At 36.1% G+C, this 72,089-nt stretch overlaps 1 protein-coding gene and 1 long non-coding RNA gene across 11 annotated transcripts; one reads left to right on the forward strand and one right to left on the reverse strand.

The window, feature by feature from the left end:
- The first annotated feature begins 21,259 nt into the window (after positions 1–21,259).
- On the forward strand, positions 21,260–51,988 carry LOC103503334 (uncharacterized). 7 transcript variants are annotated; one of them, XR_007823766.1, is made up of 8 exons: positions 21,260–21,757; positions 22,237–22,379; positions 22,677–22,729; positions 22,819–23,354; positions 24,217–24,297; positions 25,225–25,287; positions 51,386–51,536; positions 51,662–51,988. XR_007823766.1 is itself a non-coding variant. In XM_051090404.1 (8 exons), the coding sequence occupies exons 2-8, from the start codon at positions 21,704–21,706 to the stop codon at positions 51,440–51,442; spliced, it is 990 nt and encodes a 329-aa protein (XP_050946361.1). In that variant the 5' UTR covers positions 21,272–21,564; positions 21,664–21,703; the 3' UTR covers positions 51,443–51,988. The 7 variants fall into 7 exon arrangements, 2 of the variants coding, with proteins under 2 accessions (XP_050946361.1, XP_050946362.1); XR_001764714.2 differs by lacking the exon at positions 51,662–51,988 and adding an exon at positions 40,120–40,257 and having other exon boundaries at positions 21,270–21,757; positions 22,674–22,729; positions 51,386–51,533; XR_001764715.2 differs by lacking the exon at positions 51,662–51,988 and adding an exon at positions 40,120–40,201 and having other exon boundaries at positions 21,270–21,757; positions 22,674–22,729; positions 51,386–51,522.
- LOC127151054 (uncharacterized) lies at positions 48,300–51,193 on the reverse strand. 4 transcript variants are annotated; one of them, XR_007823770.1, is made up of 3 exons: positions 49,682–51,193; positions 49,090–49,192; positions 48,300–48,636 (listed from the first exon to the last, which is right to left on the reverse strand). It is a non-coding gene; the product is annotated as an uncharacterized LOC127151054 (long non-coding RNA). The 4 variants fall into 4 exon arrangements; XR_007823771.1 differs by having other exon boundaries at positions 48,300–48,989; XR_007823769.1 differs by having other exon boundaries at positions 48,300–49,178.
- Positions 51,989–72,089: the final 20,101 nt, after the last annotated feature.

Below are 72,089 nucleotides of genomic sequence, written 5' to 3' on the forward strand. Positions count from 1 at the left end.
GCCAAGGCCAAAAATCTCAATATGTACTATAGGGGGTAAATGAGTAGTCGCACCCCCCTCCCCCGAGCCTTGTCGCACTCTTTACAAACTAAGTCTTTTCTTTGCAACTGACAGTCTTCAATGCTCACCTTTATGATGTTTTCAACAATTTATTTTCTCTTTCACGTTTTATAAAATCAAATGAGAATTGTAGAGAGATGAGCCAAAGACAACCTATGTCACCCGATATGGTGCGTTCGAGTTCCTCGTAATGCCATTTGGTCTTACCAATGCCCCTACAACCTTCTGTACGTTGATGAACCAGGTCTTCCACGAATATCTTGACAAATTCGTAGTGATCTACAAGGATGATATAGTGGTCTATAGTACGACCATGGAGGAACATAGAGACCACCTGCAAAAGGTTTTCTAGAAATTGAAGGAGAACCAACTGTATGTCAAAAGAGAAAAATGTTCTTTTGCACAAGAGCGGATAAACTTCTTGGGCCATGTGATAGAGTGTGGCTGAATTGGGATGGAAGAAGGAAAGATTGCTATGATACGCGACTAGGCAGTATCGAAATCAGTCTCAGAGTTACGCTCCTTCCTCGGGTTAGCAAATTACTACAGTCGATTTGTCGAGGGATTCTTCAAACGAGTAAGCCTGCTGACTGAACTACTGAAAAAAGACGTTCACTGGAGTTGAGACCCCGAGTGTCAAGCCGCCTTCGACGGCCTAAAAAAAGCCATGATGGAGGGGCCACTTCTGGGGATTGCGGATGTGACCAAACCTTTCAAGGTTGAGACGGATGCGTCTAATTATGCGTTGGGGGTGTGCTCCTGCAGAATGGACACCCGATCGCATACGAAAGTCGAAAGCTGAATGCAGCCGAAAAGAGATATACCGTGTCTGAAAAAGAAATGCTTGCAGTAGTACATTGTTTGAGGGCCTGGAGACAATACCTACTAGGTTCGTCATTTGTAGTGAAGACGGACAACAATGCAACCTGCCACTTCTTTACCCAGCCAAAGTTGACTCCGAATCAAGCAAGATGGCAGGAATTTTTAGCCGAGTTCGACTTCGAATTTGAACATATGAAGGGGTCGAGCAACCAGGCTGTTGATGCCCTAAGTCAGAAGCAAGAACATACAGCTATATGCCTGTTAGCTCACCTCTGAAGGAGTGACATTGGTGGGTCGATTAGAGACACCTTGAGAGAGTTCCTACAGAAAGATCATGCCGCTCAGAATGTCATGAATTTAGTGAAGGCGGGCAAAACACGACAATTTTGAGTCGAGGAAGACTTGTTAGTGACAAAGTGCAATCAGCTATATGTTCCTAGAGCAGGGGACTTAAGGAAGAAATTGTTGTATGAGTGTCACGACACACTATGGGCTGGCCATCGCGGATGGCAGCGGACGTACGCCTTGCTGAAGAAGGGCTACTTTTGGCCGAATATGAGAGATGATGTCATGCAGTACACTAAGACGTGTCTCATCTGCATACAGGATAAAATAGAGAAAGTGAAGGTTGCTGGACTTCTCGACCCTCTACCAGTTCCAACAAGACCTTGGGAGAGTGTTTCTATGGACTTTATCACCTATCTTCCTAAGGTAGACGACTTTGAGGTCATCTTAGTCATCATTGATCATTTTTCAAAGTACGCCACTTTCATCCCCACCACCAAGCAGTGTTCGGTCGAAATGACAGCTCAATTGTTCTTTAAGCATGTTGTTAAGTTGTGGGGAGTCCCGACAAGTATAGTGAGTGACAGGGATGGTATATTCATTAGCTTCTTCTGGACAGAGTTATTTTCCTTCTTAGGGACGAGTCTGAACATATCCTTAAGTTACCACCCCTAGACTGATGGGCAGACTAAGCGATTCAACTGCATGCTCGAGGAATACTTGTGCCATTTTGTAAACGCAAGGTAAAAGAACTAGGTCCAGCTGTTGGACGTAGCCTAATTCTGTTTCAACGCTCTGAAAAGTTCATCTATTGGGAGAAGTCCGTTTGAGACTGTTTCTGGGAGGCACCCAGTACTGCCACACCTTGTTGATCATCCCTATGCAGGGAAGAACCCTTAAGCCCTCAATTTCATGAAGGAGTGGAAACAGACAAACGACATCACCCGAGCGTCTTAGAAAAGGTGTCAAAGCGGATGAAGAAGTGGGCGGACAAGAAGCGACGACCTCTTGAGTTTCGGGCGGGAGACTAGGTACTCATCAAACTACGACCAGAGCAAATTAGGTTTTGAAGACGCAAATACCAACATCTCATCAGAAAGTACGAAGGACCAGTTGAAGTGCTGAAAAAGATAGGGAATACTTCTTACAGAGTAGCGTTTCCCACATGGATGAAAATCTACCCAGTAATTCATGTGAGTAACCTGAAACCCTACCATCAAGACACTGAAGACCTGCAGCGGAATGTCATAACTTGTCCAATTATCGACCTTAGTCAGAAAAAAGATAAAGATGTTGAGGAAATTCTGGCCGGGCGAGTAAGAAGGGGCAGAAGACCCACACGAAGGATCCATGAGTATCTGGTAAAGTGGAAGAACCTTTATGTGGAGGAAACCAGTTGGGAACGTGTCAAAAATCTAGAAGCCTGGATACATAAGATAGAAGAATTCAAGCTTCGCCAGTTGACAGGGGTGTCAACCGTTTAGGTGGGGGAGAATGTCAAGGGCATACTTGTCCAAGGTGTTGTTTACCTATGGCCGTATGCCCGAATACCCCTAAATCGCTTTATCTTTATGTCTTGAAAGTAGTTTAGTCTAATTCTTTCCTTTTCGTGTCGCCGAGCCACAGTGTGACATTTTGGCTTTTTCATATGCAAGCCTGCCAAGGCCAAAAATCTCAATATGTACTATATGGGGTACATGAGTAGTCGCACCCCCCCCCCCCGAGCCTTGTCGCACTTTTTGCAAACTAAGCCTTTTCTTTACAACTGACAGTCTTCAATGCTCACCTTTATGATGTTTTCAACAATTTATTTTCTCTCTCACGTTTAATAAAACTATTTTCTCAAGAATGTGAAGGGAGGCTACATCATACCGCGAGTTTGTCCGCAGATTTCGAATTTTGAACTGCTGACTTGTTGATCGAGCTAAACAAGTGTTGCACAATCGTGTTTGAGGAGTGACGATTGTGACACCATGGACTCCATTCTCGAAGTGAATGAATGGATGAGGTGAGAAGAAGCCATTTACCCTGGCTTAACGGATCTTAAGCCAGGCCTAAGTATTATGAAGTTGATGATGACACCCAGCTTGGGTATAAGTGCGTGAAGCATGGCGCAGGAAAAGTAATCTTAGGAGTAAGGGGCTGAGTGAAGCAGAGAAGATAGAAGTTCTAACGGAATACTCTAACAAAGTTCTGAAGTATATTCAAGCACTGAATTGCGAGAAGGCAGAAAAGGAGAAGAAGAATGAGGAGGAAAAGTATAAGACAAGAAGGGAAAAAGAAAGGGCTATGCGAGAAAAGGAAAGAATTAAAGAAGGAGAAGGGAGTGCGCTCACAAATCATGCATAATGGAAGAAAAGAGGAAAAGAGACAAAGAGAAGAGGAAAAGTGATGAAAATGAGAGGAGAAGATAAGGAAAAGGTCGCAAGGAGGACGACCATCTCTGCCAGACATTCCATGAAAAAAAGAAGAATGTAGAGTCCTTGACAGGGACTAAGACAAATTGGCGGAGAATCAAACCATCAAAAAGAAGAAGAAGGAGGAACTCGTGGACCTAAATGAAATCATAAAAAGTGTGGCGGCAAGGAATAAGGCTATCGAGCATCATGAGGTAGATTGCCTGGAGGTTATGGCGAAAGAATTTGGCAAGGAAATAGAAAAATGAGTCCTTTAAAACCAAGTTTCTTGCCTATCGAGTCGGGACTCAAAGACGCCTCCCAAAAAAAGCAAAGTGGGGACATCTAAACTTGACGATGTCCAGAAAGGCCGAGCAATGAGAGCCCAAGAACTTAAAAAGTTGATCAAATTGAGAAGGGGCTACTACCGTTTAAGGGCTCATTGCCAAAATTGCTCTAAGGACCCATCAAAGCATTCAAAAGGGAAATATTATTTGAGCAAGAGACTAAGGTGAGGTTGGATATGGTTAACACGTTCTTCATAGCAAAGTATAATCTGTAGGAGTTGTACGCGACTGTGGAAGGGGAGAATGTGCCTTTCAGCGTGGAGGACAACAATGAATTATATGAACTCCTCAATGACTTAGATGCATACCTTGGCCATTCACTCATTAGTGAACCCACTGAAGGACTCGCAAAAAGAATGTTGAAGGTAATTACGTGGCCAGGCGCGAATTAAGAAAGGACGCCAATAGGGAGATTGTAGCTTTATTCTCATCAATTGATAATAAAAGCCAATGTGTGGTTCTTCTTTGTCAAGAAGGAGATTCTTCTAACGCGACATAACAATACAGTGCCAATTGAGTACGCGTTGCCCCTCTACTGTATAATGACAAAGCAAGCATTCAACTTGGGATTCGTAGTGTAAGGGGCCCTCCTCACCTAGATGAACCACCTAAGAGGTGTCAAGCCTTTCCCAACCACTGTAGAGAAGCTGTGTCTCAAGTACCTCCCTATCTTGGCGAGATTTCCACAAATTGACATGGTGGGAGAGTGGTGTAACCTAACGAGACTCAACCGCTTTATAAGCCTCCATCAGAACAAAGAGGAAGAACGCCGTCAAAAGACATAGAAGCAATCTTGATTAGATGTTGATGAAGAAGAAGAGAATTCCTCGTCGCTGCCATCGCTAAAGAGAAAGAAGGAGTCGACCTCAAAAGAAGAGGTTGACACGACCATTGAGAACCCACCTCAGAATGACCCTCCGCATAAAAAGAGAAGAAAGTTAACAAACAAAAGGTTCATTGAAGAAACCTATCCCTCATAATCCAAACTCCATGATGAAACCTTACCTCCTTCTCCAATAAGAACAAATGACACACCTTTCCCTCCCACGAAGAAATCATATTGCCTTCTCCTCCATTACCAAAATCATCCCTACTGCCCAAATCACCCATCTCCCTTAGTTAGCACAGTCCCCGCCTGGCTGTTTCCGCCAAAATCACCTTGCTTCATATATCACCCATATTACCTTCATCACATTCTCCTTTGCTCCCCCATTCTAATGATAACATTCCCCCTTCTCCCAAATACCAAACTCCTCAAAGCTCTCTAATGCGACGAAATTTTGTGTCGCCTAGCCATACACCATCCCACCTGCCAACCATTGATTTGAACCCTAAGCGTCCAAATTTGAACGTCTCGATTACTGAAGTATCTGAAGGGGACACAGTGTCAGTGAACGAGGTAGAGGATGAGACACCGCATAACCTTGAGAAGCAGCTATTCATTTATGACCCTCTCATCAAAGGAAAATAATGTGTCTTTCATAAAGGAGGAAGGACAAGCTTAACGTAAAGAGCCCAACCTGAAATTTAAGCCCTCATAAAAAATGAAGGGAATTTTCACGACTTACTCATGAACATAATCACGGAGCCCATGACTGAACCTTTCAAAGACGTACTCAAGTGGTAAGGCTTCATCTTCAAGGACACCACGATATCTCACTTAAGATCCTTAGGCTTTTTCGGGAGAACGAGCGATGCAAAAAAAAATTACCAGCCTCAACACCACAGTGACGAGACTAAACGCCAAAGTGGAAGGTTTAGAAGCCATGGTCTCTTAGCTAACTTTAACGGTTACTCAGATGTTATCCACCATGAAATCCTTACAAATCTAATATAATGATTATAGAAACGGCATGACAGGCAGTTTGCTTCCCAAATGGAATACACTCATGCAGTCTCCATACAACGTGTACCTCATCTTGTTATTTCGCTTAATTTAATGGCGCTATTTGCCCACATCCAACAAATAGATTCATTTCCTAGTGAAGCTAACCCTCGCCCGAAGAATTAAATTTGGGGGTATTATCTTTTGGATTTTTTTTTTAAAAAAATTCCTTTGTAATTTTCATCCTTTTGTATGATGTATATTGAGTTTGAGTAATCAAATTTCTCTTAAGTCCATATCTCTTAATTCTTATGCGATTTACTTTTCTTGGCATTTGTTTCATTTTCGTATTCTTCGCATGCTTTCTCTAGTCCCTCTCAAGGATGACTTTCATGATGAACTGTATGCTAACTTTAATTTAAGTAGTACCTAGAGATGACAATTTCCTAAGCGAAATGAACTTAGTAAATCTTTCTAGTCGTCTTTATGCGAGCAAGCTTTACCTTAAACCTCTTTTGTAAATTTTTCTAAGTTCATTTTATCATTCACTTTTTCACAATGAGAATCTTGCTACTTTTAAATTTTGGGGTGTGCAAGGTCTGAGCTAAAGTGTTCGAAAAATCAAAGAACCTTTCATTTTCAAGCCTTAAATTCAAGAAGAAAAAAACTAAACTTATTCTTTTTTTCTAAATTCAATTGAAATAAGAACTCTTATATTGCCGATGATGGAATACGAGACACGTGCAGCCGAATTAAGATCGGATTTCTACCCCAATTGCAACTAAACTACATTTAGTGATTAACATGCTTTATAATTCTACCCTAATTACACTTGGTTAAGAGAAACATACCTTAGAAGCCTCCTGATCCTCGCAATCTCCTCACGAACTCAAGTTGGGACCACCACTAGAGTTGACTTGCTATTCTCCAGACTAAGAACCGGGTTGTGGAACCCGTAAGGTGAAGGAAAATAAGAGAGAGATGGAATTTTAGAGGTGGGAATTTAGGTTTGAAGTTTGGGAAAGAAAATGATTTTGGAAGAATTTTTAATTTTAAAATAACAAAAAAAATTCCAAAAGTCCTAAATATTTGAAAAAATAATCTTTAAAGAACCTAATTACATGCAATTATTGCATATAATTAGTTCTCTCAAATGCAACACCTCACTTTCTACTTACAATTAGTAGAATAAGTCACCATTCAAATTTCTCTTAGTGGGCTTGGTGTCATCACCATGAGCTTCCATATAGCCCACTAAGAGTTAGTAGGATTATTCAATAAAATTTTGGATTTTCCCACTAACTTTAGTCAAGGGGCAAAATGGTCATTTGACCATTCTAGTCAAAGCCAAAAGTCAACATTTTGACCTTTTACCATTTTATCCGTCTTGACTAATTTCGACCTCCCAAGCATGAATCTGCTTTCATTTTTCCAAAATTCAAATCACATTTGAATATAAAGCCAGTCAAAATTTGACATTTCAAAGTCAAAAGTCAACATTTTGATCTTTTACCATTTTGTCCGTCTTGACTAATTTCGACCTACCCAGCATGAATCTGCATTCATTTTTCCAAAATTCAAATCACATTTGAATATAAAGCCAATCAAAGTTTGACTTTTCAAAGTCAAAAATTAACATTTTGACTTTTTACAACTTTGATCATTTCCATCAATTTCGAGCTTTCGAATATGAATCTGTATTCATATTTTTAATATATAAATCATATTTAAACATAAAGTTCTATCAAACATATAACCGACGACTATATCAAATATATTTGTCAGTTACTCTCTCTTTACCTAATTCGAATTATTATAACATATTATTCTAACACTACTACAAATTTGTCCTTCTTTGATATGCAAAACACGTCAAAAAATGTCTACCTTGATGGCCTTTGCCCATCAAGTAGGCAGACATCAAGAAATCCCGACCATCAAGAAAACTAGTTTCTTGATGGTCAAAACATGTCGTAATAAACTCTTTCTTGAGGTATAGGCCATCAAGAAAAGGGACTTTGATGTGTTTTGCCCATCAAGAAAACAGAAAAAATTCATCAAGAAAAACCAGTTTACTTAATGGTCAAAACATGTCATCAAAAACATTTTCTTGATGGTATTGGCCATCAAGAAATTGAATCAGTCCTTCAAGATAACCCTTTTTGTTGACATGTTTTGCCCATCAACAAAAATCTATTCTTGACGTTTTTCGTCCATCAACTATAATGGCTTTAAAAAAATAAAAAAATATATGGGTCATTATAACTCTCTCATATATGTAACCTATAATCAACCTCAAACAAGCTCAAAAAATCCGAAAAATACCAAAATGTCAAAATATGCAAAATTCATTAATACAACTACAAACCAAGTTAAAACAAATTCTTTTCAAGTACATAACCTGCACAACTTCGCCACAACTTCAAAACTACGTAACTCACACAACTCTAGAACTCCAACAACTCGAAACTTATAACTTCACAACTTCAAACAACTCATGCAAAATATCAACAATCACAATTATAAAATTCATACCATTAGACCATATAGTTGAAACATAAGTAACATATATTTCATAAACTTACTCAACATTGATCGAATAAACTAATTATTTTTCATTAATCAATTGTAAACCAATGTTTCTCCAAAAAAAAAATAGTATATGACAAATAGGATCATATAAGACATATCCCTACAGAAATTGACATCATATCACAATATATCTAAACCTATATATAAATCGAAAAAAGATTGGTTCATTGCAATAAAGAACATGTATCATATGTAACGTCCTAAAAAGTCAAAGTAATCAACTCTCGCAGCATCCTAGAAGTTCTGCCACTTGAATGTTTTTGTTCGAACTCAATAGAACGAACAACGCCTTCTTCATGTTCCTTAAACAATCTATATTTTATCATCCATGATTTATCCATTGTGTTATAACCTACTTAAATTAAATTAATGAGATAAATCACCTTAACAAAATCATATAACAAAGTATCTAAATGACTGCCATAACTGTAGGATAGTCATTTAATCCATCACCAAAGTAAGCATCATGAAACACACAAACTACTCTAAGCATATAAAGCAATGAGATAAAACAAACTATATTAACAAGACAACTTACAAATAAAAGAAAGTGAAGTAAAATGTGTAGAACCTTTGACTTACACTAAACTTATATCTAAATGACTACCATAACTATAGGATAGTCAGTAAATGCATCAACAAAGTAAGTATCAAGATACACATAAACTACCCTAAGAAATAAAAAAATGAGACGAAACATACTCTAAGCAAATAAAGTAATGAGATGAAACATATTATACTAATGAGACAACTTACAAATAAAAGAAAGTGAAATAAAATGTGTAGAACCCTTGAGTTACATTACTTACACTAAACGTATATCTAAGTGACTACCATAACTACAGGATAGTCATTTAATGCATCACTAAAGTAAACATCACGATACACTCAAGCTAATCTAAGCAAAAATAATTATTGTGGAATAGTTGTTGGTTTTTTAGATACAAGGTCAAAAAAATACTACACACTTGGAAAGATGCCTAATAGTGTTCTTGACACAAAGATCGCTAAAGTCCCTGGTAAACAATTAATTGTTTCAATGCTTAAGAATCCAACTATTTTATTTATGAAAGAGAGATGAAAGACATTGTAAAACATTTAAAGGAAAAACACAATTTTCAAACACCACATAAAATGCTTGGTTCCTACTAGCCAATGTAAAATCATATCTAGTGTAAAATCTCAAGCCAAAGAGAAACCTTTTTTAGTACTTTTCACTTATCATATTAAACAACAATTGATGTTTCAATCCATGAATGTATCACTTTCTTTTACAAATATAATAAAATTCAGCATATATACACATTGTGAATAAAATTTAGGGGAAGAAAATGACCAACTAACCACGGTGAACAAGAGAAAACTGAAAAGCAACTTATACAAAAGTATAGATAATGAAAAAGGAAATCAAGTCAATTTTAACCAGCATCCGGTAGCTTATCTTCTAATTGTTTTCCATAATTTTATTTACTTTCTTGTACAAATATTACCCTTTAAAGTAAACTTCATACACCATGTTTTTCAAAATTGAATGAGCCTCTTAATCAATAATAGACAAATACAAAAGGTGTATTTTTTATGTCAATAATACTCATTTCTTAGTATCATTATACCCAACATTAGAACCCACCCAAGCTAATATCATGCATTCTTCCCCAAATTTGAAATTAATTGGTATTTTCACTAATTTCTATTAACAAAACATAGGGACATGCATAGATTTGAACAATAAGACTGTGTGACAACTAAACATTATGACTATATCATCAACTCACAAAAATGTGGTACAATTATTGGTTTAAATAAGCTGAATAGAAAATGTTTACCTAAAAAAACTGTTATTTAATTTGAATTTTTTTTTATGATTTCTAAATTTTAACCTGAGAGACCAATAGCCTAGTCACATGTTCTTTTCTCACCATTATCATCTTCATCCTATAACAAAAAAAACACATTAGAACCAAAAGAACAAGCTTGTTCGTCAAACATATTCAACTCTTTATTATTCTCAGTTGAATTTTATGATCAAGACAACATGGGTTATTAGAATCAGGTTTTTTGTTATTACTTTAATCTACCAAAATGTTTGAATTGACGATCCCAAGAGGAAAAAATTGTTGTGAATCATGTTGGATTCTTGCTTAAAATAAGAATAATGACGAGAAAGAGGTAAACAACAATAGATAAATTGCAAATTGAAAATACTAAAAAAAATTGAGTCAAATAAGAAAGGGAAAAAGATTACAAAATGTTGCTATTACTTACAATGGAGAACGATTTCTTCATGTTGGTGGTGGAAGTAGCACAATTTTCAAATGAGACGCTCCATATTTAACTATGATGTCACAAGTTCTAAAATCTTCTTCATATGGGTTTAGGGTAATTAGAATTTAAAAAGAAGAATGAGAACAAGAGAGATGATATTTAGAAAAAAATGGAAGAAAGAAAATGAACTTGAAGTACCACACAAATGAGTTAGGAATTTGGAGGATGAAAAATAGAGAAGGCGGGAGAGGGAGATAATTGAACGAAATTGAAATGAAATTTCAAGCGGCATACTGAAATGTTTGTAATTTAGTTTTCTTTCTTTCCTTTAATTAATTTTTATTTTAAAATCTGGTTTTAAAATATTAAATAAATAATAGTATATTATTTTTACTTTTTTTTTCTTTTTAAATTTTTTGTGTAAAAAAAATATCTTGTGGTTGTAATTAATTTTTAGCAACAATTACTAACAAACTTTGCAACGTAAGCATTGCAAATAAACATATTTGTAACAATTTATAGATAGGTCGTTAGAAATTTGTTACAATTGAATATTGATCACTACAATTTAAAAAATGTTGTGAATTATAAATAAGATGAAACAATGGAAGAAGGGTACTTCGGGGAGAATGGCAAAAACGAAGGGATCTTTAAATTGAATAATCTAACAACCACACATAATTTTTAGCATCGACGAAAGGAAAGTAAAATCAAAAAAGAAAATGACAAGTAATTAAAATTATGCATTCTTCTCATACTGAATCAAGAATCTGGGGTTTTGAATTGAGCTATTTATTAGTAGCATTGTGCTTGATGAACAGAGATATATATACTTGAATACTAATTTACTTTGATGAAGAAAGAGCAGACGACGGCACACAATGAACGGAGCTTCGAGGGGCGGAATTATACTGTGACCTTCGACATGTGGAGTTTCGTGATGTCAGGCGGTAGACTTTCGGTGACTTTCGAGCGGCGGAATTACGTGACCTAATTGTGTTTAAGTTTTTTTTAAAGGTGTTTCTTGATGGAACAAATGCCTTTTGCAAGTATGATTTTATTCTTTTGGCCGTCGAGAAATCTTATTTGTGAAATTATTAATATTATAACCATATGAAAAATACATTTTCAATACAATGTGAAAATATATTATTTAATGGAATCTTAAAAGTTTGATAAATCGATAAAATAGATGAATTATATATTAGATAAAAGAGTCATTTTTTTAAGATGTTTCTTGATGGGCAATGATAGCCAATGCCCATCAAGGAAACAATTTCAAAAAATTGGACCCATCAAGGAAAACCTTAGTAAAATACCAATTTATTTTTTAAATTATTTCTAAAGTGCCAAATTATTTCAAATTATTTGAGCATTGCCCACCAAGATACGTTTTCCTTGATATCCAATGCCCATTTTTAAAAATTGGGCGCATCATGGAAAACCTTTCTTGATGGGCATGAACCATCAGATAAAATATCAATTTATTTTTCAAATTATTCAAAAACACCAAATAATTATTTTTCAATTTATTTTCAAAACTTTTTAAAAAATATTTCCACGATTACTTGATGGGCAATGACAGTCAAATAATATGATATTTTTTATATGTATTGTCTATCAAGCAATGCTTTTCTTGACAGTTTTTTACCATCAATGAAACCCAACCCAAAAACTCACGTATTTTACCGTTTTTTCATATGTGTCCACAAAAACTCACGTCTTTGCAACATTGAAATTGCCTAATGAGTTTAGTGGACCATCTCTATGCTTCATGTGCTACATAGAGAATCTACTCTGCCATTCAAAAGAAGAAAGAAATTACCTCTTCCCCTTCCAACCTAAAAAGGCAACGAGGGAAATTGTGAAAGAAATTGTTAAGAAGAAGATAGAAACAAAGAGAGATATATCGAGGTGGTGAAAGAAAGTTTGACAACCAGAGATATAAATTGTGAAGAAAAAGGTGGGGATGTGGCAACTAGAACAAAGAGGAAGCAAGAGAGGGTGAAGGTAGCAAGACGCCCACAAGCTATGACTAGCAAAAGCCAAATAGGTCAACTGATATGATCTGCATGGAGAAAGGTGAGCAAGCCCTATCGCAAACCTTTTTTACAAAATTTTTCTAAGATAATCTCATACTTTGATTTTAGCAATGAGGACCTTGTTGCACCCCAAAGTTTAGGGGTAGGAGGTTTGAGCTAATATGTTTAAAAACTAGAAATAACTCCTATAACACTTTTTTGCCTTAATAAAAGGTGTGAGAGGTTTGAGATAATGTGTTAAATTAAAGAATATTAAATAACTCTCCTTAACACTTATTTTTCATTAAAAAATTGACTCGTTTGAAGAATAACAACTCCAATGTCATCACATTACATTAGACATGAGTTAAGACGAGGATAACACTTGCTCGATGTTGGCTATCTCCATGCCCTCATAGTTGGTACGTTAAAATGAAGGAGAGCAATTGGGAGTGGTGAGCATAGCCTAAAGAATAGTGATGAGCGTAGCTTAAAGAATAGCAGAGAAGATCTGTTGGTGGTGTTTAGTTCAAAATACTAGATTTGCTCATGCTATTTTTTTACGAAGATTAGGCGAATACTCAAAGTTAAGCTTCTACAAAGGTAATTATACTTTTCTCTAACTTCTACTGTGAAAGCATCCTTAACTCTACATTCATATATGTTATGTATTGTAAATTCTAGTAATAATAATTGGGGCAAAAGAGATTACATGCTTTTGCATGGGTATAAGTGTGACCAATTGTCAAAACAGTTGGAAGGTGGTTAGAAGCATGAACGAGATGATTCCTCAAAAGGGCGATAAACGTTTGATCGATGGCCTAAACTTAAGCATGACCAATTGTCGAAGCAAGCGATCAATGGTTGGATGGCAGCCTTAAGTGAGATCAAGAGATGGAGGAATGAAGAAAAACAGGAGAGTGGGGAGGAAAAAATGCAACACATGTGGGAAAGGAGTGTTTGTGAGAGGGAAAGAGAAAATGCTTAGCATGATTTAATTAGCAATAACATATACTAAATTTCATTAACATAAACAACATTATTATAAAAAAAACTCTTAAAAAATTCAACTCAATTGATATTAAATCAAGAAACATCTTTGTACGCTGAAAAGCGAAAAAATTGTCTAAAATGGCTCGATTTGGGTTTAACATTTCAAAAATAGTAAATTTTTGAAAAGTCGTCAAAGTGTTTCTTCTTGGGCTATATCGATAGAGCTTGACACTGAGATTTTTTATTTAGTTTGGGTAGTCTGATAACTTATAGAAATACAAATTATTGTAGCCTCTTTTATAGAATAACGAGGCCAAAATGTAGAAGAAGTGTATCAAAATACCATAATTATGTTGAAAAAGCACAAGTATTTGGAAATACACTTTACATAAGCATTTATGCCTACTTTATCGTGTTTCAATGTCTTAATGCAAGATAAAAGCAAAAGAAGAGATTAGTGAATCGAAGAGGATATCTCGCAAGAGCTATGCGAGAAAAGCTCGTTTGGAGAAAACAAATGTTGTACGAAAAGCTTCATCAGTACGCAAAGACGATTCATTAGAAGACAAGAATGGTAGTTGGGGATGATATGACTTGACAATCGCAGCTTTTAATGCTGACATGACCAGAAGAATAAAAGTTTTTCACCGAAAGTTGCCTATATAAAGAACTCCATCACCATCAAGAAAAGGAGGCTCAGATAAGCCAAAGTGGTCGGTTGTGTGAAAAGTCATATGCTGATCTCCGATCAAAGTATAGAGAGTGGCAGAAAGGCTATCCCGTCTGTAAAAGTTATCTTCTTCTTCTCCTACCAAGCTGTGAGTGAGAGCTTAAAGTTCGAAGGAAAGGAAGTCCAATATTTCTCACTTTTCCTAACTTGTTAACAGTTTATATTCTTTTTCCTTTCCATTTTTGTATTCTTTATAATATATGTTGTTCATATTGTACAATGACCGAAGGCCTACATCCTTTTATATATATTACATGTTTATGACATTTCAATCCACACATCTCTTTACTGTTCATCTGTCAATGTATTATTTGTAGTTTAGTCTTGTGATAAGTTCTTGATAAGTTGTTTTGCTTATAACTCTTGTCGCGTTAGTTGAGCTATTTTCATCACCTGACCAGTGCTTATTGCCAACTACCCAAGAAGGCAAGTAGCAAGGATATGGCTAACGCGTGTCAGAAGGAGTTTGGAGACAAACTCCATCTTGGTGAAATAACTTCCATCATTTGTATCCTGAAAGGAGGACAAGTGTAGGTAATAGGTGTCGAGAGGTTGTTGTCCTTAATCGCCAAGCTCTATATGTTTTATAAGTAAATTCTTCTAGATATATCTCACATAACTAGGTTGAGTCATTTTTATCTCGAAAGGCGGACAAGTGTGGCGTATAAAGACTCTGATAGGAGCTCGCCTTAATCATAAACTAGTTATGAGAGTCATATCGCATCAAGCCTTTCATGGTCTAATCGTCTAATCGTGCATAGACATTCCTTTACCCCTTCTCATACAAGTTTGTTCACATCTCTATTTTGCATCCATCTAGTTCCCCTTTAAGGAATCTCTAGAGTACATAAGTAGTTTTAGTTCAGTTCACATTTATTTATTCATTTGTTCATTATTCCTTTATACGCCTAGTTAATGAGTAAATCTTATAACTAATCTTTAATATCAGTCCCTGTATTTGACTCTGGATCATCCGGATAAACCAATTATTTCGCTTATATTTGGGCAAGCAATAGGAAAATTGTACACGAAAAGGGGTTAGTTTCAATATATTGAATAGAGACATTGGGACATTTCGTATCCAATGATCATGTCTGAACGCATGATGAATAGATTCACAAGGAACATTTTATATGCAATGATCTTGAATCAATGACACATTATGAACCACACAAATCTCATCATAAAATCAACAAAACAAAGAGAGCCGATGTCATAGCCCAAGATTCGTCCACTTCTAAGTGAATATAGCAAAATCCATCATAGAATTACTCTGTTGGTTGTGACGAAAATGCCCTCAATTCCAAAAATGATATTATATAAATTAATGTATATCATAATGAAATGTGAAAAAGTATTGGCTTTCTGAAGAAGTTTCACAACTAGGGATGATCATTGGTTAGTCGAAGTCAGTTTTTCAACCAAATCGCCATCGAACCGACTATGGTTGGTTTAGTAAATGTTTAAACCAACCTCGACCATCAATTAGTAAATTTCTATTGATTGGTCGGTTCAACAGTAAGAAGTATTTTTTGAAATTTCTCAATTTGAAACTTTTCCAAATCGACACCGATTATCTCTTCTCGTGCTTTGACTAATCGACTTTGGTTTGGTCGGTTGGCTTGATTTTTAGATTTATCAGCTCACCTCTATTCACAATAACTCCTAATAACATTTTTCCAATTGTCTGGTTCCTTCCTCTCCCACACTCACATTTCATACTTTCCAAAAAATCAAGAAAAAAAAGGTGAATATAACGTCATTATGTTTAGAAATTACGTTTTCTTTGTTATTTTCATGATGATGATGCCAATAATTTTAGCTCTCATCTTCTCTTACGGAAGCTTGGTGCTAAGTCAAAGACGATCCCGATTGAGTTTCTTTATATTTACCCCGAGATTAGTGTAGGGTTGCAAATCTCGCTCGAGTTTGTAATGATTTCACCATGAGATTTTGGTTGTTTTTAATAATTTTTCTATACGTATTTGTAGGATGCCTCATGCATTTATTGGTTTTGGTGGTGAGTGGAAAGAGAATGAGAAAGAATATGTTGAAGCTTAAATGAAAGGGTTGAATGTGCATGTTAGTATAAGTTTGAGGATTTTTATATGAAATTTACAGAATTAGTGGGATAAATTCAATCGAGTAGATTTGGTTCTAAGATGCTTGTATAATGTGAAGCCTTTTATATCTACTTTTGTTATTAGTAATTAAGAAAATTTTCAATTTTTTCTGACTAATGATGATGTGTTTGAATTTGCAGTTATGGTTTTTAAGTGAGAACAACATGTTAAAATTGTGGGAAAAAATTCTAAAGTGCAAAATTTCATGACTAGCGACAACCTGGAAAAATAAGTATTCTATCTAAAAACTTGGACCTAATTTGGTCTAATCTTAACCGAGAACAACATAAACTCTTGAAGAACTTGGGTCATTTACACTAGAATGCCACGAGATTAGAATTTTTAATCCATTCTATGAAGGATCTTGGGCTTAACTTGAGCAAAATCTACTTCAAAATCTAACACATAATGCATTAAAAACTCAAACCTAGACCAACCTCGGGATTTATTCAACAAATATCGGGGAAAGTTCATCCAATCTTGCCCAAGATTGATGTTCTTAATAAGCCTAAATGAATAAAATTTTCGAGAATCATCAAATAAACCAAACCTACACGAAATTAAAAGCTAGATATGCAAACATCCAATTACATATATCTCAACCGTCTCAAATTTCATAACAAACCCTATAAGTAAACTTAAAATGCAGCCCTAAACTATCAAATCATTTAAAACGAAATACATTTATAGATTAAAGCTTGATGATGCACTAAAAAGTTTTAGGACATGAAAATAAGTGAATCTCAGCCAGAGTAAATAAGTTGAAACTCGGTCGAAATAAGCACATGTTGTCAAAAAAGTGAAGATGAAGGCTTCGGTAAAAAAACGTATTTTGGTACTTACACATTGGCATCTATTTGGAATTTGAAATGTTGATGTCACACCCTGCCCCAAATGCCACTCCTTGCAACCAGATGGGAGAGTGTTGCTTAGGCACTCATTATGCACCTCTCTACGAGATGACACGTTAAACAACTAGTAAGCGGAACATCTTACTTAACTTGTCCTTTTGCGGAGTCTTTGCCTCGAACTTAGACTTTCTTATTGCAATAGAAATTTATAACTTTTGAACTTTACTCCGTCACCTAGTACGGTTACACAACACAACTCAACCTTAACTCCTAGGCAATGATCTCAAGAAATAATAATAGCACAGCAAAATACATAACTACTTTTTATTAATTTAACACCTTAATAAGGTTTATGCGTTACAAATTACATTCCTTTTCTTTTTCTTGTGGAACATAAAACTAAAGTTGATTTCTAGTCCACCGCCTAATGTTGTTTCTTGAGACGAGGTACTTAGAGGTGTAAAGCCTTTCTTTCATCATTCTCCTCGATCGCCCAACCAATCCAGCTCAAGGACAAGCTTCAGGCTTTCTTTTCCTAGCTCAGTTCTTTGGCTCTTTTTTTCTCTGACCTGGCCTCACCATCCTAGGTGTAGCACTTGCCTTCCTTCTAAACTGAGCCTTCGACATTAAGGAGCGATGTACTTTCCAACCAATTCCTTAAACGTGAGATAGGATGAGACGACTTGCATGTCGCACAACTCTACACAACTATCGTCTTTCTTCTTACTTACTTGGCTTTTACGCCTGACTCCCATCCCTTACTTGGCTTCAATGCCTAACAACCTGGAGAGAGGGAAACTTAAAACTAAATCAAAGACTTAGTGAGTATAAGTTTAGGAAATATCTTTTTTAGGAATACAACAAATTAGTATTGATGAGTAACATCAATACCAAAACACAAACATGCATATACGTATACATATATAAACTCATCAATTCACAATCACGACTTTCATCGCTTCGACACAACCATAGACATCTCAAAGGGTTCCATATGAATGACGTCGTAGCGCAATCACTGCTTGTCACTGGAACCTGAGATTCTCCCCTTGCTTGGACCTGGGACACATCTCAATCAATGTCTCACGAGTTTCCTAGGATTTCCACCAGTGTCTCACAAATCATTTCACACCTCATGGGCTTGGGATTCTCCCCTCGCCTAGACCTGGGACACATAGCAACCAGTGTCTTATGAATTTCCTAGGATATCCACTATAATTTCACAAATCATTTCTTACGTCATCGACCTGGAATTCTCTCCTCGCCTAAACCTAGGACACATCTCAACCAGTGTCTTATGAGTTTCCTGGGATATCCACTCACATTTCATGATAGATCTCATCACCACACAATACATTATCAGTATCATAACAAATGTTAGTTCTATAATACAAAATGACACATCAACACAATACTATTTAGATCGCAAGATTACGGAAGAATAAAACAATGTAAGGAACATAATATAACAGTTTGAAATTTTCATGAAAGTCATTCACAAGGATATTCATCTTACATTTGTAAACCATTTACTGCAAAATAGGTATACGAGTGAGAAACATTCGCAATAGTAATCTTATTTAAAAAGATTGTTCAAAGCAATCATTTGTTTGTAAAAATTATTCATAAACAACCATTTATTTAAAGGATCACTCACAACATTGAAGACTCCAATCCTTCCTTCTTGCTTTCATCTTTTTCTTTGCCGTTCCACTCTTGGAACTCCCTTTTGATGAATTATCAGAATGGTAATATCTTATGCACCATTTTATTTCGGTCTTTGGTCCTATTTATAATGACCTTTCACATCCATGTATTATTTTCATGCTTTACACGTGTCACTTACTTATTTCACCGTGCTATGCAGCCAACCTGAACTCAACACGTAAGTCCAACGTCAATTACAAATATACACTTTCCTTGAGACGTTAACCTTATCTCCTTGGAAAGCTAAACTTCTCATCATTAGACTCTCATCTCGAGAAGCCACCGAACATTAAATTCACCTTAGTGAGTTGTCCAATCATTTATTCAAACGTCTGTCTTTTCAATGGTACGTCTACCTTATCATGACTAGACTTAGGTGCATACATTTTTCATTACATCACTACGCCTAACCTTTAGCTTTTGTCGCATGCTTTTCCCTCACCAAACTAAATCTCATCACACTGCTTTCTTTAACACGATAGCACATGGGCTTACAATCCTTTTTTTTGCATCCTTCTTTCTCCATTCGCATCTCTCATCGCGAGACATCTCTCTTCTATAGTTCGTCAAACTTTCCTTCCTTGGCAAAGCTCTTCTCAATAGGACTCCCTTTCTGGATCATGGCCTCACAGTTGAGCTCCGTTGAGATAGGCCAAGAAGAAACACTCAAGCCAAGGCACGTTTTAGACAGTTTCCTCTGAAAAGCTTCAGAATTGGACATTGACAAGAAAAACAAAGATGAGAGAAATATTTTTAAATTAGGGATTTTTTAAAAAATATAACAAACCGGTAAAATATCACATTGTATAGAACAATTTTTAAAACGAAAAAAGTCCATAGGCCCATACTAGGAAATACTAGAAATATACTAGTCAACACGCAATTAAACAGTCATACGCGCGAGTGAGCAATCTTCTTTTAAACAATCGTGTGTACTACAGTCTCAACGAATGATATACAATCGTTTAGATCATGATACATGATCATGTAGTTCTTTTTTAACGATGGAAAAAAAGTCTTCAAATTTAAACAATCGTGTTTGACCATGGAAAATGATCGTATTGATTATGGTAAACGATTATGTAGTCCAATATAAATGATCATTAAAAACTTCAAATCTAATGATGTGTTAACCATGATAAACGATCGTGTTAACTATAGTACACGATCGTTTAAATCAACATACACAATCATGTAGTTCTTTTTAAATGATGAGAAAAAGGCTTCAAATTTAAACAATCATATTGACCATTGTAAATGATCGTGTTGATAATTTAATACAATATTTAAACGATCTTGATATTCTCGAATATGAGGAAGATGAAAAATATTGAAACAATCGTGAAATAGCTTCAAAGAATTTGACTGAAAATGATGAAGATGAAAAAGAAGATTTAAACGGAAGAACAAATCATTTAAAAATAGAAGAAAAAATTTGGAAGAGGAAATGAAGAAATCACAAAAAAAAAAAAAATAATAATAATAAATCGCAAAGAAGAAGAAGAAGAGAGAAGTGACAAATCATCAACAACATTCAAGGGTAAATCTGGAATTTATGAAAATAGAATGATGACTTCATGGATTTTTATTTTTTGTTACACAAATCGTAAATATTTTTAGGTTTTGTTACATTTATGTAAATTATCTTTTAAGTTAATAAGAGAATAAGCTTAAGATGAGAGAAGTATTATAATTTTCAGTTAGTAAATTTAAATATAACAAAACATAAAAATATTTACGGCCCATATAACAAAATAAAAAAGCCCATGAATTCGGTAGAAATTTTTTATAAATTCCAGATTTGCCATTGATATTGCGAACTATTTGTCACTTCTCTTTCTTTTCTTTGTGATTTATTCATCTACCTCCCATATTTGTTGGGCTCCTCTCTCAGATTTTATTTCTTCTATTTTTATTCATGTTCTTTTTCTTTCTTTCTTCATCTTCTCTTTCTTTCTTATAGCTCATCTCTCTTGCTTAGGTTTGAAGTATTTTTTCCATCGTAAAAAAACTACGCGATTGTGTATAATGTCCTACATGATCGTGTATAATTTCCTACACAATCGCGTATCATGATCGTTTAAAAGAAAAATTATGTACATGTATGGTCAATTAATCACGAAATTTTTAGTATTTTTTTATTGTGGGCTTGGAATTTTTTGTTTTCAAAATTATTACATAGAGCTTTCATATTTTGGTCTTTTTTATATATTTTTCAAAAAATCCCCTTTCAATTTCCTTTTTCTTTTTTTTCTCTCCCTTAAACAAAATTCAATTTCCCTTTGCTTTCTTCTTCGTCGTCCTCACTTTTCATTCCGTTAAAGCCATCTTCAGTACAATTTGGGAGGTATTCGCCAGCGCTCTTGTTGGGTGTTCCTATTCAACCATCCAATTCGATCCTAACCCCACTCTCTCTCTTATTCGTATTTTCATTTCGATCCGAAGCCATCGCACTGTGTTCCCATGTCTATGTGAGCCAACATTTTTCCTGCTAGGGTCTTTGGGGGGTCTAGATTTTCTTCCGAGATTTGGGAGCTTTCAAAACAGGTATTCTGCTATTCTTCTGCCAATTCGTCTTGTTCAGTTTAGGGATTCTGTACTTGCGCATCGGCCATGCGCTTCAACGAATTAGCGAGTTCTTGACAGCATAAGGGCATATTTTTCTCCTGGGGTTTCTGATTTCAACATGTCAGCAGCTTCAAGGGGTAGAGTTACCATTACACTCGGCCGTAGCGGACAGGTTGGCTGTCACTTTGTTTGACTGTTCTTCGGTTATCATTTGGTTGGTCGTGTTCACAGTTGAGATATGTTGTTTCAGTTTTTGCTGGGAATGGTTTCTCTTAATGGAACATGAACGTGATTCTCGTTTATTGCTTCATAAGAGTCATCTGTATAAGTTTTATTGCATACTTTTGTTACCGAGAAGTCGGGCGCAGAATAGAAAGAAATTTTTTTTGTTTTTCTAATTATTCCTTTCCGTGCCTAGAAGCTCAGCTCAAGTGGCATCAGTATGTGTAGAGGACCAAGAGGTCTATGGTTCAAATGCCCCATCTCATTTGTACTAATTACTCTTTTCATGCTGATTGAATCCGGAAACGTTGTTGAATGTCGTTTTTCTGGTCATACTTTGTTTCCGTACATACCTTTATCTATGTTTTTGAAAGTCGTTTTTCTGGTCATATTTTGTATCCATAAATACCTTTATCTATCACATTGTAGGTAGTAAAAAAGGCCGGCCCAGGGACTGATGTTTCCGTCTCTGATTCTTGGCCTGTATCTGGAACTAAGCGGTCTGTAAGAGATAGGTTGGGAAGTAGCTCTGATTGTGATCTGTTTTATGGAAGCCAACTCAATAACAAACGGTATTTTGTTCTTTCCTTTTACTTTTTATCTGCTGCCTTAAGTTAACTTAGAATTCTGGTGTATTTTGAATGGATGCTTGAAAAAAGGACGTTAATTTCATTTGAAAAAAATATATTAATTGCACAATGCTTTAAATTGTTGGTGATTAACAGAAATTTTGGGCAAGCAATTTATATGACATCTTTAGTTTTTGGAGTATGGATTAATTTCTTTTGGTTCTATTTTCTTGTTCCATCTATTATCTTCATTTTTTTTTGGCTCCCATTTAAAATTTATGTGTATTATTTTCTTAGCAGATTGCGAGGAGATGATGGGATGTCAAATTGGAGTTCTAATGGCGGGTTGGATGGTATTGAACATAATCAGTTCATTTTTGTTCTTCTTCATGTTAATGACGGTCTAATACACCCTTGATTTTTCTTTTGTTTATTAAATCAGTGCCACATATTGGTAAAGACGACCTTCGGTATAAACTTTTGCAAAAAGGTGCATTCAGACGTGCTCAAAGCGATAATAAGAAGTGTTTAGATCTTCGGGAGAAGCTACCTAAGGCAGATCAAGCTCCTATACGACATCGTAATCCACCATTGCACAATACAAATATCTTACGCCGAACCCCTACAACCAGAAGTGCAGATGACTTACCTCAGAAGGACTCGTTAGGCAGTTCTTATTCCCCATGGACCATGGATAATTTGAGACAAAGATCACCTGCTAGAATTGTAGAATCGTCGAGGCACTACTCTCTACAAAGAGATGATGAGAAACTTCAGAGAAGGCCAGCTAACCTGTCATTTGAGAATGCAAGATCAGTGGGGTATGTAGCCAAAGATGTTCACAATGCTTCAGGTTCTGTTAGTACTGCAACGTATGTGACGAACTCTCTATTGCCCCCTACATCTGCAAAGCCTGTGGCACCGGTTGTACCATTACATCCTCCCCCAAGTGGCATTGCACACAAAACTCTCTATCCCGTATGATTTACTTTTATTCTTCTTACCATTATTAAAATCTTATGGCTTTTTGGTTTTGTCTTTTCTGTAACTTGATTTTTCCGTACCTGATTTGAAGTAGCTTCTGCATATTTTTATTGACATTGAGTTGTATTGTACATTGTAACTACTTTAGTTGTTGTATGTCATTGTAGGCTGTTCATTTTATAAGAAAGTTTAACATAACTTCCATAAAATATATTATTTAACTTATTATTAAACTTCTGAATTGTTTTTGAGAAGCAAATTGTATTTACTAGAGTTAGATTTCAGTAGTTTGATGACTGTACAGTGTTTTTAAAGCTCAAGGTGTAATATGGTGCAACAGTTGTCTGGAGCTTTAGCTCAAGTTGTATTATGTTCAAGGCCAACTTCTTAACTCGTGGTATTTTTCCTTGTTAAGTGGGTGTTGTATGCAAGGATGCAAGTACCCACATTGGCATCAATTTAGTACGTTCTATCTTCTGTATGGTTTGAATCATTGACTCCCTACGGATATTTAGTTAGCGAATTTAAAAATGACAAATAACTTATCAATGAGTAACCTTTCAAAGGAATAAATGCTATTATCCGGTTTTCCTAATCTTAGTTGTGTATGCATTATAGGCAGTGAAATACCTGATACTATTAATTTTTCCTTCCTTTTCATGGAGTTCTGCTTGTACTGGATTTTATTAATCTTTCTGGTGAAATAATGGTTTATTGAAAGAAAGATATATTTTAACTTTGTTGGACTGCTCACTGGAAGTACTTTCCTATTTTATTTTAGTTCCCAAAGTTAACAGATAAAGTGTTTAACATTAAGCTTTCCTGTTTTCTATTAACTCGTTATTGTTATTTACAGGGCGACGAACTTCAAACTATAGATGGCTTGTTGCAGTCTCTAGGATTGGGAAAATATTCCATTCTTTTTAAGGCCGAGGAAGTATGTTAAAATTTGCTTTTTGTTGAAAATTTTCTTGAGCTACACATGTCATAGGGTTTGCTTCATTCTAACACACATATCAATTTCTATCTTAATTTTTCAGTTATATCTTGTAACTTTGGTGCCACAGTTGTTTTCTTCTTTTTTATGTGGAATGTAGCATCATGAATCACAAGATGAGGATATTTTACCTGTAAAATGTTCTACTATGACCTGATGTCTATCATACAAAATTACAAATTACTTTTGTACTTTGACAGCAAGCTTTCTATGTTAGAATTTGAGTTGCTGTGATTACTGAAAAACGTTTCCTGAAAATTTCTATGTCAAGGAGTTGGCTGCACTGAAACTTAAATGCTTACTTCCCTAGGTTATTTTCACCATTGCTTTTTGTTTGTGATTTTTGACCGGCTTTAGAGCAAGACTCAGGACTCGAGAAATATATGAATTTTTTATTTTCCTCTTTCTTATCTGGTTAATTTAATACAGAACTCCCTTTACAAATTATCTATCCTATCGCATCACAATCCAATTTATGTAAAATACTCTGTCCCTTTCGAAAGAAGATTGATCCTCTCCCACTGATGTCTCAAAGATGTGTTTCAGTTATTTCTTCTTCTTCATCAACAATAGTTTCACTGTTTGGAACACTCTCATACACTCTCTCTTCTCAAGATGTTTACAATGGCTTTCATAAAAGTAAAGAGGTTTTCAATATATGCATGGTTGAGTCGTTTATAAAGTTTTTGATCTGTGAATTTAGCCTCAGATTTTTGTTGTCACCGTCATATGTATGATATATTTTTTTTAATCAAAGTTTTGTTAGTTGAAGTTCAAATCTTCATATTTGTTGACTCTAAATGTTTTCAATGGTATACTATACTATATCTTCCTGCAAATCTCTGGTTTATTGGATTTATGATGCAGGTTGATATGACTGCCTTGAAGCAAATGGGGGAGAATGATCTCAAAGAGCTTGGAATACCTATGGTATGTCTGTTTTTCATGTTCCTCATCTTATATCTTGGGTTTCTATTGTATGTCTGTTGTTCGTGTTCTTCATCTTATATCTAGGGTTTATTTGATCTTAAAGTTTTTGTTGATTGAAGTGGATTTCTAGGAGTGAGCATCACAGATTGAAAAACCGAGCCTATTGGCTCAAACTAGTTGAATTGATTTCTGTCAGTCAGTTTAAAGGTATATGTTGGTCAAGGTTGGTTGGCAAGCCCAATAAGGGCTCAAACCATTGACCGTAGTAGAAATTCAGAAAAAAAAAAAAAAGAAAGCCAAAAGGTTGTGTGCAATGCTGAACACTGACGTTGCTGCTGATGCAACATTTAGCTTCTTGGGAAGACTAGAAGTTCATTCTTCCCAAAGTGATGTTTTTCTTAAAAGACTAAGACTAATTTGCATTTTTCCTTTGACTTCTCACAAGTTTTGTCTTTTCGATTTTCTTCTTCTTTTCTTCTTTACCCTTTCTAGTGGTTAGCTTCAAGTGGTTTCATTTCGTTTGGTGTCCGTCATTTGTTGACCAATAGGGTAATGATGGAAGTTATTGAACTTATTTCTCTTTTGTGTTCGATAGGAGAGTTCAATTTTATGCTTGAGAGAAGGGACGTTCATGTGTGGAGTCTTGACCCTTTAGAGGGACTACTTGTAAATCTTCTTTTGGTATCTTTTGGAACCGCTCCTACTAGTCAAACTATCTTTGATGCTTTGTGGAGGATTAAGATTTTGAAGCTTCACTTGAAAAATTTTACTCGGTCGAGTGAATCCTATGAATCAGCTTTTGAGAAAGTTTCCTTTGTCAGGTGGTCCATTATTTTGTATTCTTGGTTAGAAGGTGGGGGAAGAATTGGATTACATGCTTCATAGTTGTGAGTTTGTGAGGTTTTTGACTAGCAACTTTAGATTTAAACTTGGACTTGCTAGTGGAATTCTTTTCTTTCCAAGGTAAAGTAGTTTTAGGAGAAGATTTTGTGCTTTGAGTTCTTGATCTGAATTTTGATGGCTATCTGAAGGAGATCCTTAGTGTCGTAAGAAGGATGCTTCTCTTTGATTGAGTTTAGGCACAAACCTTTTTCTCATGAGCTCTTTGAGTTCAAGCCATGACTCTACAGGACCTTCATTGAACCTTCTACTTCACATTATTTTGTCTCACCTCTTAGTTTCATAATCTTTGAAACGTTTAATGGCCAATAACTTCCTTATCATAACTAATGTTATTTCTAGTAAAGACAAATTCAACTCTTTCCCAATCCAAAAACTAGTCAGAAATGAACTTGGCAATTTTGAGTTTGATTCCTCCTAAGCCTCTTTCTTCCCTCCCATCGCAGTTTCCTCTTCTTAGAATCGTATTGGGTCTTGAATTTTTCTCTATCCCGCAAAAACATTCAAATTATTAGGTTGATATTCTCTGTATTGATTGTACAATTAGTTTGCTTCAATTCTTCTTCTTTCATGCTTGAAGTGCCAATGTGCCATTGACCTCTCTGAGTTTATGAGATGAATTTGGCTTTCTGGGAGATGGTGTTTGGTTAGGTTTTTCAAGGCTTCGAACCCTTGTGTTAAGTCTTTGTAGGTTTTTGTGTTCACTTCCTTGCTAATCCTATGCTTACTTTGCAAGCCAAGTAGAAGTAGAGACCTAAGCTTGATTTCTTGTTGTGAAATAACACCTAAGATATGCACAAGAAAGAGCACCCTTGAGACCTAAGCTTGATTTCAAGTTGAATGCTTAATGCTTAAAGGATAGGAAAAAAAAAAAAAAAAAAAAAGACAAATGTATACTTGCAAGTGTTTCAAAATATTATGACAGATAAGTACTTGTCGGAAATATGTTGGAAATAAGGGTCAGTTGATTGTTTATAGCCTCAAGGTTATTTTTGTAATTTACTCTATCCTAGTTTTATTTCCTTATTTGTTAGGGCTTGTTGATGCCTATATATATATTCTTTCCCCTTGTGTTCTTTGGATTATTAGAAAATAATTAGAGAGGCTTCTATCATGGTTTTTTCTCCCTGAACTAGGGTTTTCCAAGTATACCTTGTGTTTGTCTTCTTCTTCTTTTCAATATGGTATTGGAGCTTGCTGATGAAACCTTAGTCGCCATTTGCGAAAACCAACCGGTGCAAGATAACCTTAGTTGGCCCTGCTTGAGCCACAACCTTTGCCGACCACTGTCGCGGCCTTCGTTTTTCCCGCTGTTTATATTGCCGCTGCTGTTGATCGTTACCTTCCATATTTGCATATCCATTCAACTTTAGTGCCGCCACAACCCTTTGATGAAAACCCTAGCTGAAACATACACCGTGAAAACAAGATTAGTGAGTCGTTTTCCTATCATATAGGTAAATTCCTTGTTGCGGCAACAAGCTTCTCTTAGCAACCGGGGTTTGCTCATCATGTGTCGCCTAGTTATGAACATCAAGGTTGAGTTGGTTTATCTTCGATAATGGTTCAACAATAGTTGGCTAATCTTCAGACAAGTTTTCAACAATAAATTGCTGCTCTTGGGGCAGCACTAGGTGCTTCCACAAACTCCACAAATTCTGCCCCTCCTTCAGTCTTACCAATGTATTCGGAGAACTCGTTAACCTGTTTCCCTACCTTAACTGCTACAAGTTATTTATCTGGCTTCATAGTAAATTCCATAGGAGTAATTGAAGGGGAGAAATTGAATGGCCAAATTTATTTCTTGGGGTCTCAATCCATTAAGATGGCCCTTGAGGGGCTTCACAAATTTGAGTACCCAACAGGAGAGGTACCGATACCTAGACTAGGAAACCTCAAGAGCGAATTTGGAAAGGAGAGGACTCTCTTCTTGGGTCTATGTTAATTAGCAGTATGAAACCTCAAATTGGGAAACCTTTGTTGTATGCCGCTATCGCTCGAGACATATGGGATATAGTTAAGAAGTTGTACACAAAGAGGCATAATGCATGTCGCCTCTATACTTCGCATAAGCAGATTCACGAGTGCAAGCAGGGGACAATGGATATTACTTCATATTAACAAATTGTTTTTGATTTGGCAAGAGATGGATTTATGTCGAGAGATTATCTGGGATTACCTTTGTGGAGGTGCGTTCTAAGGTTTCTCTAGAGGAAGATCGCACAAGTGCAATAGACATTGAGATTGTTCATGCTACTGATTCTGCAGCCCCCAGGCCGAAGTCCTCTAGTTCTGACAACGAACTACAAAATGGGAAGCTTATCCTATTGTGTAAACATTGCAAGAAACCTTGGCATAGAAAGACAACTGTTGGAAGTTACATGGTCAACCGCCAAATGGTAAGAAACGTTCGCCAAATGACAAGCACAATTGTGGTAAGGGTGTTTAGGAGTGAATTTGCCGGAACTTCACACCTCAACCCTTGCAAGGAATCAAGGTGATCTTGATACTTCTTCTCTTGGATCTATTGTACAAATGGGGGTTTATCTCCATCGATGGGAAGAAACCTTGGATACTTGTTTCAGGTGCTACAAACCATTTAACTGGATCCTTTCGACATTTTATTTCAAATATTTTTTGTCCTAGAAATGAAAAAATTAGAATTACAGATGGGTCCAACCATTTAACTGGATCCACCAGACATTTTATTTCAAATCTTTCCTGTCCTGGAAATGAAAAAACTAGAATTACAGATAGGTCCTTTTGAGAGTCTCACTTTACAGAATGTGCTATATGTGCCTAAGATATCTTACAATTTACTCTTTATTAGTAAGATAACCAAGGATGGCACTTCCGTCTTGGCCACCCAAATTTTAAACATATAAATATCTATTTCCTCATTTGTTTTCTAAAGTGGATGTCACTTCTTTGTCTTGTGATGTGTATTCGTGCAAAACAACATAGTCTCGTTTGTCCCAGTTTTATAGGCCTACCCAGTCTTTTACCCTCATTCATAGTGATATTTAGGAGCCATTGTGGATCACCATCGCTTCGAGGAAACGTTGGTTTGTGACCTTTATTGATGATCATATCTGTCTCACATGAATCTTTCTCCTTACTGATAAATTTGAGGTCTCATCAATGTTTCAACAATTTTACACAACCATTAAGACATAGTTCAACGCCAAAGTTGCTATTTTGTGCAATGATAATGGTTGTGAGTCATTGAATAATACCTTTCATGAATTTTTGTCCTCTAAAGGGATTATCCACCAAACTTCTTGTGCCTATACTCCTCAATCGAACGTGGTGGCTGAACGAAAAAAACTGTCACCTCCTTGAGGTTGCTCGCTCTTTATGCTGTCTACTTCTCTTCCCTTCTACTTATGGGGGATGCAATCCTCACTATTGCTCATCTTATCAATAGAATGTCATCTTGCACCCTTGATGTCTTAAGGAGTTCTACCCTACAACATAGCTCGTTCCCAGTGTGCCTTTCCGTGTGTTCGGGTGCACTGCCTTCGTTCAAAGCAATGTCCCTAACCATACTAAGTTTGCTCCTCGTGTTTAGTCATGTATTTTTGTGGGGCACCTCTGCACCAAAAAAGTTATAAGTGTTAGCATCCTCCATCTCGAAAGTATTTTGTGTCCATGGATGTCACTTTCTTTGAGGACAAACCCTTCTTTCTTATGGTCCTTGGGAGTAAGTGAGTGAAGAGGCTAACTAACCAATTCTCTTCATTCCTTTGGCTTCTACTGAGCTTCTTGAACCCATCCTTCATGACATCGTTCTACCTACCAATCATGTCCCCTGGATAACTTACTAAGGAATAATCTGTTAGGTTACTAACAAGTAAGAACTATTTTACCCAACTCTAATGGCAAAAAACAGAGGCAGCACTCTGTACTTATATATTTATAATGCCAAATGGATACATTCATAAGACTTAACAAGAAGGAAAAGAACAATATCGAAGCAATAAAAAACATACCACCCTTGCACCCTACAACTAGGGTATGCCCTCGGCTATAGCAGTCGCCCTACTCAAGAAATACCTAAATATAACCTACCTATCCCAATCCCAATAAGATGCTATATATAGGCCTTCCAACATTCTCTCTCGTGGGTCTCACAGTGCACGATCACTCCTTTTTCATTTCTTCATCATTGTTGTTATGTTTGTTTACCATTCTACCCCTTCTTTTATATGTATGTAATATGGGGGGCCTCACAATACCCCTCGGTTCCACATTCACCTTGTCCTCAAGGTGAAAAGAAGGGAACTACTGGTTCATTTGATAAACGGATTCCCAGGTAGCTTCACTTTCCGGTAATCCATGCCATTTGATCAACCATTCATTTGCTCCTAATTCCTTGCTCCAACGAATGCCTAGGACAGTTTCCGGCCATAATTGTAACTCAAAGTCTTCAGTTAGCATAGGGTGTTGGTGTTGAACTACCTGCTGGTTACCCAATTTTGGTTTCAATTGAGATATATGAAAAACATTGTGGATGGCCGCTTCAGGGGGAAGTTTCAATCTATAAGCTACTGCCCATATTTCGTCAATTATCTTGTACGGTCCATAGAACCTTGGTGCCAACTTTTTAGATCTTTTTCTAGCCAGTGAGCGTTGTCGATAGGGCCTCAGTTTGAGGTACACTTCTTCTCCCACCCTCAACTTGAGTTCTTTTCTTTTGAGGTTGGCCATTTTCTTCATCCGATTTTGAGCTACAAATAAGTTCTCCTTTAAAGCATTAATAGCTAGGTCACGTGCTTTCAAAATTGATTCTACCTCATTGTTAAGAGTTTTTCGGTCTCCATAAGATAGCAGGGGAGGTGGTGTGTGACCATAGATAGCTTCAAACGGAGTGGTTTTTGTGCGGCTGCTCATTACAAAAACAGCTCAAGTAAGTTTCCAGGCATTGGTTACTCTTTCGGTTTGTCCATCAATCTGTGGATGAAATGCCGTGCTTCTTTTCAAAATGGTTCCCATGGTTGCAAAAAGTTCTTTCCAAAAATTGCTAAGGAAGATTTTATCCTTATCTGAAATGATGGATTTAGGAATTCCATGCCTCCTTACCACCTTATCAATGAAAGTTGTTGCCACTTGTTTCGCTGAGAGTGATGAAGTATGCATATTTAGTTAAACTATCGACCATCACCATGATTACATTAACTCCCCCTTCCTCAGGTAGCCCCTCGATGAAATCCATGGTCCAATCTTCTAGTATTTTGTCTGGAACGGGCAGAGGTTGTAGAACCCCGGCTGGCTTAGTGGCTTCATACTTATTTCTCTGGCATATCTCGCATTGCTCTACATGTTTTTTAACATCACTCTTCATACCCTTCCAATGGAGTTCCCCACTCATTCTCTTGTATGTTCGTAAGAACCTGAGTGACCTACCAAAACAGAATCATGGAAGGTGTGTAGCAATTGGGGAATGAGGGACGAAGTTTGTGGCAACACCAATCTTCCTTTGTACAACACTCTGCCATTCTTCCACTCGAATTTACCCCCTTCCTCCGGTTCCTTCTTTAGCTTCTCGATAATTTGCTGGAGTTCATCTTTTTCCACTTCTTTACTCACTGTGTCTATGTCCACAATTCCAGTGGTTGTAATCACATTGAGCTCTGCCGTTGTTTCTACTCATGAGAGAGCATCTGTAGCCTTATTTAACAAACTCCGGTTGATATAAGATTTCAAAATCGTACCCGAGAAGCTTGGTCAACCATTTCTGAAACTGTGGCTGCTCTTCTCTTTGCTCTAACAGAAATTTTAGAGCCTTCTGATAAGAAATGATGGTGAATTTTCTTCCCAATAAGTAGTGATGCCATTTCTGTACCGATAGCACGACAACCATTAATTCCTTTTCCTATATAGATTTAACTTGAGCTCTCTGTGATAATTTCTGATTGAAAAAAGCTATGGGATGCCCATCTTGGGATAACACAGCTCCAAATCCACTTCCTGATGCATCCGTTTCTATTGTGAAAGGCAGATTCCAATCGGGTAAAGCTAACACGGGTATAGTGGTCATTGCTATCTTCAGTTTTTCAAATGCTGTCTCAGCGTCATCCTCCCATTTAAAATCATTCTTCTGTAAAAGTTTAGTGAGGGGCGCAACAATTTCGCCATAACCTTAACAAATATTTTGTAATATCCGGTCAACCCTAAGAAACCTCTTAATCCCAACACATCTGATGGACGCGGCCAACTGACCATGCTTCCAATCTTTTCTTCATCAGCTTCGACCCCCTTCTTTGATATTTGGTGTCCCAAGTATTGAATCTGAGAGTGTGCAAAAACACATTCTTCCTATTTGCGTAGAGTTGGTTATCCCTTAGAACCGCGAAGACCATCCTTAGGTGTTTCTCATGCTCACATATATCATTGATGTAGACTAAAATGTCGTCAAAAAATACTAACACGTCTCAGAAAAGGTTTAAAAACTTGGTTCATCAGGGATTGGAAGGTTGCTGGGGCGTTAGTTAGGCCAAATGGCATTACAAGAAACTTGTATTGGCCTTCATGTGTGTGAAAAGCCGTTTTTTCGATGTTCATCATTCTGATTTGATGATACTCCGATTTTGAGGTCTAGCTTCGAGAACATGGAAGCTCCATGTAGTTCATCTAATAATTCTTCAAGTCACCGAAATGGGAAATTTGTCGGAGATTGTGGCTTGATTCAACTTTCGGTAATCCACATAAAATCGCCATCCTCCATCTTTCTTTTTCATCAATAAAACAGGGCTTGAATAAGGGTTGCGACTAGGCCGAATGACCCCAGTTTGTAGCATTTCAGCTACTAGTTTTTCAATCTCTTCTTTCTGTACATGCCCATACCTATATGGTCTCACGTTAATTGGTCTTTGTTCGGGCAATGTCAAGATACGATGATCGATTTCTCTTTTGGGAGGTAGGCCTTTTGGTGTCTCAAAGATATCGGCATATTTTTGTAATAAAAATCTGATCATAGGTATGTCTGCTTCGTCACCTCTCATTTCCTGGTCTTTCTCATAATCGTCCTCTGCTGTCATTTCCAAGTTTGTCCATTCCAACAAGAATCCCTGGTCGTCAACTTCCCACGTTTTCTCTATAGTTTTCAACGAACGCTCGGCTCTAATGAGGGAGGGATCTCCCTTAGGAACAATCTGTCTGCCATCATTCCAAAAAGTCATCGTCAGAGAAGGCCAATGAATCCTCATGGTTCCTATTGTATCCAACCATTGCATTCCTAGCACCGCATCTACCGTCCCCAGCTCAACTGCCAAAAAATCCGCTATGATCTCCTTTAGCTTCAATTCTACCCTTCTGCAGACTCCTTTTCCTTTACACCGGTCCCGTCCCCAATAGTAACCCCAAAATGAGTATCTTGTTCCAGCCTCATTTTCAATTCTTCCGCTAAGGACTGGTAGATGAAGTTGTGGGTCGCGCCACTATCAATCAACATAACAATATCCTTATCTCTCACCTAGCCTTTGAGCTTCATGATACCCTTTGATGTTAGACCTGTCATGGTCTTCAGTTCAATTTCAGTGCCCTCTATGATTTCCAAGTTCTTTAGCTCCACAGTTCTCTCTTCTTTTTCGTCCTTGCTATGCTCTTCCTCGGCCTCTTCTTCTTCATTCAAAATAAAGAACATCAATTCTCTTTTTTCCTTGGTTTTGCAATGGTGTCCTGGAGAGTACTTGCCATTACACCGAAAACAAAGTCCTCGGTCCAACCTTGCTCTAAATTCTGCATCAGACAATCTCTTGATAGGCGGTTCTCTCCTTTTGTAATTGCCCTTAATGGGTATAGTAATTTGTTTCATCTGGAAATTAGTCTTGCGTTGTACTACTCTCTCATTTTCCACTATCTTTCTGCCTGTTGACGACCCTCCTCTTCCAGTTCTGCCAGTCCCAGTTCCATTCTAGCCAATTTCAAGGCTAAGTTTCTGTCATTTACTAGTTGTGCTTCTTTCGTGCACTCCTCCAGAGTTTGGGGGTGCCTGCTGATAACTTCAGCTTGTAATGATGGTTCCAACCCAGTCACAAAGGCGTCTACCAGTACACTCTCTGCCATATATGGTAACGGGGCTGAATAGGTCACAAACTTCTTCACATAATTGTTGTATGAACCTTCTTGTTGGATTCATATTAGTCTTGCCCCTAGGCTTTTTTGTCCCGAGTCCTGAAAAAATTCAAACATTCGGCCCTTAAGATCCTTCCATGATTCTACTTTCTTTCTATTGTGACTCCAGCAATACCAGTCCATTTCATCCTGGCCAAAACTTACTACCGCCACTTTTACTTTCTCAGCTTCAGGTAGATTGTTAATCTAAAAAAAATGCTCCTGTATTTTCTCCCAGAAACATCGGCATCTCAAGCTTCTTGTATTTGCTTTTGTCTACCGAGGTCACATTTGTCTCTGTTATCAGCTCCGTCTCTTCCATCTTCCCTTTTAGTTTCATCATTGACCCGTCGGAGGTCCCAGATTCCTCTCTTTTTTTATAGCTTTGGCTTTCCTTCATCTCATCCGTCAGCCTCTCAACTGCCTTCTTCATTTCGAGCATCATCTCCTTCAAGCCCATGATTTCCTTTTCAGTTCCGTCTACCCTTTCTTCCATTTGTCGCGTGAACACCCTCGGTTTCTAATGGCTTTGATACCAATTTGTTAGGTTACTGACAAGTAAGAACTATTTTACCAACTCTAATGGCAAAAAACAGAGGCAGCACTCTGTACTTATATATTTATAATGCCAAATGGATACATTCATAAGACTTAACAAGAAGGAAAAGAACAATATCAAAGCAATAAAAAACATACCACCCTTGCACCCTACAACTAGGGTATGCCCTCGGCTACAGCAGCTGCCCTACTCAAGAAATACCCAAATATAACCTACCTATCCCATTCCCAATAAGATGCTATATATAGGCCTTCCAACATTCTCTCTCGTGGGTCTCACAGTGCACGATCACTCCTTTTTCATTTCCTCATCATTGTTGTCATGTTTGTTTACCATTCTACCCCTTCTTTTATATGTATGTAATATGGGGGCCCTCATAGAATCTTAGAAAGTAAATGGTATGACCTATTCCTTTGCTGGCTTCGGTCCATGAATCTGAACCAACACAAGCTCAAGGTATGACTGAACTTAATAAAAATAACTTGTGTGTTGAGGATGATATTGTTGATGTGGTTGAGGAGGATAAGACTAATATGATAGCTCCAGAAGAGAACAAGGTTGCTGGTAGTGATGAAACTCTAGTAGAAAAATAGGTGGGCGAGACTAGCCAGGATGACTAAGGCAAAACAAGAATTTATGATCCCTCTCTTGACATGCCCATTGCCTTGAGAAACGGTACTAGGTCTTGTATGAAGGACTCTTGTCTAATTACATGTCTTATAGTAATCCCTCGTAGGGCATTCACTGCAAGCCTCGATATTAAAACAATACCAAAAAACTTACTTGAAGCTATGGAGGTCCCGAGTGGAAGACTGCTGTCATGGAAGAAATGAGAACGCTTGAGAAGTACATAACATAGAATCTTTGCACTCTTCCTAAAGGGCACAAGACTGTGGAATGCAAATACCCAATAAAAGTGGTAACTAATATTATCAATAAAAAGAACATCCACCAATGGGCAATGCAAAACAAAGTCAGAAAAGACATCACTTGCATCAAGGCCATTATCAAAATTTGAAGCGGAGTGTAAAAATACTGTCATGTGAAATCAAAATCTTTATCTTCACTATAGTAATTTCAACTTTCTCTATTAGAAAAAAAAAGTGTACATGAGTCCTCTTCTAGGTTTTGAAGTTCTATTTAATTACCAAGTTTGTAAGCTTCGAAAATCACTTTATGGTCTGAAACAATCCCTAGGGCGTGTTTCAATAGATTTACCACCTTTTTTAAATCTCAATGCTTCCCTCAGGGACATTCTGATCACACGTTGTTTACAAAAAGATTCGCTTATAGGAAAATTGCTGTGTTGAATGTGTATATCATTGATATTGTCATGTCAAGAGATGGTACTGTTGAGATTTCCAGGTCGGAAAAGGGAAAAGAAGATAGGTGATGAACTTGAAATCAAAGACCTAAGAAATTTGATGTAGTTCCTTGAGATGGAGGTGGTGAGATCAATGGAAGGAATCTTTGTTTCATAAAGGAAACATACCTTTAACCGGTTTAAGAAAGGTATGACTGGATGCAAACTTGTTGATACTTCTATGGAATTCAATGCGAAATTGGGAAATTTTGTTTGAAAAGTTTCTGTTGATCAAGAGAAGTATCAGCGTTTAGTTGGAAAGTTGATTTATCTATCCCACACTAGATCATATATCTCCTATGCAGTTAGTACTGTGAGTCAGTTTATGCAAGCACCCTACGAAGAACACATGGAAGTTGTGAATCGTATTTTGAGGTATTTGAAAACTACTCCAAGTAAAGGTTTGATGTTCAGGAAAATTGGCAAAAAATGTATTGAGGCTTAGATTAGTTACCGACTAAAAGTCCACTTCGCGATACTGTACTTTTGTATGGGGTATCTTGTTACTTGGAGGAGTAAGAAACAAAGTGTTGTCGCTAGGAGTAATATTGCAGTTGATTACTGAGTTATGAGTTTGGGAAATTTGTGAAGAGATCTAGGTACTGAAAGTTTTGTCTGATCTTCACGAGGATAGTGTGTCACCTATGAAGCTCTTTTGTGATAATAAAGCTGCTGTAAACGTAGCTAGTGACCCATTTCAACACGACAGAACGAAGCATGGGAGACTAACAGACATTTTATAAAGGAGGAACTTAATAATGACAGTATCTGTATTTCGTACATTCTGTGCAATCAACAAATTGCTGATGTTCTCACCAAAGAATTACTCAGACAGAACTTTGGCACGTGTGTTAGCAAGTTGGGTATAATTGACATCTACACTCCAATTCGAGTGGGAGTGTGGAAAATATGTTAGAAATAAGGGGCTAGTTGATAGTTTATAGCCTCAAGGATATTTTTGTAATTTACTGTACCCTAGTTTTATTTTCTTATTTGTTAGGGCTTGTTGTAGCCTATATATATTCTTCCCCTTTGTATTCTTTGAATTATTAGAAAATGATATGAGCGACTTTTATCGTGTTTTTTCCTCCTTGTATTAGTGTTTTCCATGTGGGTTTGTGTTCTCCTTGTATTAGTGTTTTCCATGTGGGTTTGTGTTCTTCCTCTTTTCAATAATTAACATTGATTCAAGATTTGCACACAAACTAGTATCTCATCTTCCTCTGCTCCCCTCCCCCATTGACAGAAAAACCTTCTCTTTAGAAATATCTGACGGTAGCTTTTTGGCATTGCTCCCAAGAAACCACTAATGAAATTTCTACTACTCCAATCTGTGCTACTACAATGTAGTATAAATGGCAAGATCGGGTTGTCTTCACAGGCTAGGACAATTCTAGCAACACTTGAATTCAAAGATGTCACAGAGAAGTTGTGTTCGAGTTTGTAATGAATTTAAATAGTCGAACTTGGATTGTATAAAAGAAAGCGGGATTGAAATGATTGATTTGAACAAAAAGGTCTAGCTTAGAAACTCAGAATCCACCCATTGATATGGCTGATCATAGACTTATAAAACATGCAATGCTTTGCTGATTTGGTTCTTAGCTCATGAACTCAAGAAGCCCTATGTTATGTGCCGTAATAATTCAATTAATGACTTAATCGACCTAGATGCTCAACTAATTAGGTCCAGTTAGCGTCCATATTAATCAAGCAACCGCATTAAGCAAGGTAATCTAGTTAAGTTGATTCAATAACTCGAAAGCCCTTAGTTACTAATCTATTAGTCCTTGAAATTAATTAACATGCAATATATCTTTTGAATAGATTATTCTGAACAACTAAACATCCACAACCAATGATGTAATTCAAAGCTGGGTAATTATTTCAAACGAATTCTCTGCCTTTCTGTGGCTAGAGAATGGGTATTTATTGATGAATTTTGATGGGTAGTTACAATCAGTTATATGGGAGTTTGTTACAAGTGGCTAGGTAGTTGGGGTTAGGATAACTAATCAATTTACAGCTGATTAGTTTAAACTATTAACAATCTAATTGCTATCTTATTACATCATTCCACCCCCAAGACCCAAGACAGAACTCGTCCTGAGTGAATCAGCTGGCTAGTTTGAAGTCATCTGGTGCATAGTAATACTTTAGGTCAGCCACATTGAATACTGGATGAATATGTAAGTCAGCTGGTAGTTCTACTTTGTAGGCGTTATCTCCAAACTTCTTTAAGACTTGGAATGGGCCAAATTGTCTATCCTTAAGTTTGCTGTATGTTCCGACTGGGAATCGATTTTTCCTGAGTTGAATCATTACTAAATCTCCTTCAACAAAGGCTGCTTGTCTCCTCTTCTTGTCTGCTGTTCTTTTGTAGGATTGAGTTGTTTCTTTCAAGTGATCATGGACTTCTTTACGTAGGCTTTCAATTTTCTTTATCATTTTTTCTGCTTTTGTATTTGGTGTCCACGGTCGTAGGGAGCGACGCGAGGTCAAAAATAAGTTGTGGTTGCTTAGTATATACAACCTCAAATGGACATTTGCCGGTAGATCTGTTTTTCATGTTATTGAAAGCAAGTTCCGCTTGAGTAAGAGCTAGATTCCATTGTTTCGGTTTAGATCCACTAAGACAATGTATCAAGTTGCCTAGTGTTCTGTTGATGACTTTTGTTTGGCCATCTGTTTGGGGATGTGCTATTGTGCTGTATTTTAGGGTTGTGTCAAGCTTTTTCCATAGGGTCCTCCAAAAGTGGCTTAAGAATTTGACATCCCGATCAGAAACAATGGTTTTGGGTACTCCATGTAGTTGAACTATCTCTCTGAAGAAGAGATTAGCAATGTAGATGACGTCATTTGTCTTTTTGCAAGCTACAAAGTGTGTCATCTTGCTAAATCTGTCTACCATGACCATGGCTGAGTCATATTGTCTTTGAGTTTTGGACGGTCCAAGCACGAAGTCAATTGACAAATCTTCCCAAATGGAAGTTGGGATGGGTAGTGGTGAGTATAGGCCTGCATTCGCACTTGAGCCTTTAGCTCTTTGACAAATAGGGCATCTTTTAACAAAGTTGTTGGAGTCTCTTCTTAGTTAAGGCCAATAGTACCTCTTGGAAATTATTTCAAAAGTCTTATCTTACCCGAAGTGTCCAACCAACCTTTTGGAATGAGCTTCTTTTAATAGAGCTTCTCGTAGTGATATGTGTGGGATACACAATTGATCTCCTTTGAACAAGAAACCTTCCCTTATATGAAAGTGTTCGGCCTTGATGTAGTTGCTACATTTAAACCATATCTTTGAAAAATCAACATCTTCTTCATACAAGTTAGGGAGGTGTTTGAATGCTTCAATTTCCGTGAATAAGAGAGTGAGTAAGGAACTCTTCCTGGATAGAGCATCTGCCACTTTATTTTACTTTCCACTTTGGTGTTTGATGACAAAATCAAATCTTTGTAGAAAAGAGATCCATCGTGTGTGCATTCGACTGATGTTCTTTTGGGATTGGAGATACTTTAGGAAGAAGTGATGGGTTAGGAGTACAAATTTTTTACATAGAAGGTAGTGCTCCTATTGTTTGAGTGCTGGAACAAGGGCATAAAGTTCTTGTTCGTATGTACTCCAAGACTGCCTTGATGGACTCAGCTTCTCGCTTAAATACTCAATTGGGTGGCCTTGTTGGGATAATACAACTCAAATTCTTGTTCCGCATACATCAACAACCACTTCAAATGGTGATGCGAAATATGGCAATTGTAGGATAGGACTAGAAGTTAGCCTTCTTTTTATATCTTCAAAACTTTCTTGTTGTGCTTGATCCCATTTGAAGTTTGCTTTCTTTAAATAATAAATGAGCCACTATTGAGCTAAAGTTTCTAATGAATTTTTTTGTAGAAAGAGGCCAAGCCAAGAAAAGCTTGAACTTCCTTGATGGACGTTGGTGTTGGCCAAGTGTGTATAGCTTCTACCTTACTAGGTTCCATGCCCATCTTCCCTTCTTTAATCAAGAACCCAAGAAAGACAATCTCCTTGGTTAGGAATATGCTTTTCTTTTGATTAATATACAACTTTGTTTCTGTCAGGACTTGAAATAGTTTTCTTAGGGTCCGTTTGGTAACGTTTCTATTCCCTGTTACTTGTTTCTTGTTTTTTGTTCCCTTTTTCCTGTTTCTTCTTTTTTTTAGAACAAGAAACAAGAATGTGTTTGATGACTGTTTCTTGTTTCTTGAAAAAAGAAATATAAACAAAAAAAAATGTGTTTGATAATTGTTTCTTGTTTCCTGATTTTCTTTTAGATTTATTTTTTATTTTTCACATCTACTTCAATTAAACATTAAACAAAAATATAGGTCATCCATCAAACATAAAAATAAAATTATCAAAAGTTTATTCATTTAATAAGGAGAAGTACTGATGCACGAATAAAAATAATAACATAAACATAAAATTGTATCTATCCTTCAAATGTTGCCAAATTTGTTTGGCAATATCATCTCACTCGAGCCCATTTCTCTTAGATGATGTCGATTCACTTCTTAATCCATCAATTTCAACTTTATCGATATTTTGTGACATTTAAAATGTAATATTAATTTTAAATTATTATATCTTCAGTATTCAGAATTGAAAAAAATGAAACAAAATTTAACCTTTAACTTTTCTACCTATGATGCTTTAGAGAAAAACCCACAACGAAAACCCAGATCCACATAAAGAGAGACTAAAACTGTGGATTCGACGAAGAGGAACAGCCTAGCGAAGAGGAAGAGTCCGAGTTGTAGAGGAAGACGATGAGAGGCGAAGAGGAAGACGGTGTGCAGAGGAAGACGGTGAGTGAAAGATGAAAAGGATGATTATTAGGGGAAGACTATGGAGATAAAGAGCAAAAGGAAACCAATAAAAATAATTAAGAAAAAGGAAAAGGAAACAAATAATAATAATTGAGAAAACGGAAAAGGAAACCAATAAAAATAATTAAAAAAAAGAACCAATAAAAATAATTGAGAAAAAGGAAAAGGAAACCAATAAAAATAATTGAGAAACAGGAAAACGAAACCAATAAAAATAATTGAGAAAAAGGTAAAGAAAACAAATAAAAATAATGAAAAGGAAACCAATAAAAATAATTGAGAAAAAGTAAAAGAAAACCAATAAAAATAATTGAGAAAAAGGAAAAGGAAACAAATAAAAATAAATTGAGAAAAACGAAACCAATAGAAATAATTGAGAAATGGAACAGAAAATAACTCCTTATAAAATGAGAAAAATTTCTACTTTTTTTGAGAACGAGAAATAAGAAACGTTACCAAACACCTCTGTTTCTTAGAAAAATGAAAACAGAAACAGGAAATGAGAACGTTACCAAACGGGCCCGTAGGTGCTGATCATTGTTGTTGCTGTATACGAGAATGTCATCAAAGTAAACCACTATGAACCGGCTTAAGAAGGGATGTAGTACTTGGTTCATCAATCTCATAAAGGTACTTGGTGCATTGGATAAGTTGAAAGACATTACCAACCACTCGAACAATCCTTCATTTTTCTTGAAGGCTGTCTTTCATTCATCTCCTGGTTTGATTCTTATTTGATGGTAGCCACTCTTTAGGTCAATTTTTGAGAAGATGGTAGCCTTGCCCAACTGATCCAAAAGTTCTCCAATCCGAGGAATAGGAAACCGATATTTCACAGTAATTCGATTAATAGCTTTGTTGTCCATGCACACTCTCCAACTTCCATCCTTCTTTGGTGTGAGTAATGCAGGTACAACACATGGACTTAGGATGCTCCTGGGATAAGGTTAATTTGGTGCTGAATGTCTAGGAGTGGGGCTCCTTGTGGCTCTTTCTTTAAATGTGGGAATTTTGCAAATAATTTATGTATTTTCGGCTCTATGATCTAATGTTCCTTTTCTTGGGATTTATCAGCAATTACTAGTTGCAAGATGTCTTGCTCTCTTTCTCTCAATAATTTCTTCCCACTTACAGTAATGAAAAGCTGTCCTTTATTCTTTTGCTGCCTTATGCTTTCTATATTTTTCTTTGACTATGGGAGTAGGATTACTTTCTTTCCCATCCATTGGAATTTGTATGTATTTTCTCTCCCCCTATGTAGGGTTCGAGTGTCATGCTGCCATTGGCCTTCCTAACAATACATGGCATACATCTATTTCAATTATGTCGCGCACAATCTGGTCTTTATATCCACTTCCAATGGAGAGGGGAACCGTGCAGATCTCATTGATTGAAGCCTCTCCTCCTTTCCTTACCCATCCTATCTTATATGGATTTGGGTGAGGATCGGTTTTCAAGTTTAGGATGGTTACAAGCTTCCTTGCCACAAAGTTCTGACTGCTTTCGCTATTAATTATTACATCACAAACTCTCCCATTGATAGTACATCTCGTCTTGAATATGTTGTGCCATTGAGGATTTGTTTCTTCTTTAGCAATGAGGACCCTTTGTATGACACAAGAAATTCGATCCCCATCATCAGCTTCTATGAATTTTGCTTCCTCATCTTCTTCTTTATCATCTTCGCTTATAGAATTGCCCTCTTCATGAGCTAATGCTATAGTCTTCCTTTGAGGGCAATTGTTGGATAAGTGGCCAGATTGGCCACATCGAAAACACTTCTTCAAAGATGGGCGAGTGTAGGTGTTCTGGCTTTTCCCTTTGCTTTTATTTTCTTTCTTCTTGGCTGCATCCTGAGTATCAACATCTTTACGCTTCTCTAAAACTGACTTTGATGGTTGTTCATTCGTTCTACTACTGTAAGTCTGTTTCCTGGTGGAGTTTGCTTTCCATGTAGTCTCCTGTTTGAGTTCTTTATCCGAGCAGCCATCATCTCTTCCACTATCTCTGCAAGGAAAATGGCTTTAGACAAGAAGCGAAATGGTTGCAGTTTTACTTTCTCCTTTATATCTAATCGGAGACCATCAATAAACTTTGCTATTTGGTGCTGTTCATTCTCTCTTAGATTGGTTCTTGCGCTCAATCTATGAAATTCTTCAATGTACTCAGCTACTGATCGACTTCCTTGGTGGCAATTTTGCTATTGGTTGTATAATGTTTGCTTGTAGTTTGGAGGTAGGAAACGTGCTTTTAATAGCTTCTTCATTTTCTCCCACGAATGGGCGGCTTGTCACACCTCTAGCTGTTAATTTCCAACTAGTCTCACCATGCTGAAGCTCTTCCTTGTAGCTTCAAAGCCACCAAATATACTTTTTTTTCGATCAGGGTGTCCATATAATTGAAAAAGTTCTATGTGCTTTTAACCCAATCCAAGAAAGACTCTATATCACGCTTACCATTGTAGACGGGGAGGTCAATTTTCATCTTGTAGTCATGATGAACTTCTCTTCGTGTTTCTTGCCTTCCATAAGCTTGACCCATTCAAATATCATCATTGTTGTTCCAGATGTTTCCTTGCTCATCGCCACTTCATGAATCGTCTTCTTGCCCATCCTACCAAACTTCATAGTCTTCTTGAGTATCGTCTTCGTATTATCGCAATGGAACATCATTAGGCCTCCTTTGTCGGTCATTTCTTTGGTTGGGAAAATTTCTATAGTTCCTTCGTGCTCGCCGGCCTCCTCTGTTTCCTTCGTTCCTATCGTTAATTGCGTTGGCTTCGATTCTTGCTGGTGCTGGTGCTAGTAGTCCATCCATCCTCCAATTTAGAAACTTATTGTGCAAATCTCCCAAAGAGTCTTCAACAGCCAGCAAGCGTACCCTTGATGTCCTTGGAGAGAGAACGGTGATCTCTTCCGCTTCTTCTTGCTCACGGTTGTCCCCCACGGCTGGGATAGCTCCTCTCCGGCCAGCCATTCAGTTCCCACAACTAAGGTTGCTCTGACCCCACTTTGATGTAATTCAAAGCTGGGTAATTTTCTCAAATGAATTCTCTGCCTTTTTGTGGCTAGAGAATGGGTATTTATCCAGAGAATTGGGTATTTATTGATGAATTTTGATGGGTAATTATAGTCAGTTATATGAGAGTTTGTTAAAAGTGTTAGGTAGTTGGGGGGTTCGGATAACTAATTAGTTTAAAGCTGATTAGTTTAAATTATTGACATTCTAATTGCTATCTTATTACATCAACCAAGCATGCTTTAACCAGTACTCTTGAAATAATGAAATACAAAGATGCATAACAATGGCAATTAAAGATTAAATGAGAGTTGGCCGAGAACTCATACATTCAATGCCTACACATTAAGCATTGATTCAAGAATTGTACAATATCAGCAAAAGTAACACCAAGGAGCTAAAATCAAATTCTCACAACCCGGATTTCAATCCTTCCCTATGCTAGAATATACTCACCTAGCCACTCATAATGTGGTAGGAAGAATCTTTAAGATGAAAATAAATGCAATTCAAATAGATAGAAGCTGGGAATAAGAAAATACAGACAAAATGGTTGTGGAGGCTGCATTTGAGAACGACCTAAATGGGGCAAATTGTGTTTATAAAATTGTCACCGGTTGAAATTGTTTGATTTTGCTTTTTTCTCGTGGTTGAGGTTTGTGGTTGGATCAGGGCTCTTTCTTGAGCTTGTTTCCATTTTGAGTCTTTGTTTTAGATGCTGGAATTTGTGTTCGAAGGGAAGGTTAAAGCTTCAGTTTTCAAATTTACAGTATTATCACCTGGGGCGACATATTATATTCGCTCACAGTTGAAGATGGTCCCAGTTTGAGCATTCATTAATTTTGCTAGCTTAGATTGTGCCATTGGGAATATTCTCAAGTTGTCAAGTCTGTTGTTGGCAGTTTTGTCTGAAAAGGTGGATCAAAGGCTCTTTCTCGGCTTGTCGTTTGACTCGACGCTTCATGTTGAAGTTGCTTGGTTTAATTTTTTTCTTGAGATGTCCTCTCTTCAAGGATTTTGCTGTTTTTTCCATCCAAGACTTAAGTCTTAACTTGATTGATTTATTTTTCCAAATTACTGTTAATGATGTTGCATTTGAATTGTATTGTTGTATCTTAGTATTTTCTTTCGTATTCCTTTGTCCCTTGTTGATAGCCTGTTCTTGTATTTGGTCTGCTAAGGATGCTATGGGGATATCAAATTTGTTGAGATGCTCGGTTGCCCCTATTGATTCTTTAGCTCTTTCTACTATTGTATTTTTGTTTGTACTTTGAGCTTTAGTCTCGTTTCATTGATTCAATGAATATGCTTGTTTCCATTTCAAAAAAAGAAAAAGAAAAAAGAAACTAGCTTGGACTCATGACGCTGCATGCACGTTCATTTTGTCTATCAAGTTTCAGGCATCGAGACGCTCAAGAATAACACCGCGATGCTAGACCATATGTAAACTATTGTCTTCAAGCATCGAGCCCAACGCATAGGGAGGTTAGCTGTGCTTGGCCAGGGGCAATTTTGGCCATTTTGGCCATTTTGTTCTTTGCACAATTGATGCTCTAGAGCTCCGTTTCGATTCATTTTTGTCTTGTTTCGGCTCCGGTGGTCTATTCTGCCTTCTAGTTGCTTAAAACCTATAAAACAGAATAATAAACACTCCAAATCTAAGAACGAGCCTGGATTAAGCTAGGGAAATTAGGACTTTTTGAGGCCTAATAATCTCCCATGGAACTAGGATCACTAAAACATTTAGGGACAAGTCTTTCACTCTCTTAAGAAAGAATCCCTTGCGTGGTTGCGCTCAACCTTATTTAACCTTACTTTCATTATTGAAGCTCCTTTGAACCAAAGGTTCTTCATCAGGTCTTTTGCTTGGATGAATATGATATATAGGTAAAAAAAATCACTAATTGAAAAGGTCATTTTACTGAGATGCCAAGCTCAGGGTAAATGAAGGGCTTAACAAAAAAATATGAATCAGTACCTCCTCTCTCCTTTCCCCTCCCTTCCTTTCGTCCCTAACCACATTCCGACTCCCTCGTCTCCTTCGATGTTTCTCATCCTTCTTCTCTAGTAAGTCCCCTAGAGCCGATTCTTCTTGTCCATCCTTGTTAACTGGCAGTTTGGTTTTGGTGATAATAGAAGTAGAAAGATGCAAACTTGCAAAGTAGTGCTCTTTACTGTATTTGGTTCAACAAAGAATACTTCCATATAGAAGACGTGGAAGCTCGAAAGATCTTGACATTATTAGACACTCAACTCAGATGGTTCTTGAAGGAGATTTTAGAATTCTTACATGGTGTTGAGAATGGTTTTCTTATTCGAAACGGTTTTGATGGTTTTGTAAGTACGAAGCTCTTAAAATTTATGTCAAAAGTAGGGTTATGAGGTCTGTAGCTTGGAAGATGAACAACTTCAGAAGATGAACAAAAAACTATCCTTCATCCATATTTGTTCTGGTGTCTCTTGGCAGGGTTGGAAATCTTTTCGCAAAATGTTGGACAGTTTCTTGATGAAGTACAATTATTCAAATTGGTATTGAAAACATCTCCAAACCTCTTGCCGCTTCCTTCCGTGTCACTAGGGACAAGTTATGCTGAAAAGGTGATGCTTAATAGATCCCTTGTCCATGAATTGGTAGAACAAAGCACTTCTTCCCCTGTTGACATAAAAGATTTAGAGTGAACTCAGCAGTGGGTTAAAAGAAGACTTCGATAATCTATGGATTAATTCAAGATTATTTGCGTTTGATGATTGAAAGAAAATTAGAAAAACCCTGGAGGATCTTCTTCAATTAAAAAATAATCATTAATCCATTGTTTGCAAAGAATGCTTTAATTAAATTGGTTGAAGGTTCTTTAGAAGAGTTCATTGGAAAAGAAGAGTGATGGCAAGTAACGGGTCCTTTTCATTTAAAGTTTGAATGGAGCAAAAGTAAACATAGCAAACCATTAGTTATTAAAGGCTATGGAGGATAGATTAAAATAAAAAACCTCCTCCTTGGTTATTGAAACAATCGGACGTTCAAAGTTATAGGAGATCATTTTGGAGGTCCGAAAAATATCGCTTTTGAAAAGCTTTATCTACTAAGGGCCGTTTGAGGGAAGGGTTGGGTTATGGAAAGGTTAGTGTTATGATAAAGTTAATTTTATGATAAACCTAGTTTTATCATAACCCTTGTTTGGGGGAAGGGTTTAGAAAGGTAGTTTTATAATAAGAGGTGTTTGGGGAAAGGGTTATGTGGGAATGGTTATGATAGTGTTATGAATAAGATGTGTTTGGGATAGGGGTTATGTGGGTAGGTCTATGAGAGTTTTATGATAAGATGTGTTTGGGAGAAGGGTTATGTAGGTAGTGTTATAAATAATGTTATGATAAGATGTGCTTATGGAAGGGTTATGTGGGTAGGATTATGAATTTTTTTTTATTTTAAGAATTTTTTCAATTCATTTTGTAAATGTAAAAAAGAATTATTGCATATTATTTTATTATAAAAGCGTCCAGAATTTTCTGTAACAGTTTGCCTTTCTCCAACAGCGACGTCCATCTTTAATTTTATTAAATTAGTAAATACATTTCACCAATTTCCCAATAATTTCTTTACAAATTCGTATAATTTTCTTCCAAAACAACGGATACATGAGAAAAACAGAGTGAAACCCAAATCAAAGAAATCACAAGCTTCCCATTAAATGCAAGAAACATCGAAACCTCTTGAATCCAAAAAGAACTATACCACTCTAGATCAAAGAAAAACAACACATTTTCAACAGAAAAAAGAACTGAAGTTAGTACCATGACCCATATGCAAAAAGAATAGGGGAAACAAGAAAAAGAATCATCCCCTGAACTTTATTAAATAAAACAGCAAAAAAAACAAAAAAAAAACAAAACAAAACAAAAGTCTGTATGTGAAAATCAAAAGCCGAAGCAAAAGCAAAGCAAACCTTGCAAGGAAAGGCCAGTCAAGTGAATGAGTAACATAAGATAGAGTACCCAAGAAATTAACTGGAAAACAACTTCAATTGCAAGAGCAGTGGCCGCAAACCATTTGAAAATGGCATACAAAAAAATATTATTCGAACTCCTTTAGCACTATAATTATGGGTTTGTTTGAGATTTTCAATTCTCCCCTTCCACCACTCTTTTTACATTTATCATTTCATTTTTTGTATTATATTCATTCCAATAAAAACAGATTGATCAACAAAATGAACTCTCCAACATTAACAATAATTTCATTCTTGAGCAACAAGTCATATTTACATAATTTACAATACTATACAGAATTTACAATATTCGTATACACAACAACTCAACTTTCAATAAACAAAACAATTAACTAATTCACGCCAACAAGAGTAGTATGACTATTCCTGCCTCTCCACAAATTACTCTCAATTTACAAATATAACTAAAATTACTAACAATAAGAGTACTCTAAAACATTAAATTATGTTCTCATCCTTAATAATTATGTCTTTCCAAGTGTTAAAACTTCATGAAGCCTCATAATAAGTTCCACCAAATAATTCTTGCAAGCAACGACCTACAATAGAATTTATCAAGTTTTAGCAAAAAAAGAAAAATAATGGAACACAATCTGAGCATGCTTCTCAAAATTATTTATCAAGTGTTAAATATTTTTTGGTAATCATATGTAGAGGCACACAATCAGACCATGCTTCTCAAAAACAAATAATGGAACACTTTAAAAAGATAAACACAAAGCACAATCATAGGCATAAAAGAGAGGTAAATAAAAAGGAGAACCCATTGGAATGGAACACTGAAGCAAAAGTAATCCTTATACAAATTCCTCTCTTCCAAAAGTACTTGAAAACAGAACAAGGTAAAGAGAAGAACAAGCTGCAACAATGGCGTGTGAATGTTGAAAATCCCCTACAATAAAATAGTTTTCACATCTTCTTACATTCGCGTACCATATGTTTTAGTAATAAAGCTCAGTATTAAATGAAATAATAGATTACAAGCATTTTACCTATTGTTCCATTCAACCTTTCCAAAATTGCTTAATTTGACATATGCTTTAAAGCGTTGGAGGCTAATGATCTCGGTTAACATGTAAACCTACAAGAAAAAGCCTGAGAACTTTCTTAGCATTCAATCTTCTTTTTTACTCATGTGCACAGAACACAACACAAGTCCTTAATGCTTCCATGTCCTAGTTCTAATATCTTCTTTGGTAACCATTTTTCATTTTCTTTTCTCTAATTTCATTTTAGAAATAGACTGTATGGGAGCAACATGTATTAAAATTCACATATTCACTCAAGACACCACCACTTATAAACATACATAAATATATGCACACTGAACCGAGACAAAAATTGGCAATTGAATCAACTACAGGTTCTAAAAGAACTAGCAGAAATTAGGTGAAAAAAGAGCGTAATAAACTGGGGGCAAAAATGCAGTTTGATTATGTGAAATGCTGCTATATGTGAAGGTTAATACGTATTATACATCAATGAAGAGATACGACGGTCAAGGAAATTATAGATTGCAAATAGCCATTCACCTACACTACTTTCAACAAAGAACAAGAATACGAACTGGTACTCAACACTTACAATCTTGCAGAAAACAAAGCCAGAAAAGTCTGAAAACGTCAATGGGTCTGTTGTTGGTTGAGGAGTTTGTGGATTGCTGTCGATGAGAATACGCAAGCTTTGTGTGTCCGGTTGATGGATTATTGGTGGTTCTGGAGGTGAAGAAAAGGAAGGAGATGGAGATTACGACATGGAGGAAGCTTTTCTGGAGTTGTTGGATTCGATTGATGATGATGATTCGATTGACCCGAGGGCTGAGACTTTCATTCAGAAGTTCTATGCTGATATGAAAATGGAGAGGCTAGCATCCATTTGAAAAATCGAGGAAGGAAGAAGGGAGGAAACATGGATTAAGGAGACCCTAAACACGGGTTGAAGGAGAGAAAGAAGAAGAGAAATCGGCAGGTTGAGGAAGGGGGATTAAGGGATAAAACGGGTATTATGGAAACCCTAAAACTAGGGTTTCTATAAACCTAGGCCCAAACAATTGTTAGGGTTAAGAAAGCCCAACCCCACGGTAAATACACTAACCTCAAACAGCCCTTAAATGTTTATGAAGCAAAAATTCAAGTAAAAGGAAACCAACGTGGTTTTGTTCAAGCTACATTAGAAATAATAGACTATACCGAGGGAATTTTTTCTTACATGTAGATGATTTTGAACAGATCGAGCCTCCTCCATTGACCAAGGGCTATTTATCATTTGAGGAATTTTCAAACCCATTTGACTTGCAGAGATTAAACCAGGCTTTGAAAGATGGAGTTGATGATTCATTCTTTCCAGAGGTGGTGGAATATCTAAAATTTCCTAGAGGGGTAGTCTCCACTCACGTTTTGTGAAAAAATGGTTTTGTATAACGTGAGAGAAAGAAGCATTGAAAACATTATTAAAGAGCATCGAAGACTGACAATAACAAGAAAGCTTGGTTTGTAAAGAGTACAACAAAACTTAGTTGGGTGTTTGACAAAACTTAGTGGGGGGTTTGACTAGTGGGTTTCCCTATAGTACATTCTAAACAATCCTAAATGTGACTAGCTAGCATATAGAAGATAGTGAGCGCCTGAGTGGTCATTTGAAGGGAAAACAAGAACGAAATGAAATCAACATGCTAAACTAAGTACAAAGCATAAGCATAAGGTGGTTGAAGATAACGTGGGCATGTGGTGGATGAAGATAGTTGTGGGTATGTGGCCATAGGCAAGCTCATCCTTGACAAGCATGCTCAAGAAACTTACCACCCCGCAAATGTGCATTTACCAGCTTGTACAAGGTGGTCAGCTATAAGAATTGTTTGAATGTAGCCAACGTTTAATAAGAGTTTTAGGGCTCGTGCCTTCCCACAATTTTGTTTACACCCAATGCCTTTGTTTCTGACGCCTCTTATGGAAGGGAGGCTTAGTGAAGGATTCTTTCCAGCAACGATGACATTCTGTCTACACAAAATTTAACAGATCTAGGAGTGGTTGAGTCACTCACTAGCTTTGATGTTTTTAACATTCCAGAGACCTCGTTTGGCTGTCTTTTTGTGTTGCAATCAACTCCTTGGCTTGAAATGGTCTGTAGCTATCCATTTCATTTTCTTCGAAATTATTATTATTGGGCACGAGGCATATGATCACTTTGGTTTATTTTGTTTTATCTATTTGTTAAATTTCTACCTTTTATTTTGTTGTCTCTTGTTTGCCACATAATTTGGTCACCCCGGAGCTTATTTGTTGATTTCAGGGACCTAGAAAGAAAATACTTCTTGCTATTGCTCCACGTTCCAAGCGACAACCTTGATGATAAAACATCTCTTTCATTTGCTGGTTTAGTTCTGACCCTGATATTTTGAAGACTCTGAGACTCGATACCATATGTTCTTTAGATGTTAGTGGTAAGAGAATGGTTCTTGGATCTGTCCTATCTTGTTTTTTTTTTCCTTTTTTTTTTTCCCTTAACAATCCAACAGCATTCTTATATATTGCTGGGGGCATAACTTTTGTTTTCACTCCCATTCAGATACATTTTTGCAGTCCCAGAATACCGATATAGATAAAAGTCTGGTATAACAATAGTCTCAAATTACAGCGAGGGTTTAAGTTGAGAGAGATTTGTATATTTCCAAATGCTTAATTTACACACTCTCCTAGTGAAGGAAAAAGCCATTCAAAATTTCAGCTATTCTGATGTGAGCTTGGACTTTGGATCACTGAGTCAATGCGGAAGGGGATTTGTTTCTAAAACCACTTTATGCATTCTGAACGTGTTAACTCTTGGTTTGTGTAATTGTGTTTTTAACCATTAGTTTTTCTTCTGATTGTATAATAAACTTTAACTTCATCCCTATTGATTTATTTCTTTTCTTTTAAAAAATTGTAGGCTATTATAATTGAGAACATTTTAACCTAGAAAGTGCTCTCAATTACAAATTAAGACAATTAACGCGTTGTCAAATAGAATTAATAATAATTATATCGGCACATAGAAATTAAGTATTCATCCGAGAACAGTGAAGTCTCAGCAAACAAACATTAACGAATTGAAAATTTAAGTCTACCAATAAGCATTTAATGGGTTTCATCCCTACCTAAGGCCTAAGCTAGAGAACTTGCCTTGTCAAAATGGTTACATGTAGAAATTTTGTATTTTTCGTGTATGGTTGTAACATAGGGCCGTAGATATGAAATTTCGTGGTCTACTAGTGAATAAATGAATCAATGGACAACAATGTCCCTTTTGCCCTCAAAGTTGACTGCAAAGTTCATAATTAACCTCTATTTTCAGTCTCTCTTCAGTAGTCACCAACTATTTAAGTAAAATGTTGCAGAGACTATTTCATTAGTTATATTTTGATATATTTATTTTTTAATTCTTATTTTCCATAGTAAAATTATAAATTTTCTGTTTTATACATGTTATGAGGTAGTTACATGAAAATACACAGCTTCAAGAGCACTATTATTCTTATAGTCTACATTAATCCACGTACCTCATGTGAAGTGCCAAAAAGGTAAACATTTAAAGCTCCCCTGCAAGCTGTTAAAATAAATGAATATGGAAAGATGGCGGTTGTTATCGAAGTGCTTGATTAACCTATACTACAATGGCAACCATATGAGTAGTTTTTGAAGAACATCATGAAAAAAGGATTGTTCCAATGTATCGGAGTAAGATGTGGAAAAGACACTCAACCACTCTTGTCTTTGTTTTTTTTCCTCTTTTTTTTTATTTCAATGACAACTGCTGAAAGCCTTTTTTTTTTTTTTTTTTTTTTTTTTTTATTTTTTTATTTATCTTTTCCATTTTCATTTCTAATTTTTATTAATTTGTTTGTTTGTTCCTTTTTTTTTTCTTTTTCTTTTAAATTGTTTTTCTATTTTAGATTTTGAGTCTAATTTATTCATAGGTTTTAAAATGTTATATCTTTGATAAAAAAGTAATCATTTTGAGTAAATTATGTTTGAATTTGGTTTTGAGATTTCACAACGTTATAATTTTAATTTTACGTTGAGATTTGAATTCGATTTTAACTTGGTTCCAAGAGACAAACTTCATACAAAACAAAAACACTGTCCCTTCCCCTAATTTTTTTCATGAAAAAGAGAATCACCATTTTCGAATTAATCCTACCGGCATAAAGTAAGTCTAAATTTCTCACTCGATTCATTGCGGTAAAACAAATGAGACAGAAGAATTTAAATGTGGTAGTGTATACCGATTATCACCGAGTCATAATATATTTTGACTAAGATTGAATTAATTTTTTAAATTGTAATGACATTAACTGATGGGATTGATAACCAACTCTTGAATCAACCAAGAAAAAGCATTTTGATGGTGATTGTAGAAATTTAGTGCAATAAATATAACTATACAGGCGGTGGATGATAGATGCATTCTCCGAGTAGCAAATTCTTAAAAGTAAATTTGTGAAAAATTTTCTATACTTTTATTTATTGCTTCTTAAGAATTAGCGGACTCCCGCATATAAAAGATTTAATTAATTAATAAATTAATAAATTAATAAATCATTTAATGACATTTCAAATAATGAATGAAGGTGGTATATATTGTTGTATCACTATAAATTTTTCATCTTCTTCGTGAATATTTATAGTTTATTCCACCCTATTTACTTTATCTTTCATACTTTATACAATTTAACAGGTTTGAGAAGGGTGCTCATGTTTAATTATCTGTTGTGGTATCAAATAAAATTTATAAATTTTAGATTCAAACTAAAATAATGCACAAGGAGGTGCGAATATAGTTTAAGTTATCTAGCTGAGATGATAATCTAGTTGATCTCTATTTATTGTCTAGCAAAGACAAATAAATGGAGTGTTGATGCAATTTGAGAATTTAAATGAGGAAATAAGTGCAAGAATATACAGTCGCATAAACATATTAGTTTGACTTAAAGAATTAAAATTGACCCAATTGTTCGATTGATCATAGTAATATTATAGATTATTTCGAATGCATGCATGTGCTTAGCTTATTTGTTGCAATTGCAATCACAAGCACCCTAATGTATTAGCAAAAAAAAAAAAAAAAAGTTAAACTAGATGCTCAATTAATTGGGTTTGATAGTGTTGATAAGTTGTCAAAATACAAGTAATTGTAAGATTTTATGTAAAATAATGAAGTCTTATCGCATAAGAACAAAAGAAAACAAGGGAAAAAGTATATAATTTGATTAAATTGTATATCGCGTCTTGCAAAATAACCTCATCCCTATTTTATCGCGCTTTTAATATTTTATGGCAGGATATAAGAAAAAAGAAATAGAAGTCAGTGAAAAGAATGTCGCGTAAGGAGACACGTGCAACCAATGTAGCGACAAACAATCAAGTTAGGCGATCTGATGCACTAGCAGACAAATTGAGTTGACAAGTATTATTAGAAAAAGGATGAGAGAACGTCTGTGCAGCGCTGATACATCTTTTTAAAGGCATTAATGAAGCATGGGTTGTCTTGTTACATCAGTCCTCGCATTGAAACAGAGGCCTCTACTTCAGAACTAAGTGTGCAAATTTGGGCTGGAGAGCAAGTTCATATCGTCCATCGTTTCTTCCTTTCTTGAGTTTTAGGTGAGCGCTTAGAATAAAAAGAGAGAGAGTTCTTCATCTTCCATTTTCCTTCAAGAACAGACAAAAATTAGAACCAAGGAGTACAAGACATCACACTCTAAGGCTTGAAGCATTTCTTTGTATCCCACTTTCTCTTTATATTGTATTGCTACGTAAAATAAAGTTTTATTTATAGTAGTAATGCATTTCTTCTTCCATTCTCCCATCTATGTTCTATTATCCATGATTACTATGTTTAGTTAGTTTTCGAGTAATGGAATGTGTTTTTAATACTAAAGAATTAGGGTTGTATGCTTTATAAGTCTAATTTTGATTAGTCAAACACGGGTGCCAAAGCATTGTATACTTGAGAGAAGACAATGATATTGATTGCACTCACCTGACAAGTGAAAACACATAGTTAACAAAACATTGTTACAGAGATGTTGAGATATGCGGCGAAAGCACTGAAAGGTTGCTCGCCTTAATTAAGGATAAATTACTTATAATGCAAACAAGCTGATTAGATATAAATCATAGCTTAACTTCAAGTATTTAAATCCCGAGAGGTGAGCAAGTATGGCGAAGGCGTCGAGAGGTCGCTCGCCTTAACTCTGAAGTTAATACATGCTTTGTAGCGCATTGAACTATTAAAGCGCTACCTGTTGCAATTAGTTAATTAGACATTTTTTCCTTCCATGCCTACAACTAAGTTCATTTCCATTTCATCACATTGAAATGCTTACCTTGCACCGCCAAAGACACCTTAGTGTTAATTAGGGTTACTTATACTTGCATATTCCCATACTGTATAAGGTATAGCGCATGAGTCTGGCTACATGTTAAGTTTATTAGGAACGTCAATTCTTTGTGTTCGACCATGGACTTACAAGAAAATGTCTCTTCGTTTGCACTTGGGCGAAGAGAGGAAAACTTGCACTACATAAGTATCATTAGAAGTTTTGCAACACACAAATATGATTACACCTTTTATCGCATAACCCTATTTAGTCACCTACTAGTCGCTCAATTAGAGCCTCAACATGACATTTCTCCGAGCTATTGCATACGTGCATAAATCACAAACACCCACAAATCAACAAGCAAGTTTTTAGTGCCATTATCGAAGAATTGATATATTTCCTTTTTTAAAGTTTAAGCTGTGCACTACTCTTGTGTGGACGTTTTTTTTTTTTTCAGTTGAATTGCACGCTTTAGCCAAAGAGTGTGAACAAATTTATGAGTGAGCGTGAACAAACTGAATTTGTACTCGATCCTGAGATTGAACGAACTTTTTGGAGGAACAGAAGACAAAGGCAGTAAAGACAAAGAGCAAATCTAATGGAGAATCAGAACAACCAAGGAATCCTTGCCAATCAAAATGCCCAGGATAAAACCCCGTCTACTTAGCTCATGATTTGGATAGACCTATACGGTCATATGCTTCACTCAATCTCGATGTTTTCAACCCTGGTATCGCTTACCATACATTCAGTGAGAACGCTAGATTTGAGATCAAGCTAGTCATTCTCCAAATGATTCAGAATGTGAGGCAGTACGATGACCATCCACGTGAAGACCAACATAATCACATCAAAAACTTCTACTCTATTTGCGCCTCATTCCATATGCCTAGAATTTTGTGGGAAGAGTTACGATTTGCTCTCTTCCCCTTTACATTGCGTGATAGGGCCAAGGGACAATGGAAAAACTCTCTCGAACAAGGAGAGGTAACCACATGGGATAATTTGATAGAAAATTTATGAAGAAATTATTCCCGCCCATCGAGAATGCTAGAAGAAGGTAATACCTGATGCTCTTATCCTGCAAAGAGATAGAGAGAATTTAAATGACTCATGGCGTAGATTCAAGTGATTGGTGAAAGCATATCTCCATCACGACATACCTAAATGCGTGTTGATGGAGCAATTCTATTTTGGGCTAAGTGAAGAGACACAATAGACTATCGACGCTGTGTTTGCAGGAGGGGGAATGCTAAGAATTTCCTACAACCAGATCAAAACAACGCTGGATTCTATGACTAACAACAACCAAGAATAGAGAGATGATGGCTTTGGTTCGCGTTAAGAAAATAAAGGAAATATAGGAAACAGAGAAAGGACTAACAAGGGAATGAATAGAAATACTATGTTGACACTACAAGGACAAGTCACCGAAATGAACAAGTTGCTCCAATCCATGGCACTATCACAAGTAAACACCGCGAACGACTCTATTTATTCGGTACAATAGGTGATTGGGATAGGCTGTGCGGGATGTTATGGTCCTTATAACACTGATGCGTGCTCTGAGTCAACACAGAGACAGTCGTATATGTTAAGAACGATTTATACTCCAACATCTACAATGTGGATTGGAGAGACCATCCTAACTTTAGTTGGAAGAGAGTTATGAGGGCACAATTCAGTTTCAAAGGCAATTAAACTCTGTTATGAAAGAAGTCGTCAAGAAAGAGATTATTAAGTGGCTTGACGATGGGGTCATCTACCCAATCGCAGACAGTAAGTGAGTTAACCGGCCAGTTCAATATGTTCCAAAGAAAGGAGGGATGATTGTGGTAAGGAATGAAAACAATGATCTAATCCCAATGCGAACAATCATGAGGTGGAGGATTTTCATGGATTACCGCAAGATGAATACAACAACGAAGAAAGATCACTTCTCCTTACCTTTGTTTGACCAAATGTTGGACATGCTTACAAGAAGGAAATTCTACTACTTTCTGGATGAGTATTTCGACTACAACCAGATCATTATTGCATTTGACGACCAATACAAGAGCACATTCACTTTTCCTTATGGCACATTTGCATTTCGACGCATGCCTTTCGGCTTATGTAATGTGCCAAGGACATTCCAGAGGTGCATGATGGCTATTTTCTCAAACTTCTTGAAGAGATCAATTCAGATTTTTATGGATGACTTTTCAGTTTTTGGGGACTCCTTTAAAGAATGTCTTACCAGTTTGGAAGAAGTATGAGAGAAACGTGAAGAGACACAACTCGCGCTTAACTGGGAGAAGTCTCATTTCATGGTCATAGAGGAAATTGTGCTTGGACACAAGATCTCCAATGTTGGATTAGAAGTGAACCCCGTGAAGATTGATGTGGTCAGCAAATTGCCACCACCTTCAGATGTTAAATCCTTGAGGAGCTTTTTGGGACATGCCAGATTTTACAGAAGATTTATCAAAGGATTATCCCAAATCGCCAAACCTCTAAGTAATCTACTATGTGTCGATCAACCCTTTACTTTTGATGAGAAGGCAACTAGGCATTTCAAACCTTGAAAGACGCGTTGACCTTAGTGCCTATCTTGACCACTCCTGATTGGTCATAACCATTTGAACTCATGTGTGACGCAAGTGAGGTGGCGGTAGGGGTTATGTTGGGTCAAAAGAAGAACAAAAAGATCCATCTCATATACTATGCGAGTAAGACCCTCAATGAAGCTCAAGAGAATTATACAACCATAAAAAAAGAGTTGCTCGCAATAGTCTTTGTAATAGAAAAGTTCAGGAGTTACATTGTGGGATCCAAAGTTATGGTACAATCTGATAATTTTGCAATCAGATATCTTATGGAGAAGAAGGATGCCAAGACACAGTTAATCAGATGGGTATTACTGCTCCAATAATTTGATCTAGAGATTGTAGACCTTAAAGGTACTGAGAACAAGTGGCAGATTACCTGTCGTGACTGAATAATGAACTATTCTTACACGAGAAGAAAGAGATTGAAAATGGATTTCCTGATGAACAACTCTTCCGAGTTGAAGCAAAGGAGCCCTAGTATGAAAATATAGTCAACTACCTAGTTTGTAAAACATGGCCGCAAGACTTTAATAGCCAGCAAAGAAAGAAGTTGTTTCATGAGTGCTATTTCTATAGATGCGATGAACCCTTTCTTTACAAATTGGGGCCAGACCAGATATTGAGAAGGTGTGTCCCTGTGTATGAAACAACAAAGATAATTGCCAAATGTCATAAAGCACATTTTAAAGGGCACTTCGGCAGGCAAAGGACTGCTGCTAAGGTTGTGCAAAGTGGGTACTTCTGACTTGCTCTATTTGAAGATGCAAGAAAATTTATGGTCAACAGTGACCGTACCAAAGAATAGGAAATATATCTCATCACAATGAACTGCCTCAGCAACCCATCCTAGAGATTGAACTCTTTGATGTGTGGGGGATTGATTTTATGGGGCCGTTTCCTTAGTTTGGTGGTAATTTGTACATCTTGTTGGCTGTGGGCTATGTTTCAAAGTGGGTTGAAGTCATATTTTATGCAAAGAATGATGAGGTCACAGTTTGCAAATTTTTGAAGAACATCTTCTCGCGTTATGGGACACCTAAAGCCCTTATCAACGGTGAATGTTCTCATTTCATTAATTGTATCATGGCTAAATTATTGTCGAAGTACAACATGTCACACCCCACGTCACATAAAACCTTACTTGCCATGCGAGATGCGGTGCGACTAGAGTATCCTTGACGCGTCTGACACAAAACACACTCATTCTTAAGGTCCTTAAGCTTTGCTTAATCATCCAATATGGTTTCTTTGACCAACTTACCACTTAACAAAATCTTTTAGGTGATATCATACAACACAGAGAAGATAAACCAAACTAAACTTTATTAATCTTTATCCAAGTGCTTACAATAACTTTACATACATAAACAGAAATGCAACAAAATTTTAAACTTAAGCTAAGACACCTTGGCAGCCTTTAAACTTCAACTTTTTAAACTTCAACGTTTCCTACTTGGCCTTAACACCTGCTTCCTGAAAGATGCATTTTGAAAACATAAGTCTACGGACTCAGTGAGGATTTAATAAATCCTTTTCGCAAATATCTTTTATAAACATCATTTCGCCAAACTTTACAGATCACAAATCTTTTACGTAAACATATCATTTCATATAAAACAAAACATCAATTCATAATAGCTTTTCATTTTGCATAATTCATCATTTCGCATAACACTCATTAGTTATCGTACATTCTTCTTGCCAAGGATCCCTAATCATTCTCTACGCTAGGTCACATAACTTTGCATTTAGACTACTGTAATAATAACATCCGAGAATATACAAATTCATCCTTGTTGCTTAGACTGCTAAGCTTAATACTCTCCTTTCAACATATAAGCCAACTTTCATCACCATATAGCCCCTTTCACCCCATGCTTGCCTTGACTCTCTATGTGCACATAAAAGTTAGCTCATTGATAGGAGGTAACCAATGGTTTGAAAACCATTTAATTTCATAAAAACTCATGCTTTCAAGTACATAAAACTTACTTTGAAATGTATAAACTTTTCATATAAATCTCTTTGGAAATTTTTGTGTTGAAATCATCAAAGAATTTATAAAGAAAGCTGAAAATCATGTAAATATCTTGAAGAAAACACTTACCAACTTAACCTAAAACCTGAATTGCTCATACTTTCCTCTTCTCACGTAGACAAAATGGCAGCACTTTAACTCTTTAGTTCTCCTTCTTAAATAACCAGAATAACCCTTCTAATGATCTGACCTTGACCCCTATTTATACTACTTCTCAATCGAGCTTAATCACCCTTAAACTCTTGTCCTTTTGCCATTTACTATTTGCAATGGTGCACGTGTAAACTTAAAATTTATCCTAAACATGCTTAACTTAAATCTTACACGTGACCCATTAAGTAGACTTAAGAAATTTATGAGAATTTTTCTTCTTCTCGCCAAGTCTTTCTTCTTGCGTAATGCCTTAATCGCATAGTAGTACTTAAACTTCAAAAATCTTTCTTGCAAACTATTTTAGTCATCCTCTTCCTCTCGCCTACTCTTACTTCAAAACGCCTAGTTCAAAACACTTAACCCAATTTTACTTATTTGCTTTAACCCGTTCCAGTCACCTATCGTGCGTCTCCTCATGAGATGACACGTTAGACGCCTAGTAAGCAGAACAACTTTATAGACTAAAATTTTAATGCAGAAGTCGAATCTTTAGAGAAGGAAGAAAACTTCATTAATGAACAACTATAAGGGTACATTTTGTTGGAATTTATGTCCTAAAACTCGTAGTTTGTAGGTAAAATTATATTCTATTCAATAAAGTGGTTATTGAGAACTTATTAGTGAAAATAGAATACTATAATCTTGAATCAAATAACTAAGGTCCCGAGGCTATCTAGTGTAGACTTGAACTTTATGTAGAGATATAAATGTGAATCAAGTTCGAGTTTATAGCTTAAACGGTCTATAGTGTATGAATAAGGTCGGGTGCCTTATTTCAGGAACACTATGGATGCGGCCTGCTATGTAGTTAGCACAAACGACGTGATCCTGAATTGTTCATGTAAAGACTGTTGGAATTTGTGTCCTAAAACTCGTACTTTGTTATTTGATTCAATAAAATTTATTATTGAATGATATAATCTTAAAACTAATAAATTAAGGTCCCGAGGCTATTTTACTGAGTTTGTCAATACACTTGAACTTTATGTAGAGACATAAACATGGATTAAGTTCAAGTTAATAGCCTAAATAGTCTATAGTGTATAAATAAGGTTGGGCGCCTTATTATGGAAAAACACTATGGATGCGGTTTGCTCCGTAGTTAGTACAAACGATGTAATTCTGAATCGTTCATGTAGAGACATGGGAGTGAGGGCATCCTATGTAAATGATTTGCATAAGACTGGAACCACAAAATAATCACTTTTAGTTATAACACCGTAAACTATAAACAGACAATTTCAATTATGTTGACCTAGGTAACTTGATCTTAATCCTAAGCTAACTATGAACTTCTGTTTATTCGGTAGTATCCTTAGATCTGCATAGGTGAGGGCAGCTCATCATCGTTGGCCCAATAAGCTTCCTATTTCAGGGATAAGATCGAGCGGATAGCTAGGGACATAAGGTACAAGACGGAATCCACTCCTACCCATTTCTAGGATAGTAGATAGGTTGTTCCCTTAATGACTGAATCCAAGTCTTGAACAAGGGGCCGCACCTTCTCATTGGCCTAAGAAGGATTCAGGTTTATAGGTTGGACCTTAAACCAATTGTTCAATAGTGGATCAGTGGGTCTTAAGAACCAAGATGTAATCTTGAGGGTAAAACGATATTTTGACCCAGTCAAGATTGCGAACAACCTGTGAAGGATCAACTTACTCATCATGGTTATATCAGGTGGACAGAAATATATCTATAGTAAGGGGAGTGCAACTATGAGTCTTTAGTGGAATGACTCATTAGTCAACGAATGTTGATTAACCTTGGTCTAAAAGAGTTTAGCCAGTTAATCTTGAATCGTTGGAGCCCATGATCTATAGGTCCATTAGGTTCCCCTACTAGCTCATATTGATTCAACTAAGAACAAGAATGTTGAAGTAATTCGAATTGTTCGAACTAAGAAAAGAGAGAGAAACCGAAAAATATATAAGATATAAGTCGGTAGATATAAAATTTAAACTTTATGTTTAAATATGATTTAAATAAATATGAATATAGATTCATATTTAGAAGCTTGGAAAGTTTTAAAACGGTCAAAGTTGTAAAAGTCAACATGTTGACTTTTGACTTTAAAAATTAAAACTTTGATCGGGATTTATATTCAAATATGATTTGAATTTTAGAAAAATGAATGTGGATTCATACTCGGGAGGTTAGAATTAGTCAAGACGGGTAAAATAGTAAAAAGTCAAAAAAGTTGACTTTGGACTAAGAAAAGTCAAAGTTTGACTTTGACTTTGACTTAATTGGGCAAATAACTGCCTTTTTGACTAATTACTTTATTAACTAAAAGTTAGTGGGAAATGTGACAACTTATTATGAATTAGAAGCCACTAATTCCATTAAAGAGTTAATGGATTAATTAGGTGTTGAGATTATATGAAATAATTTGCATGCAATTTGCATGAAAATTTTATATTTAAACTTCTCATTACAGAATGAGAAATGGATGATATTTTCTTAAAAAGATTACCTAAACGATATACCTACCTCCATCCTTTCTCTCTAAAAGTTTTACTTCACAAAACGAGTCCCACAAGTTCGTTCTTAGTCCTGAGATTAGTAGGTCAACATAGTGGTTGTCCTTGCTCGTGATTTTCAGGCAAAGAAGAAGAAGTTTTGGATCGAAGAAGAAGTTGAGAACTATAAAAGGTAAGTTCATCGTTTACCTTTTACACTCTTCGTTTAGGTCCATCGTTTAGTAGTTGCATGTTAATTTCTAAATCGTTTAGATTTATATAGAGTAAAGCATGATCCTAATTCTTTCGCTGCTACATGCTTTTTAATGTTTTTCCCTTCAAAGATGTGGGAGTGGGGGCATCCTATGTAAAGAGTTTGCATAAGACTAGAACTATGAAATAGTCATTTTTAAGTTATAACACTGTTGACTATATAAATTGACTATTTCGATTATGATGACCTAGGTAATTTAATCTTAATCTTGAGCTAACTATGAACTTCTATTCAACCGATATTATCTTTAAATTTGCATAGGTGAGGAAAGCTTAACGATGCTAGCCCAACAAGCCTCTTACCCGCTTTAGAGTTAGTAGATAGGTTGTTCCCTTAAAAACTAAAATCCAAGTCTTGAACAAGGGATCCCACCCTCTCATTGACCCGAGAGGAATTCTGTTTATAGGTTGGACCTTAAACCAAATGTTCAATAGTGGATCAGTGGGACTTAAGGAATAAGATGTGGTCTCAGGGGTAAAATGGTATTTTGACCCACCCGAGGTTACGAACAACCTGTGAAGGATTATCTTATTGATCATGGTTATATCAAATGGACACAAATATATTTATAGTGAGGGGAGTTCAACTACGTGACTTTAGTGGAATGACCCGTTAGTTAACAAATGTTGATTAATTAGGTCTCGGGTCGTTGGAGCCCATGTTCTATAGATCCATTAGGTTCCCCTGCTAGCTCATATGGAATTAACTTAGAACAATATGGTGCACTAATTTAAATTGTTCGAATTTGGTAGAAAGAGAGAGAAACTGATAAATTTATGTGATATAGCCGTCGGTTATAGAGCTTTATAGTTTAAATGTGATTTAAATATTAAAAATATAAATATAGATTCATATTTGGAAGCTCGAAATTAATGGAAAAGGTAAAAGTTATAAAAAGTCAAAGTGTTGACTTTTGACTTTGAAAAGTCAAACTTTGACTGGCTTTATATTATAATGTGATTTGAATTTCAGAAAAATGAATGCGGATTCATGCTCAAAAGTTGAAACTAGTCAAGACGAACAAATTGGTAAAAAGTTAAAATGTTGACTTTTGACTTGAAAAAGTTAAAGTCAATGGTCAAATGACCAAAATGCTCTTGGACTAAGTTAGTGGAAAAATCCAACATTTTGTTGGATAATCCCACTAGCACTTAGTGAGATTGGTGGCTACATGAGATGTAAACACCTAGCCCACTAAGTTTCACTTATTGTTAGTGGATTATTAGGTGTTAAGATTTAATAAACTAATTACATGCAATTAGTTAATATAGTTAATAAATAGGGTATTTTTCATATTGATTTTTTTTGTTGCCAATTTTGTAATCTTGAATTACAAAATAAACCATTTTTTCTCTAAAATCTCAAGCTAATCTCCTCCTCAATTTCCATCTCTTTCTCAAATTCCTTCACTTAACGGGTCCCACAACCCAGTTCTAAATTTGGAGAATAGTGGGTCAACACTAATGGTGGTCCCGATTCATGATCGTGAGAAGTTTTGAAGAAGTCAGAAAAAGCTTCAAAGGTAAGATTTTATTTAACCCTATTTAGTGTAATTAGGGGTAGTCTTAAGCATGTTAATCATTAAAGTGTTTAGTTGCATATAGAGTAATTTTTTCGATCCCGTTTTCCACTGTGTTCGTATGCTTTCCTTCACATTTGACCATTGGTACACAAGTCTTCCAAAAGGGACGAAATACAGACTCAATAATGATTTGACTTTACTTGCCTAACTCCTACATGCTATATGGAATAAAAGTGGCCACTACCTAAATGATGCGAGTATAAGACATAGAAGGCGATCAAGGTTGCATGTTCAACACTGGGTGTTCTTCGCTACCTAAGGGGGGATAATACAAATATTTGAAAGGTTAGACAAAAACGCTTAGTGAGTGGGATCTTTTAACAGTCGCCTTAATTAAGTCAATTTTGATGTATTGCCACAAAATCAGTTATAAGAATAGGCATTTTAGCAAATATAATTTCATATTTCACAGTTTACCACATCGTACGCTCTCATACACCGAATAGTCATTTTGCAGAATCATCCTGCAGATACAATTACATCCTTGTACTTTTTCCTTGACTCAAGCGTTTATCACACCCGTTTGCTAAGTTGTGGCTATGTGGAGTAAACTTAACACGTTTAGGAAGTTCCATAAATTTCTCTATGCATAACGCGTTTTCTAATGTTAGATCACACAACAAACAAAGAGCATTTCATACCAGATCAGACAGCAAGTATGAGACATCCTATTCAAGATCACAAAACATGAATAGGGAATTCTATTCTATATCACACAACAACAATAAGACACCATATCATTGTGGGTACAAAGGTCAACTTAGTTTGAAACATAACGTTAAATCTCAACATCTTAAGTCTAAAGCAACACAATATTCAGAGTGTATTATCATAAATTTCTTCTACTCGAAGCCATTCTCGAAATACTTTCTTTTCATTGGTAAAATCACTTACGTTGGTGGGTGGAAAGCACTTTGAAAATCATATGGGTTCATGGATTCGAAGGAAGACAATAAAATTTTAAACATGATTTTCGAAACTCTTTTCTTTATTGGCAAACATTTAGTAAAGAGAAAAACTCATTGTCATAGTCGACTAGTTTCACAGCTTAGTTTCCCAGGGCAAAGTCTCACTACTCATTTTAGAATCTTGATAGAAAATGAGCTCATTCTTCATCTCGAGTCCTTGACACTTTGCCAGTTTTTCCTTAACAAAATTAGGGTAAAAGTAATCTCAAATGACCCGAACTCTCTATTTATAGACTTTTTTGACAAGTTTTCCATGCCAAAATTATTTCTCTAACCTGTGACAAAAAATGACCCAATCCTAAAACACGACGTGTATGATCTGTCAACCCTTATCCTGAACTCAATTGGGCGGCCAGGTCTCATTAACCACCAACCTATTGATATCTGAATCACATCACTGTCTCTAAGTGAAGTAAGTTACCTTGTTCGTTTAGTTGCTGCATACCTTCTTAGCTTAGGAATCTTTATTGTATAACTTATTTGTAAATTGAAATTTACTAATAGGAGTCCCAGCGTGCATTGTTCTTGTTGCAACAGGGCCTTATAACAAGGCCATCGAAAAATAAGAAGTAGATCGTCTTGAGATTGTGACGGAAGAGTTTAAAGAAGAAATTTAAAATATGAGACCATTGGAACCTGGACTAAGAGAGCCTGCCCAATCTAAGAAAATCAAAAGTAAAGCTGGGACATCTAGACCTAACGGTGCTTAGCAAGGCGGAGCAATGAGCTCGTAAGAGCTGGATAAGTTGATAAAAATCGAGAGAGGATTATTCTCATTAAGGGCTCATTTCTTTACAGACCCATTAAGGTGTTTGGGTGAGGAAAGTTCTTTGAAGGGGAGATCAAGATTCGCCTTTATATCGTCAACATGTTCTTTGTGGCAAAATTCCACCCCGTGAACCTGTATGCGACGGTGGAAAGGGAGAAGTTCTCTTTCAACACAAAGACCATTAATGAAATATATGGACTCCTACACAAAAAGGTGGAAGATCGCTCATGTCACCAACTGATTAACGTGTCGACTCAGGGTCTTGTAAGTAGAATATTACAAACGATCGCATGGGCAAACACAGAATGAGAGACAAATGCCCACGTGGAGGTTACAGCTTTACCCACATCAACTCACAATGGAGGCCAATGTTTGGCTGTTCTTTGTGTAAAAAAAAAAAGATTCTTCCAACATGAATTATAGCACGGTGCCATTTGTGTACGCAATACTTCTGTATTGTATTCTCACAAAGCATAACTCAACGATTAACATATGATTACAAGTTACATAGCATATGTCATTCTCTAGCCTAACAAAGAATAGATGGTGGGTGATTAATTTAAACACTGATTCTAAGGATATAAATATAGATATAATCAAAAACCCTAAACATTCAGTAAGAAATCAGATTATAAATCAAGTCTTCACAATCCAAGACACGACTTTTTCAAGCTAGAAAACAAAACTTACCAATTGTTTTGGAGCAATATTACCAAAATTCATCATCATTTGATTTAGTATACAAAGAATACGAAAGAAAATTTAAAATCTAATATTGTTGATGGATTGAGAACAAAAAAAAGTTGGTCATTTGATCAGCCAAAATAGTTAAGTGAGTCAAAAGTTATGACATAATTATGAAATGTGTACTAATAGCCGTGTGACTATGGTGTTGCGACACCATTCTACACTCCTCATTCTGCCTTTCGTTGGAGCCATAGCGCTGCACAATGTTCAGAGCACCTTTTGATTTAGTTTCTTTGTTAGAGCTTCAAATTGATTATTTTTAGCTCATTTTTTTACTTAATATTTAATCTATCTCTTAATTTCTCGATATTTATAACATCAACAATTCAGCACATTAAATATCCTAACGATTTTGAATAAAACTGAGTGAGATATATTGTTAGGACTATATTTGACTTACTTTTTATAGCTTAACTCTTCTGATATTACATCACTTATTCATTACATCTTCCATTTTATAGGAAAGAATGATGTAAACATCACAAGTCCAAGACAATAAAAATTGCTTAAATCGGAGCTAAAATGAGTGAAAACAGGTCAAAACAAGATCAGAGGTAGATTCGTAAATATGTAACAAACCGGTGTTGCGACGCTCCAAACTTTAAAAGTTCGTCGAAGCACATTTTTGCTCGTGTTTTTCACCCCTAAATTGACCTATTGGTTTATTTAAGTCCAGTTTATCTTGTAAACTCAATTAAGCACTCAATTTTTAGATTTCCTAAAAAAATATTCTCAAATCAATTGTATATTCTCTCTAGAATTCCATAAATTTCTCTCAATATTTTTTACAAGAATGACTATCTTGTTTGCTCCAATCTTCGAGGCTACTTTGAAGATCTTGGATAACTAAAGGTAACCATCTTGGGAATTGGTTGTTTTCAGTAAAATTCTTTAAGAATATATGTCTAAATTGCTTTTCTTGATTAATCTTTAGACTGTTTCCTATCTTGCTTCTAATAAAGAACCCTTTTCTTGTTGGCTTGATCACTCAATGACTTTAAGGTTAAACCCCTTAAATGTAGAGGCATCAAGTACAAAATTAAAGTAAAATTATTTGATAATTTTAGAATAATTTTCTAGCATTGATTCTATTGAATTGTCTTTAATTGCAAAATTTGAAATTTACCCAATATAATCTTCCTTTAGATATGCATTCCTTGCTTTAAGAAGTCTAAACTCGATTCTTTAATCTTTATGCAATTTTAATTGAGCATGTGGAAACCGTTATGTAATACCCATACCTTCTATTCTATTTGCTTGTTGAGTGTTGAGAAAGACCAAGAGTTTGCCTAAAGAGTCTCGGGCCAAGTCAAGCAGCTCGAAATAACATTCTAGGCAAAGAAAATGCCCCGATAGTTGAACTTGGGGCAAGGGTTCAAGAACTTGGTCCTGTTCGATCGAGAGAAAAGACATAGAGGTTTGGTTAAAGAAAGCTCGGGCAGTCTGAGGAGATCTCAAGTGAGATTTAGGACAGAAGGTAAATCCTGAAGCTAAAGCATGAACATCTTGGTGATTGTCGGTTTAGACGAAAGACAAAAAGGTTTGGAGATGGATTCTCTGTATAAGCTGTCCATGAATAGAAGGTTTTGAAAAATATTTTGCTAAGTGATCGTATAAGATAGCAAAGGATAGTGCAGGAAGTTAAACGATCGTGTAAGAAAGTTAGACGATAATATAAGAAGTAAATGATCATTTGAAAAGCTAAATGATCATATAAAAAGGCTAAATGATCGTGTCATTGATTGAATGATCATTTAGAATAGTGAGTTATCGTGTAGGAGGTTTAAAAAGGTTCTTGGGGTTATAATTATTAGATCAGTGGAGTGGATTCCAGGTTTTGTAACATGCGAAGACTCAGAACTTAATTAGCAAGAGCTAGCAAAATTTTTGGAGTTTAAGGGATGACTAATCCAACTGAGGATTAGTATAATTAAGAGAAGATAACAGAAGGAAATGATTATTATTCTGAGATTTTACAAAGAGAAAAGCTAGAGGACTAAGTGAGAAGATGATCATAGAAAAGTTCTAAACAAAGAGGAAAACTTAATTGAGTGAGTGATTTTTCTAAATGATTATAGTTTTCAAAAGTTTTGCTTTCTAAGTCTGATGTTTTATGTGTCATGTAATGCATGTTTACGTTTATAGAAAAGCATGATTTGAAAGAAATCATTAATGTTATGTTTGAAAGTTGAAGATTCATGTTCTATTGATTGTATTGTAAGCTTTGTTTGAGAGTATACCGTTAGTTTTATTCCTATCAATGAGCTAGTTGTTATGTGCACATAATGAGTAAAGGCAACCATGTAAAGAAGGCATGCATGGTGGAATGAGGCGGGACAATGCATAAAAGATGTGTATTGCACTAGGAAGCCTAAGCAACAAGAAATGAATCGATAAATTCTCAAGGATGCTGTTGATGAAAAGGCCATTACAGTAATCCATGCACGAGAATAGTTCATGTCTTGGTGAAAGGAATAAGTGAAACTAATGTGTATCTATGAGATTTGAAATGTGTTATTGAATTTAGGCATTATGCCTATGTTTAAACGAAAACGATTTATGAATTGTATTTTCAAAAGGTTTTAAAAGCATCACTCAGTAAGTCTTTTGACTTATGTTTTAAGTTTTCCCTCCCCTAGGTTATATGAAGCTAGGTGATCGGTTAAAAAGATAAGAAATAGGGTTGAAAGGTAAGCGATCATATAAGAAGCTGAGCAATCAGAGCTAAGCGGTCATTTAGGAAACTAATCGGCTGTGTAAAAAGGTAAGTGATTGAAGCTAAGTGATTGATCAAAGAGCTAAACGATTATTGAAGGTTGAAGACTTTGAAGGCTTTCGACATTTCTTTGTTAAGCGTTAAGCTCTTGTTTTAGGAATTATAGATTGTTTTGTACTGTTGTAGAAAGTTTTTGGGTTTAAATAAATAAGAGATCTATTACAATACTTGAGATTTTGTTGTTACTGTTAAGTTTGTATTATAATGGTTAATGGTTCAAAGTTTTTAAAAACACATTTCGTTTCACATGACAAGTTTAAAGATGCGTGTGGGGCGAGGCATGACAATCTTAAACCATCTTAGGGCTGTTTTCGGCCAAGACTAGAAGTAGAGAAGGAAACTTAAAGGTTCTCAGGTAGATTTTGCGCATATCCGATCGAGAAGAGTGCAGATCTCGAACGATCTCAGATTGTTCCCGACATAGATCGTTAAAAGATGCACAACAAAAGAAGTTTCCAAAAATTTACCACTCGATGGTTTTAACTTTGTCCTGTCGTGAAGTATTTTTATAAGGTCTTATTTCTCTCATTGTGCATTGAGTTTAAGAGGAGTTGAGATTTCTTGAGAATTCGAACCCAAATCAAGACGGTTGTTTGGTCTAGCTTTAGTTTGGGGTTTCCTGTCAAGAAGCATCCAAACGAGTAGGGATTTAACGAGTTTGGCCTAAAGAGAAGAGTTAAAGCTTCAAGTTGGAAGCAAGTAAGTGTAAGTTTTTCCTTTTTGTTTAGGTAGATTTTCCTTTTTGTTTAGGAAGATGTAGAGCAAGTTGCTAGATAAGGTTGTTTGATTTAGACTTTAAATATGGACAGGAGCTTGTTGGGGCTAAGGCAAGCCTTGTAGAAGTGAATTGAGCAAGCTAAGGCTACCGAGATGATAAATTGTATTGGCCTTTTATGTGAAATAATGAAGTTTTAACTTTTGTATCGCATTTTACAAAAGAACTTCATCCTTGTTTTATCGTGTTTTACATGTTTTATCACAGGATAATAGACGAAAAGAAGTAGAGCTTGGCGATAGAACATTACGTGAGGAGATGTGTCCAACCAACGTGTCGACAAGCAATCAAGCTAGGTGATCTGATGCACTAGCAGACAAATTTGGTTGGAGGGAATGTCAGGAAAAGGACAAAAGGACGTCTGTGCGTCGCTGATGTAACTTTTATGAGGTATTAATGAAGCGTAGGATGTCCTGTCAGCATCATACCTCGCATATAAATAGAAGCCTCTACTTCAGAATTGAATGTAGAATCTTTGGTTGGAGAGCAAGTTCATAATCGTCCATTCTTTCTCCCTTGAGTTTTAGGTGAGAGCTTAAAACAAAAAGAAGAGAGAGTTCCACCATTTTCCCCCTCAAGAACAGGCATTATTCAAAGCCAATGAGGCTTGACGCACTTTTTTGTATCCCATTTTCTGTTTATATTGTATTGCTTTGTAAAATATACTCTATGGCCAAGAGGCCTAAAGTTATGTTTATAATGGTACTGCATTTCTTCTTTGATTTCCCATTTCTCTTCTACTATCCATGTTCAATCTGTCTAATTAGTTCATGAGTAATGTAATGTGTTTTTAATGCTTTATAATTTGATCGTATGTTTTATAACTTTTGTGTAGCTAAACACGAATGTCAATACATTGTGAATTAGAGAGAAAGATAATGATATGAATCGCAATCACTTAACAAGTGAAAGCCTGTAGTTACCTAAGTAAGCAACGGGGAGATTGTAGCAATACAGTCTTATCACCGAACTCATCCTTTGCATAGGTTACAGAGATGCTAATGTGTACCGCAAAAGCACCGAGAGGTTACCCGCCTTAATTAAGGATGAATTCCTCATAATAAAAAAAAGCTGATTAGATACAAATCATAGCTCAACTTTAAGTATTTGAATCTCGAGAGGCAAGCAAGTATGGCAAAGGCACCGAAAGGTCGCTCACCTTAATTATAAAGTTAATACATGCTTTATATCGCCTTGAACTATTAATACGCAATCCATTGCGATTAAATAATTAAGCATTGTTTACTACCACACCTGCGAATTGAGTTTATTTTCCATCTTGCTCATCACCATGCTCACCTTTCACTGTCAAAGGCACCTTAGCGTAGATAAATAGGATTAAACTATACTATTCATAAATTTATACACTGTATAGAGTATACCACATGAGTTTAGTTGCACGATAAGTTCATTAAGAATATTAATTCACGATAAGTACATTAGGAATATTAATTCCTTGTGTTCAACTTCAGACCTACTAAGAAACCTCTCTATGCA

Source organism: Cucumis melo, chromosome 9, assembly GCF_025177605.1.
Source record: "Cucumis melo cultivar AY chromosome 9, USDA_Cmelo_AY_1.0, whole genome shotgun sequence".
Classification (NCBI taxonomy): Eukaryota; Viridiplantae; Streptophyta; class Magnoliopsida; order Cucurbitales; family Cucurbitaceae; genus Cucumis; species Cucumis melo.

Excerpts from the sequence above, each read along its gene's own strand:
- LOC103503334 (XM_051090404.1), top strand. The coding sequence starts at position 21,704 with ATGTCAGCAGCTTCAAGGGGTAGAGTTACCATTACACTCGGCCGTAGC. Across the intron at positions 22,730-22,818 it reads TTCTAATGGCGGGTTGGATG|TGCCACATATTGGTAAAGAC; the intron begins GTATTGAACATA and ends TTATTAAATCAG. Across the intron at positions 25,288-51,385 it reads AAGAGCTTGGAATACCTATG|GGACCTAGAAAGAAAATACT; the intron begins GTATGTCTGTTT and ends TGTTGATTTCAG.